The sequence below is a fragment of the Mchenga conophoros genome, linkage group LG3, assembly GCF_057382185.1.
Source record: "Mchenga conophoros isolate Kocher_MC1m ecotype Shallow Benthic linkage group LG3, M_conophoros_male_GT1.1, whole genome shotgun sequence".
Lineage (NCBI taxonomy): Eukaryota > Metazoa > Chordata > Actinopteri > Cichliformes > Cichlidae > Mchenga > Mchenga conophoros.
The window spans coordinates 53,193,932-53,266,020 of record NC_140528.1 but is presented as its reverse complement, the minus strand read 5'-3'; the positions used below and the strand labels follow the sequence as shown (position 1 = coordinate 53,266,020).

General features: G+C 40.1%; 4 protein-coding genes and 5 pseudogenes across 4 annotated transcripts; 6 read left to right on the top strand and 3 right to left on the bottom strand.

Annotated features, from left to right (window-relative positions):
- The first annotated feature begins 10,880 nt into the window (after window positions 1-10,880).
- Window positions 10,881-12,264, top strand: LOC146579477 (protein DVR-1 pseudogene; annotated as a pseudogene).
- A 139-nt stretch (window positions 12,265-12,403) lies between these two features.
- On the top strand, window positions 12,404-13,579 carry LOC146579476 (acyltransferase PGAP2 pseudogene; annotated as a pseudogene).
- A 2,797-nt stretch (window positions 13,580-16,376) lies between these two features.
- On the bottom strand, window positions 16,377-18,022 carry LOC146579475 (CDAN1-interacting nuclease 1 pseudogene; annotated as a pseudogene).
- Window positions 18,023-18,997: 975 nt separating this feature from the next.
- LOC146579474 (gem-associated protein 8 pseudogene) lies at window positions 18,998-19,579 on the bottom strand (annotated as a pseudogene).
- A 320-nt stretch (window positions 19,580-19,899) lies between these two features.
- Window positions 19,900-20,289, top strand: LOC146579473 (uncharacterized). The gene has a single exon (XM_085267960.1). It carries the CDS (start codon window positions 19,900-19,902, stop codon window positions 20,287-20,289), a length of 390 nt encoding a protein of 129 aa, XP_085124086.1.
- A 9,995-nt stretch (window positions 20,290-30,284) lies between these two features.
- On the bottom strand, window positions 30,285-31,185 carry LOC146579472 (stonustoxin subunit alpha-like). The gene is made up of 2 exons (XM_085267959.1): window positions 31,131-31,185; window positions 30,285-30,826 (listed from the first exon to the last, which is right to left on the bottom strand). Exons 1-2 carry the CDS (start codon window positions 31,183-31,185, stop codon window positions 30,285-30,287), a joined length of 597 nt encoding a protein of 198 aa, XP_085124085.1.
- Window positions 31,186-43,388: 12,203 nt separating this feature from the next.
- On the top strand, window positions 43,389-49,426 carry LOC146579471 (polymeric immunoglobulin receptor-like; annotated as a pseudogene).
- Window positions 49,427-58,219: 8,793 nt separating this feature from the next.
- Window positions 58,220-60,455, top strand: LOC146579470 (HLA class II histocompatibility antigen, DR alpha chain-like). The gene is made up of 4 exons (XM_085269342.1): window positions 58,220-58,331; window positions 58,415-58,663; window positions 59,385-59,669; window positions 59,928-60,455. Exons 1-4 carry the CDS (start codon window positions 58,274-58,276, stop codon window positions 60,065-60,067), a joined length of 732 nt encoding a protein of 243 aa, XP_085125468.1. The 5' UTR covers window positions 58,220-58,273; the 3' UTR covers window positions 60,068-60,455.
- Window positions 60,456-65,897: 5,442 nt separating this feature from the next.
- On the top strand, window positions 65,898-69,839 carry LOC146579469 (H-2 class II histocompatibility antigen, E-S beta chain-like). Its single transcript, XM_085269339.1, has 6 exons — window positions 65,898-65,969; window positions 66,179-66,451; window positions 68,014-68,227; window positions 68,307-68,374; window positions 68,469-68,591; window positions 69,174-69,839. Exons 1-6 carry the CDS (start codon window positions 65,915-65,917, stop codon window positions 69,194-69,196), a joined length of 756 nt encoding a protein of 251 aa, XP_085125465.1. The 5' UTR covers window positions 65,898-65,914; the 3' UTR covers window positions 69,197-69,839.
- The last annotated feature ends 2,250 nt before the right edge of the window (window positions 69,840-72,089 follow it).

Below are 72,089 nucleotides of genomic sequence, written 5' to 3'. Positions count from 1 at the left end.
CTTTGCGTCTCTTGGCAAGGTAATACTGGCCTGTAATACTCTGTTAGTTTGTTCATAACAGCAACCAAGAAAAGGGCAGAGGAAAAAAAGACAGGTGGTGGTCCTGCACCCCCTCGTCAACAAGTTGGTTAAGTAAATAATATCCTCACGGGAAAATCGATATCTCTCTATGAGCACACTGTCGCGCTGAGCTAAAGGATCCTGTCTATCCCGCAATATACGCTGAATTCTGAGGACTCTCCTTATCAATCTTGCACCTTCCGCAATGGGTTGGTCGCGTATACGGACAGGACATGGCTGCGACAGGCTTCCCAAATCCACCTTCGCTTTTATAGCCGTGGTCTCTCATCTTGATTACACGAAGTAATTTACAATTACTACTCTGAAATATGAATTACATCTGTAATAATCACATACATGTAATAGAATGTTAATAGTTCATTTCCCTTTTTTAGGAAATGACCTGTATGTATCTGTGTGACATCAATAAAAGGATCAAGTGCTGCATTATCTTTAGTTACATTGATAATATTTATTTATGGTGAAACAGTGGAAAAATATCGCTGTTGCTTTCGTATAAATGAAGCGGACATACCTGCGTGGCCGCGATCTAATCCTGTTTACACAAAGTAAACCTGCTCCCGAGCAGGTTTACGCTTACGGCTCTGTTGCTATGACAGCAAGTCCCGGATGAGCTTCGGGGAACCGACTGATCCAGGATCACGCGAAATCGTCAACAATCTAATCCGGCTAACCTACTTAGCGAGGTACGAAGAACGGGCCCCAGGTCTGATGATTAGCATGCAGGGCCAACTGCTGCTGGCTTTGCATCTACTGATCTGAGCTGTGTTTAGCGACAAAACAGAGCTGGAATTGGCAAGTAGATGGAAACTCTATTATCATGATAAAAGATGAGCTTTCTCTTACTAACCACTTTGGTCAACCTATCCAACATGTAAGAAAGTTTGAATCAATCATTCAGAACATTATAATGAAAACTATGACGATGGCGAGGGGAACTAATGCTCTGTTTGGCTTAATAAAACCACCAGGTGAATAGGTGCAGGTTCCCCCAGCATTTCATTACTTTATGTAGAATTTCAGATTAACTTGTCTGAGGAATCACTTGGTTTACCAAATTTACAAAGTTCAGCTGGTTTGCTAATACACCACCTTCGTTTTTCATTCAGTTTTTTCCCCACTATAGATATTGACAGCTATGTCACACAGTGCTCAAGCGATGAGCACTGTGCACTGAACAGAATATGAATTATTTAAAACAAGCTCAATGCTCAGCAATAGTAATGCTAGTAATACTGTAGGAATACAGTAACACAGTAAACCATATAACACCAATGTGGAACGTTTTTCTGCAGGAGAAGTACTTTCATTTCATTATCTTACATAATGTTTGCCAGTAATACAGTTCTGAAGTATGTATAGAAGTATGTATATGTAGAATATGGCATGTGTAGTCAAGTATTTTTATAGTGTTCTGTTGTTTGTTTTGCTTAAGTATTGCTTACAGTTCTATAGAGTGCAGAGACATGAAGGGGGGGTTACATCCGCTAATTTTCTGTACATGCTACTGGTTTATGGTATATAAGTATTTAATTTCAACTTAAGTGGTTAAATGCTGCAATTCGGGCATGTTAAAGCAATGGATAACATATACCACATGGATGCAGCAAGCTTTGGCAGCTGTGATGTTTTTTTGTTTTTTTAATTACATTATGTTATTATGTAGTTTGATTAGCGAGCTGAAGTCATAAAATACATGTAAGCTAAATAGTGCTAACTAACAGACTCATAAAATTATAGAGTTCCACTGTGTAATTTGTATCACACATCGAGCCATGTTCTTGGTGAGACAGTTTTTATTAGCATGCTTCAAATTGCACCAAACTTGGTGGAGAGGTGAAGTTTAGTGATGATAATGAGCAAGTAACTAATTATCATCAGTAGTTGTTTTAGCAGATCACAAACAAGTACTGGTGATGGTTTAATTAAGATTGCACGCTAATGCTGTAAAGTTGGATGTCTATTGCACTTTTGCTTTTTTATTCACCTCTCGCTCTTGTGTGGAAATTATTGGTTTGGAACATTTAGGCAATTTCTAAATTTAGCATCACAATACATGTAGCATGTGCAACATTTCCCCAAAATTGTTTTGTCACTGCTTCCCAAAGTGCAAGAATCCAGTATGACAAGATAATGTACTCCACGTTGAATTGTGTCATTTCAGCCTCACAAAACTACCCTGTTAGATATATGAGAAAAACTGATGCGAGCTGTCAAACACAGAGACGCTTAACATCCTGTAAGGGGAAATTCTTGGTGGAAACAGAGAGTTCTGGTCACACTTTTTGCTTCATCTCAACTTGAAAAGTTTTGGCTGACGGCAGTTTGAAACCCGAAATAGACGTGGAGCTCTTAGCTGAAACAGATGCACATGTTGTGAGACAAAAAGAAGAAGAAAGAAAAAAAAATAATGAAGTGTTTGTGCTTGTATTGACGATTCAAAACAATCTGAAACCATCTCCACAGTGGCACCTGCTGGACAATTTGGCTATTGTCATCTCTTGATCATATTCTCTGAAATGGTGACACAGACAAGTTCTGCACAACTCCAAACAAAACCACTTATCATACCAGACCATCCATAACTCTGATCATCACATTTTGGAGAAATCCTCAAAGAAACAAGGCACCTTGCCTTTTATTGGATAGTAATAGTGAAAATGAAGAGTAAAGTGCAGAGGAAGAGGGAGACGGGGAAGACATGCAGCAAAGGGCCGCAGGTTGGACTCGAACTCAATTCGCTGTTTTCCACTGAGCTAAACTGGCCCCCGTGTTTGGTTGACTTTTAGGTTTTCTAGCACTTCTAGTTTTACTAAACTGAAAAGTAACTGAAAACGGCTAAATCACCAAAACACACACTTCACAGAGGAGGAGCAAGCAGCCACCAGACAAAGCTCACCAAGGTGGGAGAGTTGACAGGACACACCCACACAAGGTCATTAAAAATTCCCCTCTCGCCCCTGCGGGCGGTCTATCGTTTAAGGTCCTCTACCAGAGGCCTGGGAGCTTGAGGGTCCTGCGCAGTATCTTAGCTGTTCCTAGGGCTGTGCTCTTCTAGAAAGATCTCAGATGTTGATCCTGGGATCTGCTGGAGCCACTCGTCTAGCTTGGGAGTCACTGCACAAAGCACTCTGATTACCACTGGGACCACTGTTATTTTCACCCTCCACATCTTCTCTGAGCCCTTGGTATTTCTCCAGCTTTTTGTGTTCCTTCTTCCTGATGTTGCTGTCATTCAGAAGTCCCACAGGATCTTAGCTCGGTCATTCTCAACTACCTTCAACTCTCCCAGTTTGACTTCCAGGCCACACTCAGCACAGATGTTTCTGTATACTAAGCCGGCCACTTGGTTATGGCGTACCGTGTAGATGCCTGCTAGCACCTTGCACCCTGCTGTTATGTGCTGCATTTGTCATGAACAGGCTGTGTGCTGGCATTGGAGGACCCAAATGCAGACTTTGGCTACGTTCACACTGCAGGGGAAAGCGCATCAAATCTGACTTTTTTGACCCTATGCGACCCATATCCGATTATGGTATGACAGTGTGAACAGCACAAATCCAACATTTTCAAATCCGACCCAGGTCACTTTCGTATGTGGTACTGAATTCGATACATATCTAATGTTTTAGAAAGCGACTGCTGTTTGAATGGCCATGTCACCTTAAATCCGTCTTCTACTTCACTGACACAAGACAGACGCCAATTATCAGCGCCGGAGAAGAGCCCGAGAAGACATCGTGAACGCTTCCTGGCATGTAGATGTCAGTGAAACTGTTGGGAAGACAATGTTGGAGAAACATGAACATTTTATTTGTACTGTATAATCTGCAGATTCTGACAGAAATCTGCAACTATCCTTTGAAGCACTGCTCCTCTAAAACAGCAATAAGGATAATTATTAGGCCATATGTAAATAACAAAATAACTTTAAAACTTAAAGAAAAATTGGGAAACGTAAAGTCCGAAACAAGTCTTTATATTAAGGGCCATCATTCAAACAATACTGTTTGGTCTGAGTCTAAACAGAGCGCGTTGTTTTAGTTGTAGTGTGAACAAGCAGACAAAGAAATCGGATTTGATCAGAAAATCGGAATTAAACATTAAGACCTGCAGTGTGAACGTAGCCTAACAGAGGCGAAGAGTAAACAAAAAAACCCCACAGCTTTATTTGCTGGATGAGAGCTACACTAGGAAATAATATAACCTAACACACAGCAAGGGAAACATGGGGCTTAAATATACTGAGGGATAATGAGGGAATGAGACACTGGAGGAGAGCACAGCTGGGAGAAATGAAACGTGACGGGACCAAGGGGAGGCAAAACTTGAAACACTGGCATGAGACAAGGGAACGTCAACGTAAAACAGGAAGTATAACACAAAGATGTGGACTTGACATTGAACAAAGGGAACACGAAGCACAGAGACAGGAGTGAAAGAAGACATGACTGATTGGGGAACAAGATAATAAACATGAAGACTGAACTAAACCTACCTAACTGAGAACTGTTTCAGGCAAAACCCAGCAGACTACTGTGTTTATACCAAGGAGGCAGGACATGGCAAGGTGATCACCTGGGTGGATAATTGCAGCTGGCAATGAAAAGGTAATGAAGGATGTGAAAGAAATGCTTTCAGTCCGATTTAAAATGAAAGACTTGGGCAGACTTCAGCATTTTCTGGGTATTGATTTCACTCAGTGTGAGGGATGTATAACAATGTCACAAGAAACATATGTCAATAAGATACTGATGAGGTTTAACATGCAGAACTGTAAACCCAGAGTAACTCCCTGTGATCAAAGGTGAGAGATGTGAGGACGTATAGAGAGGCTGTAGGCAGTCTTATATACCTCACATCAGGTACCCGTCCCACCTGTCAGTATATTTGTATTTGTATCTATTATTGCTCTTAATTGGTTCTGTGAAGCACTTTGGCATACCTCTGGTTTTTAAATGTGCTATATAAATAAAGTTTTATTGTATTGTGTTGTAGAGCACAAACTAAGTATTTAAATCAGAATAAAAACAAAATGCTGAAGTATCCATTTTTAAACTAATTTTAAAACCAGCATTTATTTATTTTTTCACATTTTTAAATGCCAACATCAAGCCATGTGACAAAATATTTCAAAATATATCTAAAAATTCACAATACATTTAAGCTTCATGTGTAACAATTAAAGCTCTCAAAGTGCGGCCCTGCAGGCTGATGGTGGCCCTCGACTGTAACCAGAGACATTTCATTGATCAACAGTTCAAGTTAAACTGTGACTCAGTGCAGAACAACATTTCTATTTAACCTCTTCCGTTGCAGCAGTCAGGGCAGTGTCGACCTTCCTCACAGTGTCAGAAAGCTGCTGTCAGCTCACACCTTACTGATGGCTGACTGCAAAACTACAAACCAAAGCGAAAATGAAAAATCAGCAACATAAACCAATATCATGTGAACACACACATTTAAAACACTAATAGTTACTGAGTTTTTGTGAGTTTTTTTTCTTCCTGTGACGCTTTTAATCACATGCTGGCACCTTTAACAAAATCCTTTCTCAGCATAACCCATTTTTTAGTTCGTCTCACACAAAGAGAAATTTGTTTGACTCTTTCTGCTCTTTGGCCTGAACAGTTATTCTGACAAAGAGAAGCATCAGCGTTTGCAGTGGATTAGATGCAGTGAAATAAAAGGGTAAGTGTGCTGTCGCAAAAGGCAGGCTTCACAACACCCACTGCCAAATTCAAACATACAAAGGTCTCAAAGTGCATTAAATACTATCCCTAGCTTTCGTTTTTTTAAATAATTTTGTGCTTCACGAACTTGGTGCAAAGCTGGATTATTCAAAATGAGGTGTCAGCCAGGGGCAGGGATAGCTCAGTAGGTAAAGTGATCGGAAGGTCGGCGGTTCGAATCCACTTAACGGCTACCCTGAGGTACCCCTGAGCAAGGTACCGTCCCTACACACTGCTCCCCGGGCGCCTGCTTAGTGGGCTGCCCACTGCTTCACTGAGTGAATGGGTCAAATGCAGAGAAAAACAAGTAATTTCCCCATGGGGATCAATAAAGTATCCATTATTATTATTATACCTATGACAAGCTATGACACATTCTTTATTTATTTCTAACTACCGAGTTAGAATAAAGAACACAAACACAACAGCACTACATTATTGAGCTTCATACCCCTGAACATTTTTACAATTTCATGCCCCAACTTGGATTAAAAACATGGTTTTGAACCACGATTATTCACACACGTGTCCCTGATGAATGACTGCTCAGATTTTTTCAACACTTTCAATGTGGGGTGCATGGGTACACATTTGGGGTGCTGTAAACTGCACACAGATGATACCAACGCTTTGGCCTGTTATGAGCCCTTTAGTATTGCCACCATGTTCCCTCTAATTTTTCATGTGTCTGAGCGAACACACAAACTCCCTGAGCGGTCCCGTGGACCACTGTGAGCAACAGCAGACGTGTGACTGTGGTCACGCCAGCAGTGAATCCATCCAAGTTACATGGTTTATTAAAATAATCAAATTACAACATTTACATTTATGTTAGACTACTTTTAATTAACTGCTTTAGCCCACTTACAATGAAAATTTGAAAAAAAAAAAAATTTGTTCATGACCTGTGTAGTATGTTAACACTATTGGAAGTAAAAATAACTTGAACTCCAATTTTCAAAACACAACTTTCTTTTTTTTTCTTTTTTCTGTTTTTTTTTTATAAAGCTCTGACTTGTATTATGAGTCTGTGGTGTGGTTGAGAGTCCTGTAACTCTGTCTGCAAATACAGTTTATAATGACCAATGTTGGGCAATTAATTACATAGTTACTTCTTCAAAAAAGTTATTGAGTTTTGCAAACAACAACGTTTTTTGCAGCTGTTTATCAAAAAAATGCAGCCAAGGCATTTTTTAAATAAACATTTCAAACTATTTACAGAACAATCCGGTGTTCTGCATCAAATTTGATGCCACACAAATTATTTGTGCCACTCCAAAACAACACACTAACTTTAGACTCCAAACAAACGTCGCAAATCTCTCATATCTCAAAACACCGCTGTCACTTCTAAAACCTCCCCCCTTCCTAAACAACTAAATGCCATGTTGCCATATCATTTTTTTGATTGGTCGACATAGTACATTTTTCCAACAATAAGAAAGGGTGGGGTTATTTTTGGTTTTGGTTTTGCAGGCGGAGAGAGAGCTTTCCTTATAAAACGCAGTTTTTACCGTTTCTTCCTGCAGTAAATATAAATACAATCAATGGCAGTATTCAGGAAAACAAAGAAACAAACATTGCATATATATATATATAACTGCTCCTGAAGGTTTTTCATGTTCGAAGTAGAATAAAGGGCCATGCTCCAACTGATGTTCAGCCAGTATTTTAATCTTCTTTTCACCAGCAAACACCGTGAAAAACTATGGTGAAAGGATCAATGAAAAACACGGATATTACATCAGCAGAACAAAAATTACAACTCAAATAAAACATACACACGAAGTAAATGCACCAACATACCGTGTGCGCCTTTCTACTGAACATTCATGAGCAATTGTAGTCCATATCTTCTATATTTCCACCCTTTACACAGGCCAGCATTTTCTTTCTGGCTCGAGCCTTCAGTCTCTGGTGACACGTGCGCTTAATTGAGCCTCACCCTAAAGCATGCGCACCACAAAGCGCCACACTCAGGCCCACCAGTAGGTGGCGACAACACAACATGAATCCAGATTAAATACCAAATTTTGAACATTGCAATCACATAATAATTACATTCCAATGCGACAGCTACATATATATATATATATTTTATCATAACTCTGGTTTCACATGCCTATCAACACAATTTAAAAACTGTTATAAAGTCCACACATCAAGTGTACTTGACTCTGCTGTGTGCTGTGTAAATGTGACTTTTGAGCTGGGTGAAATCCGTGAAGCAGAAATAATATTTTATTTTAACATTGCATTGCTAATCATCGGTTGTGGCCAATCAAATTGTATGGTCCGACTATAAATAGTAGCTGCTATTTTGATTCATTTATTTATTTATTTATATTTATTTTTGGTTGATTAAGGCTGTTCGTACTACTGGTATGTTTGTGGAGTCGGATTAACCACAGAGGACGTATTTGATTTCCCGTTTCGGGTCTATTAATAAGTTGTGTTTTTACTCTGAAGGCCTAAAGTAGAGGTGACTGGGTGCCCTGGTGGTGGGATATTCCGTGGTTCGTGATTATTTATGCATTCGCCCACTGGTAATCCAGGCTCTGAATCAGTTAACAGTACACGTGCAAATACATGATTGCATCTTCTGATGTCTGTTTTAAATAGCTGTCAATAAATTCGTTATTTTACTCCCAATCACGGCTCTGGCTCAAGTGTTACAAACCTTAGAAACTATGTAAATGAACAGGAAGGCACTAACTATAGTTATATAGTTCATTTGCATAGTACATAGTATCTATAGATACTGTCTGTGTGAAACTCCCAGGTGTAGTCGGGTTTCCCCTGTGACTGTAAAGCTTTAAGCTCCCGATCGCCACAACACCATATTTGTGTTTGCAGAATCGATGGATTCTGGTCAGCTGTACATAGATAATCCTGACAATATACAGTAAACCCGAGTCTTAAAAAAAACGGAATTAACTGAATTTGAATAAATAATAAACAAATTTATTCACCTGTGTTTGAGCCTCAGGCATGGCACCATGCCCCTCCCATGTTTTAAATGTACGTTAGAATAGCATGCATCGTCTTGATGCATTCTCAATCATCCAGGAAAGTAAATCTCCAAAAGTTGATTCTGTTCATCTGGACGTAGCGTTTTGTGGGAGAAACGTTTCGTCACTCATCCAAGTGACTTTATCAGTCTCAGCTAACTGCAGGTTTCCAATCTTATAAACAGTACATTTGCATAATGACTGAAACCAGCCCACTGAAGGAACAATGGGCTGGGAGGTCAGTTCCTTAATCATAATTATGCAAATTCTCATGACCATTGATCAACACCACTGACCCACTGATCAAAGACCACTGATCAGTGCATGGATCAACACAATAAGTGAGCGGGAGGAGTGAGGCGTGGGGTCTTCACACACCCCCGTTCTCTGTTCGCCATCTGGGGCAGGGGCTAGCCGTTTGGTCGGTGTCTGGGCTAGTGGGCTGACAAGACTGACACACTTTGTACAGTTACATCATAGTCACTGGTTACAACACATAGTGCCCCTCCCCTGCGACCCACGCACACACACACACACAGCAGCACTAACGAGGTAAAGTCCCTTCGCATGGTGGTAAAACAGGAAAGGTAAAATACGAGCTTTATCGGGTTGTTTGTTCTGTCTCCAAACAGAAACCGTGAAAATCAACAAAGCAGCATTATTAAACATGAAACCTATGACAGAAATATAGGCTACTCATGTGACTCCTCAAACAACTTACAGGTTTCTAAGACAAACCAAGATTATTATTATTAGTAGTAGTATTAGTATTATTGTATTGTATATTATTTATTGCTAGTTTCGTTTCGTTTTTGTATGGTCTGGCATAAGCATTTCACTGCATGTCGCACTATGTATGATTGTCTATGTGACAAATACAAATTGAATAAAATTTTAACTTTTAGATTTGATCTAAAATGGACCAGGAGAACAAGTTGATTTGAATAATGTGTTCATTAGTTTGTTCTGTTGCGGTGCATCATAAAGGTGAGCTGTAAATGTAGCACATAAAACACTTTTCAAAAAATAAAGAATTATTTAAAATATTGTCAAACTCTGTTGCAGATTGTTCAGTTAATACATTTAAAACAGATGACGTTCATCACGCTGTACAGATCGTATTTGATTGTGTGTGTTGAGCATTTTGCACACTTTTGTCACAAATATGAACATTTTTTAAGGAAACAACGACGAAAAGTTTTCATGAGACGGTTGCTTTACTTGCAAAAGATAACAGTGCATATTTGCATGTACACATATGGATGTCTTACAATTTTTCTACAATGTTTTCATCTTATCTATATTGTTTTTATTATATTATCCCTCTGTCCAGCACTTTGAACGACACTTGATGTCTTTTAACTGTGCTATAAAGATGACTTGACTTGACAATAGAGAAACGAGGAAGCGGTGTCCTTTGCCTCATTCTATTCTCATCCATAACCCGCGTATTGGGCCAAAGCCTAGCATAGCCTGTAACGTTATTATGAAGGACACATTTTATGAGTGAACTTGAGTTTAAGTGACTAACAGGTTTCTTTGAAAAATACTTTAATAAATATAAATTTCGTAACTGAAGTCAGTGAATTCCATGTTGATGCCAACTGTAATTTCAGGAATAGAAACAGCATGAAGATTGAAGTGTGAGCATAAGATTCAATTTTAAAGACAATACTAACAATAAGAATAAAGGAGCGAGCTCTTGGTGTGAGTGAGTGAGGTGGCTCTGAAAAGAGCCGTTGTTGGTAGGAGAGCGTGCAGCTTAAGCTCTCTCTCCACGGATGCGGCGAGCCAGCTGGATGTAGCGAACAGAGGAGACTCGCTGCTCTTAAAGTGTGTGACTGGCTGTGACGCGGTGCCGCTCCGTGATTGGTGACGGGCTCCATGTGGAGCATCGCCCCGCCTCGGTGTGTGCTGCTCATTGGAGAAAAGTGCATTGAATTTGCGCGCTGCCGCAAGCCTCTCTGCGATTGGTGCGTGACGAATCCGCCCGCGCTCTGCGGAAATATAAGCGAGGCTTTGAGCGCATCGGGCCACATTTTCTCTTAGCCTCGATACTACGAAGAAAAGAACCAAAATGAGTGGACGCGGCAAGACTCGGGACTCATCAACAGAAAGTCTGGGCATGACTCCTGTGTTGTTGCTGGCAGTGTGTTTTCTTGGTGCGTGTGCCCTTTCACCTGTGGAGGACCCAAACAGGCAGGAGCAGCTCCTCCTCAGGTCCCTGGGGCTCTCCGAGAGGCCGAGGCCTGCAGGGAGCCTCCAGCCCCGGCGCCATGTCCCCTCCGCTCTCTGGAGGATGTTCCAGAGGGCCGAGAAGCTCCAGGCTCTGGAGAGCCAACCCTGCACGGTGTCAGAGTATGGAGTCCGCGGCAACATTGTCAGATACATCCAAGACCAAGGCAGGATGGTGTCTGGCTGGAGCAGCAGCTGTCAGGCTTGCCTGGAGAAGCATCTTTTCTTCAACATGTCCATCCTGCAGCCTGTGGAGATGCTATCTCTGGCTCAGCTGGAAATCAAGCTCCACTGGAAGCCCCTCAGTCCTGTGCAGCTGCTGCAAGGGTCCCAGGCCATTAGTGCCTCTCTTTATAAAGTGATCCGATCGACTTTGAAGGGAACTAATCCTAAGGCGAACCGCAGACTCCTGCTGTCCCAGTCGGTCCAGCTGCAGCCCGAGTCCACCTCCATCACCATGGATCTCACAGCGGTGGCAGAGAGCTGGCGCAAACCGGGGTCTAACTACGGCTTAATTTTAGAGTTGCTCTCTCTCGGACCACACCCGGAAGAGTTCTTTCTGTTTTACCCCGGTAACTCCCTCCCACTGGAACAAGACTTCACCTTCCCGTTGGTTCAGGCCTCACTAGTGGCTGTGTCCCTCAACCCAAATCGGTGTCGGTCCAGACAGAGGAGAAGCGCCATCCACATCCCCGTGACACCCAGCAATGTGTGTAAAGCTCGTCGCCTCTACATCAGTTTTAAAGATGTCGGCTGGCAGGACTGGGTAATCGCCCCGCAGGGCTTCATGGCCAACTACTGCCACGGGGAGTGTCCGTTCCCGCTCAGTGAGAGCCTGAACGGCACCAACCATGCCATCCTGCAGACCCTGGTGCATTCCTTGGATCCAGAGAACACGCCACAGCCCTGCTGCGTCCCCATCCGTCTCTCCTCGATCTCCATGCTCTACTATGACAACAATGACAATGTGGTGCTTCAGCATTACCAGGACATGGTGGTGGATGAATGCGGGTGTCGCTGAAGATGCTGGACGCTTCTGATTGGCCTCCGGTCACCAGATATTATCCTCTGATTCATTCAGCTGCTTTATCCAGTGATGCGAGTCTAGAATTGTTGTTACTACAATTTTTTTTTTTTAAAGTGATTGTTTTTCAATATGTAATGGAATATGCTTGCAGACAGTAATTTTTAAAGAATTTAACCTATTTGCTCTTATTGAAAGCTTTTGTTTGTCTTTTGTTTGAAGTCTAATGAAATAAAATTAGGAATTTAGTGTTTTTCAGTTTTAACAATGGCTTAAGTGGTCTGTTACACATCACTTGCAATACTGGGCGGCATCGATCCAATAGCATTTTCTGAGTCCAAGACCTAAAAGTGAGTTAAGTTTTGTTAACAAAAAGCAGATTTTAAGAACTATTTTGCTTTTAATTAGAAAAAAAAAAAAAAAAAAAGCAATACTCGGGGCTCGATGGCAGCGAGGAGGAGCGAGCCCGGGGAGCCGTGAAGGATGCTCCAGGGGCCGTACAGCAGCCTGGACCGGGACCGGCTCCTCATCCGGCTGCCGTTCAAAAGCTTCGCCGTGGGGACGGTTCTGCTGCCGGTGACCGGCTTCATCTTCATAGCCTGCATCTTCATCTCCCTCTGGTACCACTATGAGGACGCGACGTACACGCACTGTAAGGTGTCCAACTACCTCCCGTCCATCAGCGGTGTGCCGCAGCGCTACATCTGGCGCGGCTGCATCGAGCTCCACTTGGCGCGGCGGTACCTGGTGGCCTTTGCCTACTTCAGCTTCTACCGCAGCCGCTTCGCCAACAGGCTGCCGGAGCTGCTGCTGAGCGGGCTGGCGCTCCTCTGCAGCCTCGCCGAGAACACCGGCCTGGTGATGCTCACGTACGTGTCGTCCACGGAAACCTACAGTGTTCATAAGTACGGGTTCATCACGTTCATAGGGAGCTCGCTGGTGCACATGCTCATTACGTGCTGGCTGTGGTACGTCATCAAGAGACACTACGTGAGCCCAGAGGAAGTGACATCATATCACTGGAAGCTGCGTCTCTTCCTGTTCAACATCAGCTGCTGTGTGATCGCCGCCTACTTCTTCAGACGCCACAACAAATACTGTGAAGCAGGAATCTACTCCCTGTTCGCCGCCTTCGAGTACCTGGTGGTCTTCTCCAACATGGCCTTCCACATGACGGCCTTCTGAGACTTCGGGAGCAAAGAGGTGACCGTGGCCACGCCGCCGGAGGACAAACGATACTGAGCAGGAGGGGGCGGGCAGATATAGATATAAGGATAATGAAAACTGCGACTTGCCACATTACTGTTTGCTAAGTACCACCCTAAATGAACATCTAATAATATACCTGTTAAAAAGGCCATATTTATACTCCAAGCTGTAAAATGTGTGATTATACATTTTGTTTATTTGCTAAAGGAACTGAAATTTTTGTCATTATCAAAGGTAAAGAGACAAAAGTGCAACAAGTTAAAATTTCAGTCATGTATTCCCATCAGATTCATGAAAGCCGTTGTAATTTGGGGTTTTTTGTGGGTTTCAATTAGTTCTTTGAAGTGTCCTTTTTCCAGGATCGATTATTGAGCATAATCAATCATATCAGACATACAGGATGTGCCTTTAATGGCTTAAAAAAAACCCACAAGAATTGGGTGCATGAGAATTTCTAACTCTGGTTGTTTTCCTTTTAAGCATAGTCCACACATTTTCATTAGGGTCGGGGAAGGTGATTCCTGAAGCTTGCCTTATCTATTCCAAAACCAGGTTTAGTTTTTGGATTGTTGTCCTGTCCAGCTCTTGATTTGAGAAAAAGTTGACGAATTTGGAGGTAGTCCTCCTCCTTTAATATTCTGCCAGTATTGCTGGAAGCAAAGTCAAAGTCAACTTTATTTGTCAATTCTGCCACATGTACAGGACATACAGAGAATAGAAATTTCGTTACTCTCAAACCCTAGATGAAATAGCAAATGAACATTTAAATATAAGAGAGTGATTAAAAAATGCAAATAAAATAATTAAAAAGTAAAAATTTAAATAAATACAATACAAATTAACAAGAAAGCTATGCAATATACAATATACAATATTCAGGTAAGGGTAAATGACATTGAGTGTAAACCAGGCAGAGTAGTGCAAATAGGCAAATAGTGCAAATGGAGATTTAGTAATGTACGGTAAGAGATAGTATAACAACAAAGTCTTATGAGGTAATGGCAGTCCAATGCTCCACAAAGTGACTGGTAACTGGTGCAGGCCAGTGAGTGAGTCAGAGAGTGTGTGTGTGTGTGTATGTGACAGAGTTCAGTTTTGATCACAGCTATTGGAAATTATATCAATAACTTTAACTCTACAGTAAACATGAAGCCAACAAATGTAAAAAAAAAAAAAAAGAATTCCTTTTTTGTAAATGTATCAAAATTTGCGCTTAATTAGGTTAGTGGAACTTTGAATTTGAATATTAGTTGCGCAGTTAAGAAATAAACACTGACAGCAGCATGAACAGTTCTGTCAAGCATATGTGCTAACAAAAAAAAAAAAAGATTTTATAATGTGAAAAGGGTCACTGAGGGGCCAGCCTTAATCAGAAACTATCCTGTTTATCCCGCTGGAGAGTGACTGAGAGGGCACTGAGTGATGCAGGTGAGAGACAGGCGTCACCCAGCCCCTAGACCGCACCTCTCTTATCTGCCTATGGAACGGAGGAGGAAGGAGTGACAAAGGCCAGGGCCTGAGCATGATAAGGAAGGGCCTTATGTCCTGCTTCGGCCCTGGCTTGCACCGTAGCCTCCAGTGCAAGAGGCCATCCAAGGGCCAGGTGTTGACCACTGTAATGATAACAGCAAATCCTTATTTGCCTAGTATCATGTTTTATGTTGTTAATACTCCTAGACTGTAGGGGGAGCTAGAGAGCAGAGCGAGTTACCTCGGAGTAGACTGTGATGGCGAAGCTTTGTTTACATGTGAACCACAGTTCGATAAAATACCTTCTCTTCAAGTAATGGTGTCATTCTTAAGAACCCACAACAACATAAAGAAACAAGACAACCACGACCAGAATAGCCTCCCAGATCATGTTTTTCCATTTACAGGTATGACTATGAGTGATGTCAGATATATAGAGAATGCTGGTGTGCATTTACATGCGGCCGCTTTGGAGCAGTGAATGAGAGGAAGAAAGGGAGAGAGAGAGCGAGAGAATGAGGGTCAGGTGAAGTTCAGGGCAGATTTTTTGCCAGTAGTCTCACACTGCAGGAAAGCCAAATTGCTTCCGGATCTAGGTATCCACCCCTGCATAGCTCAGTGTTCGTACCCTTCCCACCTCCTTGTTGTCATCCCTCTTTGGGAGTGACAGTGAAACTGGGAGTGACAGTGAGGCAGCCGTCGGAGGAAGGGGAGGGGGAGGAGAGGGAGAGGGCTCTCTCACCTGGTCATTCACGGGGGGATCCAAAACTTGAGAAGGATCCACCAAGGAAGGGAAATCCATGGTGTCAGAAAGTCGAGGTTGTTGGGAAGATTTAAGTATATTCACGTAGGACTTGGGGCATTTAAAGAAAGTGTGCCCTTTCGCACCACAGAGGGAGCACTCACTTTCGTTTTGGCAAATTTTAGCCTTGTGGCCCAACTCACCACATTTCCAACATTTGACAGTGGGGCATTCTCTCGCCTGGTGGTCTGGGCCTTGGCAGATAAAGCACCTCACCAATTGGCCAGGATAAATAATCCTGCCATTATAGGGGCCCAACGAGATGGAATTCGGGATAGAGATTATATGTCCAGCTTCATCTCTACGCATCCAAACTTTGTATTTTCGGACTCCATACCAGAATCCGAATTTATCCACCGGCTTGACTGGGGGTTGAAGAATCTCGCAGTACCTTTTAAGATATAGCTCGATATCTTGGTCTGGAATCCTTCCAGTCCAGAATTTAACAACAAGAGTCACTACCTCTACCTGGACAGAAGACTCCACTTGCCAGTCTTTCCATTTCAGAAGTGATGCGTTGGAAAGAGAGATCTCTAAGAAGCGACGTAGAGGCGCCTCTTGGGTGAAACACAGCTCAAAATCCCGTTTACTGGGCAGAGCAATGAAAGAGTATATGTCCTGCACATTCAGCCATGACGTTTGCAATATCAGCTCTTCAGCAACATAATCCCCGTTTCCGATGTACTTAAGTCTCACCTATAAATTGCTGCAGTTTGAAGCAAACGATAATGGGGCATGATTACATAACTAATAACCAATTACTCCTCCGGTCTTTCCGTGCCCACTCATTTTAACAAGTTCTTTTCTTCGTAGTCCTTTACCTCCCTTTCCTCTTCCACTCATTTTGGCTGAACCCCTACTGAGAGCTAAAAGCTGACACCGGACATCTTTTCCTTAACCAAAAAAAAAAAAAAAAAAAAAAAAGCAAACAGACAGGATAACAATTTCTTATAAAACACTTTTTTCAATACACCCTGTGGATTATCGTTAGAATCATTGCAACCATTTCATTTTTATTATCACATTACTCATTTAATGAACTAGATCTGTAGTCTGAGATGTAGAGAACAGGAATACAGGACATGACCAGGGCTTTGCAAAGTGCAGTCACAGCAAATAGGGATAATTAAAAAAAAACAAAAAACAAAAAAACAAAACACAACACACCTAAAGCATGCAACACACAAATTTAAAAAGAATATATTAAATAATAAATCTGCATCAAATATTCCATGCATGTTGAAGCAAAGAAACCGTGCAAAAACATTGAAACCCATTTTGGACAGTCACTCCTTCCTGTGCTTAGTTTAAAGAAAACATTACTGCAAAGTACGGCTGTGAAAAAACAGAAGAAATGTGAACGATATATCAAAATCTGTACAGTCTCTTCCCTCCCATTCATTCTTTCATCTGTACTTTGGTTTTATTCTTGCTTCTGATCTTTTCTCATTCGTTGTCTTTATTCTGGCTCTCAGGTGATCGGTCTTGTTGCGTGGCATGGCACAGGGTGACAATGTCTGTAGGGAAGCAGTCTTTGAGTAGGATACCTCTGTCTCTCTGGCAATCCAGGTCTCCAATAAAGCCATACCAGTAGATCACAAGGCCTGGACCAAACCTGTTCCAGTAGCTCCAGAATTGTTCATTGAGATAGGTTTGATGGCTTTGATCATCTCCAAAAGAGGCTTTGCTCTCAATCCAGTGTACAATGTGTCCTTCCACAGCAACTGGAACCTCCAGGATGATATCAGGTGTTTTGTCATAGCCCATAGTTCTCAGATGGTTTTCATCCAGGAAGGAAAGGTTCTTCTCCTTCAGTTTTTCCCGGAGCAGCACTTCATGCTCATGGCCTATGGCGTGTTTGATGCAGTCTACCTGCGGTCCATAACAGCAGTCATTTATTGTGCATTGGTAGACATTACTGGCCAAAATTTGGTCTGGAATTAAAGATGGCTCCTTCAGCATGCTTTTGAGGACTGATTTAGATGGCATTCCACCATCCTGGCCCTGAAGGAACCTGTCCAGGATGATACGAGCCATCAGCGCAGGAGACAGATCCACCTCATTGGCCAATTCAAGCAGGACAGGAGCAGTAGGCTGTGCCTTGGCTTCACTCAGATACCTTTGGTAGTAGCTTTCAATAACATCCGGCACATGGTGTCTTGAGAATGTCCTTTTGATCCATTTCTGGTACTCCAGGGAGTAGATGCTCAGAAGAGTGGACTGCGAGTGACTTGGAAACTTGTCCTTCAGTATCTTCATGCATCGGCGTGTAGGTCTCAGTTTTTCAGTCCATCGCACTATCTCTTTATATTCTGCTCGGGACAGTCTCATCATGAGAAAGGGATCTTTACTCTTAATTCCTGCAGTCCTAGTACCGTCCCCGATAGCCTCCAGTCTTGCTTTTTTTTTTTTCTTTCCTTCATGTGGACAGAAAAAACTTTATTACAAACAGAAATCATATAAAATACACATCCTCCCATTTAAAAAAAAAATGGAGCAGCTTGGTGCAAACACAAACAAGATAAAACAGAATAGTCAACACCCCCCTCCCCCAGAGAACTCACACGAGTGGCTTTGAAGCCAGTGAAATGTCAGAATCGGAGAACCGCACTTTAGAAGTAGCAACAACAAATCACTCTTGTGTAGGCAGAGGCAGCCATGCAGGAACGCTCCCAAATCTGAACACAGGGAGGGGAGGGAAGGGGAGGACGGGGAGGACAATGTTTTTTGTGGTTAAACTAAGTTGACAGGCATAAGAGGAGCTACTGCAGCATGAAACATCACCGAGCCAGAGGGTAAACAAAAAGAGATTAGGAGGAAACACAGGCGCAGGCTGTTTGAATACATTTGCATTACCTGTAAAGTAAAGTGTAAAGTGTAAAGTGTGCGTGTTAGTCCCCATAGGGAAATAGTTCCTCTGCATCTAACCCATTCACCCAGTGAAGCAGTGGGCAGCCACCAATGCAGCGCCCGGGGAGCAGTGTGTAGGGACGGTACCTTGCTCAGGGGTACCTCTATAGCCGTTCAGTGGAGTCGAACCCCCGACCTTCCGATCATGGGGCCACCACCACTCTACCTGCTGAGCTATCCCAAATTTACTGCAACTCTGACCCTCAGCTCACGCTGCTTCTCACTTTTTAGCGCCAAACCAACAGGATGTTTTGGGGGACTAAGTGCTGGTGTTTCATGCCATAAATTAAAAACCAATTTATGCAGTAGGGTAAACCTCGATGAGGTGTTTCATACTGCCACAGCCAGAGGTTTTTAATCTGGAACAGCAGCCGACAGGTCGGGGATGTTTGTGTTTGGCCAAGCAGAAGTTTTGTTTTCTTCCTTGAAATAACTTCAAACTTCCTAAACCTGTTAGTTCTACATCAGCAGTTCACAGAGGGATCAGAGCATGGATCTTCTCCAGATCAAACTGTTTACGGTGTCATAGCTTAAGCGGGATCACGGGCCAGTACTTAGGCTGCTTCAGGTCACAGTTTCTTTCAAAATTGAGTTGCATCGCCGCCTCCAAGGCCATGATCTTGGCCGCATCCCCGCCGTACAGCTTCTTCATCTCGGCCGTGCGTCTTTCGCCGAGTCTCTCCAAGGGAGGGGCAACACTGCTCCGCAACGAGAAGCTGTGTAGGTCCTGATCGGCCGGCATGTAGCTGCCCTGCTGCTCCACCTCCATCTGCTGCTGCTTCTTGAGCTCCTCCCTGTGTCGCTCAGTCTGGGCGAAGTACTGCCGGAGCTCCTTGCTGATCTCCATGTTGCTCACATCGCACTCAATCTCGCTTTCCGACCTACTTTCCTCTGCATAGTCCTCCTTGTCTTCCCTGTTGCTCTCTGCAGAGCTCCAGTCAGCATAGCGAGGCCGGTCACAGGGCCCCTCCTCCTGGTAGCAGCAGGGGCCGTAGGCAGCCTGCAAGGCCTTTCTGTAGGCGCGCCTGTGCCTCTGATGCCACGCCATGGCCTGCCAATAGTGCTGCCAGTATCGGCTGTACACGGGGCTGGAAAACCAGGACATCACAGTGCTTTCTTCGTAGTATCGAGACTAAGAGAAAATGTGGTCCGATCAGCTCAAAGCCTCGCTTATATTTCCGCAGAGCGCGGGCGGATTCGTCACGCACCAATCGCAGAGAGGCTTGCGGCAGCGCGCAAATTCAATGCACTTTTCTCCAATGAGCAGCACACACCGAGGCGGGGCGATGCTCCACGTGGAGCCCGTCACCAATCACGAGCCGGAGCGGCACCGCGTCACAGCCAGTCACACACTTTAAGAGCAGCGAGTCTCCTCTGTTCGCTACATTTTCTGCTCTTATCACAGCGAAAGGAACGTGAGGAAGAATGGCACGAACCAAGCAGACTGCTCGCAAGTCTACTGGCGGTAAAGCCCCCAGGAAACAGCTGGCCACCAAGGCCGCCCGTAAGAGCGCCCCGGCCACCGGAGGCGTCAAGAAGCCCCACCGTTATAGGCCTGGTACCGTGGCTCTGCGAGAGATCCGCCGTTACCAGAAATCCACCGAGCTGCTGATCCGCAAGCTCCCCTTCCAGCGGCTGGTGCGAGAGATCGCTCAGGACTTCAAGACCGACCTGCGCTTCCAGAGACATCCAGCTGGCTCGCCGCATCCGCGGAGAGAGAGCTTAAGCTGCACGCTCTCCTACCAACAACGGCTCTTTTCAGAGCCACCTCACTCACACCAAGAGCTCGCTCCTTTATTCTTATTCTTAGTATAGTTTTTAAATCTTATGCTCACACTTCAATCTTCATGCTGTTTCTATTCCTGAAATTACAGTTGGCATCAACATGGAATTCACTGACTTCAGTTACGAAATTTATATTTAAAGTATTTTTCAAAGAAACCTGTTAGTCACTTGAACTCAAGTTCACTCATAAAATGTGTCCTTCATAATAACGTTACAGGCTATGCTAGGCTTTGGCCCACATCAGTCTGAAACTGTATGTAACCATGAATAACGTGTTTTGGAAACTAACTGCACAACAGGCAGCACTATTAGTTCTCTCAGTCTCCCACAGTAGCATTTCCAATTTTGATTGAAACTGTCAGAGAAAACGGCAGCCTCGAGCAGGCCAGGATATTGGTTTACAGAGGCTGTTAAAAGTATGTGTCTAACGTTAAAATGTTGGTGACACAATAATTTCATCCTAATGGTACTGACATATTCATAGGGTTCATTTTTGAGACAAAATATCATGAGGTAGTCATGATTTTGCAAATATTCCACCTTGGAGTGCACTTTGCACAAATTGTTTTAATAATGGTGTAGTGGTGGAGTAATGGTGATACAAGAATCACAGGTGAAGTTGGATGATGACTTGGTGGTTCATGACTGTATTTGAAGCACATGTGTGACTGTATGTATGTGGAATGGCTCACTGTTATTCATCAGGTGACAGAGGCAGCTCTGCCATGTTGTAGCTCGGACAGAGGTGAAGAGGCGAGGTCACAGGTGACTGACTGATGATTTGGTGCTATAGATTAACTAGTATTTATTATCATGACAATTGTTAGGCTGCTGATGTAAATTGTTTCATTAGTGTATATTTGACAAAGAATCTGAATTGACATGTCTCACTTTTTTTATGGCACGAATCCATGTGTTATTTTATCAGGTAGCAATATGTCCTAGTGCAGTCAGAGGGGAAGAGCCAGGGCCAAAGGTGAGGCACATCAAGCACACAATAATTTTAATCTGAGGATAAAACGCATGTACTGAGGCTGAAAGAAGCTTCAGTGCTCTCACAAGACTAAAAAGATGGCTAAGGTCAACAATGACTCAAATGAGATTAAACAATCCTGATGTATGCCATGTCCACCAGGAGAGACTGGACAGTATAGATGTAAAACAAATATGCCAGCAGTTTATCTCAGTTAACAAGAGGAGCAGGCGTGTGTTTGGCTCCTTCACATGCACATTGAGTTGTTGTGTGGGACACCAGTAGTCCATGTCTTTTGCTGTAACAGTAGTTCATGTTGAGAATAAAACATCCCAGCTCACTGATTTGATCGGGGCAATATTGTGCCTAAAATGTTGCATCGTTTTGCCGAGAGATCTTTTGTGGTAATCGTAGCTAAGTGGTTTTATGGACAAAAACCACCAGGTTATTCAGTGTTCCCTTAGTGCTAATGTGTTAGAGATGTTGGTGCACTATAACTGAACTAATGTTGTTAAGTCCTTAAAGTCATATTCTTTTATTGTCATGACTGTATTTGAAGCTATTTTTATGTTTGTATGATACCTGATTGATATGGAATATGGCTGAAGTAAACTAAAGCCTAAAATACTTAGTCAGTCATTTGTTTAATAGTAATTTAACATTATATAATTCACATATAAAACTATGAACTGTAATTTTAAATGATTTAAAAGCATGAAGAATAGCATATGTAGGCAAGTATATTTCTTCTTTTTTTTTTCTTTTTTCTCAAGAAGCGACAAAAAGGAAAAAAGGAACAGGGCAGGGTTCAGTGGTTGAATCATCCGTCCCCACCAATGCCAAAACCAAATCTACGCCCTTGCTATGTGTTGTAACCAGTGACTATGATGTAACTGTACAAAGTGTGTCAGTCTTGTCAGCCCACTAGCCCAGACACCGACCAAACCCCTGCCCCACATGGCGAACAGAGAACGGGGGTGTGTGAAGACCCCACGCCTCACTCCTCCCGCTCACTTATTGTTACTGCTAATGCAAATTAGTGCAAATCGAATAATGCAAACCACTATTTATTTAGTTGTGTAGATGTTTTCGTATTCCAGCCGATTCTGCTTCAGAAATTATTTAGTGCGTTTGAAGTCTAATATGGAATTAATTCGGCGGAATGTTGTCGATGTGTTTCTGTTTTTATGCAGCAGCCCGGACCAAAACTAAAAAATGTGAACAAACATGTCGGACCTATTTCTGATCTGAAGATGAGTGCGGGGAAAATAAGGAGATCGCATAACACTGAATGATGCAACAAACCTCTGCACAAATGTACTTACTATCGTGTCTTTCTTTCCGCAGAACCAACGCGGTATCAAATACAAAAACAACACTTTGATCTCTCTCCCAAAGGTTTTAACCGGATATCTGCGGTAGAATCCACATTCCTGCTTCTCCAGAGCTCAGACTGCACGTCAAGTTGCACATGGCTCCAAACGCGGAAGAAACCAAAAGAACAAAAATACGCGGGTTATGGATGAGAATAGAATGAGGCAAAGGACACCGCTTCCTCGTTTCTCTATTGTCAAGTCAAGTCATCTTTATAGCACAGTTAAAAGACATCAAGTGTCGTTCAAAGTGCTGGACAGAGGGATAATATAATAAAAACAATATAGATAAGATGAAAACATTGTAGAAAAATTGTAAGACATCCATATGTGTACATGCAAATATGCACTGTTATCTTTTGCAAGTAAAGCAACCGTCTCATGAAAACTTTTCGTCGTTGTTTCCTTAAAAAATGTTTATATTTGTGACAAAAGTGTGCAAAATGCTCAACACACACAATCAAACACGATCTGTACAGCGTGATGAACGTCATCTGTTTTAAATATATTAACTGAACAATCTGCAACAGAGTTTGACAATATTTTAAATAATTCTTTATTTTTTGAAAAGTGTTTTATGTGCTACATTTACAGCTCACCTTTATGATGCACCGCAACAGAACAAACTAATGAACACATTATTCAAATCAACTTGTTCTCCTGGTCCATTTTAGATCAAATCTAAAAGTTAAAATTTTATTCAATTTGTATTTGTCACATAGACAATCATACATAGTGCGACATGCAGTGAAATGCTTATGCCAGACCATACAAAAACGAAACGAAACTAGCAATAAATAATATACAATACAATAATACTAATACTACTACTAATAATAATAATCTTGGTTTGTCTTAGAAACCTGTAAGTTGTTTGAGGAGTCACATGAGTAGCCTATATTTCTGTCATAGGTTTCATGTTTAATAATGCTGCTTTGTTGATTTTCACGGTTTCTGTTTGGAGACAGAACAAACAAACCGATAAAGCTCGTATTTTACGTTTCCTGTTTTACCACCATGCGAAGGGACTTTACCTCGTTAGTGCTGCTGTGTGTGTGTGTGCGTGGGTCGCAGGGGAGGGGCACTATGTGTTGTAACCAGTGACTATGATGTAACTGTACAAAGTGTGTCAGTCTTGTCAGCCCACTAGCCCAGACACCGACCAAACGGCTAGCCCCTGCCCCAGATGGCGAACAGAGAACGGGGGTGTGTGAAGACCCCACGCCTCACTCCTCCCGCTCACTTATTGTGTTGATGCATGCACTGATCAGTGGTCTTTGATCAGTGGGTTTTGGTCAGTGGTGTTGATCAATGGTCATGAGAATTTGCATAATTATGATTAAGGAACTGACCCCCCAGCCCATTGTTCCTTCAGTGGGCTGGTTTCAGTCATTATGCAAATGTACTGTTTATAAGATTGGAAACCTGCAGTCAGCTGAGACTGATAAAGTCATTTGGATGAGTGACGAAACGTTTCTCCCACAAAACGCTACGTCCAGATGAACAGAATCAACTTTTGGAGATTTACTTTCCTGGATGATTGAGAATGCATCAAGACGATGCATGCTATTCTAACGTACATTTAAAACATGGGAGGGGCATGGTGCCATGCCTGAGGCTCAAACACAGGTGAATAAATTTGTTTATTATTTATTCAAATTCAGTTAATTCCGTTTTTTTAAGACTCGGGTTTACTGTATATTGTCAGGATTATCTATGTACAGCTGACCAGAATCCATCAGATTCTGCAAACACAAATATGGTGTTGTGGCGATCGGGAGCTTAAAGCTTTACAGTCACAGGGGAAACCCGACTACGCCAACCTGGGAGTTTCACACAGACAGTATCTATAGATACTATGTACTATGCAAATGAACTATATAACTATAGTTAGTGCCTTCCTGTTCATTTACATAGTTTCTAAGGTTTGTAACACTTGAGCCAGAGCCGTGATTGGGAGTAAAATAACGAATTTATTGACAGCTATTTAAAACAGACATCAGAAGATGCAATCATGTATTTGCACGTGTACTGTTAACTGATTCAGAGCCTGGATTACCAGTGGGCGAATGCATAAATAATCACGAACCACGGAATATCCCACCACCAGGGCACCCAGTCACCTCTACTTTAGGCCTTCAGAGTAAAAACACAACTTATTAATAGACCCGAAACGGGAAATCAAATACTCCTCTGTGGTTAATCCGACTCCACAAATATACCAGTAGTACGAACAGCCTTAATCAACCAAAAATAAATATGAATAAATAAATAAATGAATCAAAATAGCAGCTACTATTTATAGTCGGACCATACAATTTGATTGGCCACAACCGATGATTAGCAATGCAATGTTAAAATAAAATATTATTTCTGCTTCACGGATTTCACCCAGCTCAAAAGTCACATTTACACAGCATACAGCAGAGTCAAGTACACTTGATGTGTGGACTTTATAACAGTTTTTAAATTGTGTTGATAGGCATGTGAAACCAGAGTTATGATAAAAAAAATATATATATGTAGCCGTCGCATTGGAATGCAATTATTATGTGATTGCAATGTTCAAAATTTGGTGTTTAATCTGGATTCATGTTGTGTTGTCGCCACCTACTGGTGGGCCTGAGTGTGGCGCTTTGTGGTGCGCATGCTTTGGGGTGAGGCTCAATTAAGCGCACGTGTCACCTGAGACTGAAGGCTCGAGCCAGAAAGAAAATGCTGGCCTGTGTAAAGGGTGGAAATATAGACGATATGGACTACAATTGCTCATGAATGTTCAGTAGAAAGGCGCACACGGTATGTTGGTGCATTTACTTCGTGTGTATGTTTTATTTGAGTTGTAATTTTTGTTCTGCTGATGTAATATCCGTGTTTTTCATTGATCCTTTCACCATAGTTTTTCAGGTGTTTGCTGGTGAAAAGAAGATTAAAATACTGGCTGAACATCAGTTGGAGCATGGCCCTTTATTCTACTTCGAACATGAAAAACCTTCAGGAGCAGTTATAATATATATATATGCAATGTTTGTTTCTTTGTTTTCCTGAATACTGCCATTGATTGTATTTATATTTACTGCAGGAAGAAACGGTAAAAACTGCGTTTTATAAGGAAAGCTCTCTCTCCGCCTGCAAAACCAAAACCAAAAATAACCCCACCCTTTCTTATTGTTGGAAAAATGTACTATGTCGACCAATCAAAAAAATGATATGGCAACATGGCATTTAGTTGTTTAGGAAGGGGGCAGGTTTTAGAAGTGACAGCGGTGTTTTGAGATATGAGAGATTTGCGACGTTTGTTTGGAGTCTAAAGTTAGTGTGTTGTTTTGGAGTGGCACAAATAATTTGTGTGGCATCAAATTTGATGCAGAACACCGGATTGTTCTGTAAATAGTTTGAAATGTTTATTTAAAAAATGCCTTGGCTGCATTTTTTGATAAACAGCTGCAAAAAACGTTGTTGTTTGCAAAACTCAATAACTTTTTTGAAGAAGTAACTATGTAATTAATTGCCCAACATTGGTCATTATAAACTGTATTTGCAGACAGAGAGTTACAGGACTCTCAACCACACCACAGACTCATAATACAAGTCAGAGCTTTATAAAAAAAAAAAAAAAGAAAGTTGTGTTTTGAAAATTGGAGTTCAAGTTATTTTTACTTCCAACAGAGCTAACATACTACACAGGTCATGAACTATTTTTTTTTTTAATTTTCATTGTAAGTGGGCTAAAGCAGTTAATTAAAAGTAGTCTAACATAAATGTAAATGCTGTAATTTGATTATTTTAATAAACCATGTAACTTGGATGGATTCACTGCTGGCGTGACCACAGTCACACGTCTGCTGTTGCTCACAGTGGTCCACGGGACCGCTCAGGGAGTTTGTGTGTTCGCTCAGACACATGAAAAATTAGAGGGAACATGGTGGCAATACTAAAGGGCTCATAACAGGACTCATTTTCACAAAATCTTTATTCATCTTTATTCATCTTCATTTACTCATCTTTTACTCATCTTCATTTAAGCATGCACTTCTAGAAGGGAAGACGAGGCCGGTGTCCCTCTGCAAAAATCTTCACCCCTTTGTCTGTGAAACACAGTTTTATAGAAGTGACCCCATCATAAAACCCCCCTATGGTGTGCTGCAAACTCTGTCTGTGTCTATGTGCACGAGCACATGAATGCCTACATGCTACATAGCTGTAATCTACAAACAGCATTCTCACATACGTGTCTCTCTTCTCCAGGTGTGACAGGGCAGTATGTAGTGTCAGGGCTATGGCATCATCAGTGGACCTGTTGTGGTGGTATGCGAATTGTAGAGAGTCCAGTGAGTCGGGTAGTGAAGAGCAAACAAAGTCCCTGACCAGCTTCTCGAAGCATTTGCTCACGATGGATTGTTGGATTCCCTTGTGATCACCTTTACTAAATATCTACAACCAATCTGTTTATATCCTGTTTTTTTTTTCAATGTTGAAAATGAAAATCTAGTAGCAGCCTTCTCATTTCTTTGTGTTGTTTTGTGTTGTATTTTACAGGCCCACAGAGAAGGACAGTGCCGAGGCGAACGAGGGACAGGTCCCAGGACGGTCCATCAGCAGTGGAGCTGGCCATCCTGGAGTCCCTGAAGAGGCCATGCCAGTCTCCAACGGAACATTTCCTCCTCAGCCTTGTTCCTGCTCTTGAGAGCAATGCCGACTCACAGGAGACAATTGTAAAATTTCAAATTTATAAATTAGTTTTTGAAAACAGCACAGCTGTGTTAAATTTGGAAACATTGGACCCCAGCAATCAGTAGTTTTCTGATGAGGCAGCAGGCTCTCCAGGGCAGAAACAATGTTCTTATTCTTCTCCTCCTTCCCCCTGAGGCTCTTCCACTTTAAGCTGGGTCCTTTTTATTCCTGTCTCTCTGTAAATAGTTATATTTTATATATTTATGTTTAATGTTTTTCTGTTTGAGAATTTTATATTATTTGAAATACATTTTTGTAATGACTTATGCTTCAGTTCTACTACACAGCAAATATTGGCACACAGCTTGACACATGTAGAATTAATTTCATGTTATACTAATGAAAAAAATATACTACTATATAGGAACATAGTGAAGATCAATTATTTAAGAGAATAAAGAGAGGTTAGTTTATTTTGGAGTAGACCTCCATTTATTAAGAAAATTTTTAAAAGGCAGGGTTGTGGGGAAGTCAGTGGGTCTTCAAACAGGCTATTCTTTTGGCTGCCAAGACACTGCTCCCTCTGCCGAGAAGTGGGCCATGAACTTCTTCTTGACCAGGACAGCCTCTCTGGAGGAGTTGTTGGCTGCTACACGACCCAGAACTTTTTTGAAAAATTAACCTGTGATAAGACAGCATATCAAGACAGAATTGTTATTATAATATAACTAAAGATTAACTGTGCACAATTTTATCTAGCTCTCAGTTTTAAAAAAGGCTGGTGACCCCTGTTATAGAGTCTGACAGCTGCAGAGATTATATACAAATATTCAACTGGTTCTGTACCAGAATTAAACCAGGTCTAAAGAAAAAAAAGGAGTGAGTATCACTACAAAGATTAACCCAGAGTAGTCCTCATACCAGTTTGATATCAGCAAACACCGAGAGCATACACTGATATGACACCACAGCCATGCTATCAATGCAAACACTGATAACAGCATAAATCGAATTAAATCGGGACTTGATGAGAGCTTTTGAGTATCACTAGAAATATTATAAACAGTCGTCTCCGTACCACAGTTTGCTTTCAGTAAACACCAACGGCATTCGCTGATAGAATACTACATCCATGTCAGCAGTGTATAAACGGATAGTTTAGCATATATTAGCACAGGTATCAATAAAGGACTACCGTATTAAATACTTTTACTAACCTCAGGCAGATGGACAGGCGCTCTGCAGGTGGGATTGACTGCCTGTAGTTGGTGTCTAGGCGGGCGATGCTTGAACCTACGCGGGACAGCAGCTCCTCAAACTGGGCAAGGGAAAGACAGTGGTGCTGCTGAAAGCGGCCGTTATCCAGGCGCAGCTCCGGGAGCAAGTGGTGAAACTCACCAAACCGCTCACACTTCAGGAGGACCTGATGAACCCAGGTACGGCGAGGACGTCCTTTACGCCGCTGCTCTGCTCTCCATAGTAAATAGAGAAGGGAGACTCTCTCTTCAAACGCTAGCTCGATAGCTGCCATCTTGCAAACATACCGTCTGGCACTACTTCCTCCCACATTTCCAGTTCACGCGCGTCAAAATTGAATATTTTGATGCGCAAATGATTCGCGTTGGACACGCGTCGAGGTGCGAATGTGCACACGTCAAGTTAGGGGTATCTGGTGCGTTTTGGTCGCGTCTATCGCGTTCGGTGTGAACACATCGTTAGAGCTGAAGATTTTGCGGGTGACACGTTATCGAACGTTACGTTGTGTGTCATGGATACTGTTGACTCCAAATCTCCCGACCACTATGTCGATCTGAGAAAGCAAGACCGAGACAGCGAGACCAAGACAAGACCGAGGGATCCAAGACCAAGACAAGACCAAGACCACGTAAAAGTAAGACCGGTCTCCACTCTAATATACTGTACAGAAAATTTATAATGTAATGTTTCATACCTGCAGCATACCTGTATGCTATAAATACATTTGTTGTATAAATGTTTACAAAGACACTTTAAAAACATCTTGCTGTCTGTTTTTTTCCTCTGTTCCTTCTCTGAACACAGTGTACAGTTTATCCTGATATAAACAGTTTCATTTTATTGTTTTATATAAACATTGCAACACATTAACAGATGAACAGTCCTTTTTCATTTGTTTAAAAAAAAAAAAACAGCTGATTTTAAATTCAATTGGAGAATATTTAAACTGACAAAGGTTTAAAGTTAATTACACACATATATACATGGGAGAAGTCAACACACCTTATACACTGACACTGTCTCAGTGTTTGTTTCATATGCAACAAGTCAACAAGAAAAAAATCTCACTGTTTACATCTTATTTCTTTTTTCTTCACCTTCTCTTTTCTGTTACAATTCGGGATTGTATTTTTATACATAGAAGCCCCCCCTCCAAAAAAAAAAAAAAAATCTAACTCTGAGATTGTAAAACAGTTTCTGATAAGTCAAGAAATATGTCTGTAAAGGTTTTCAGTCATCCAGGTCATCGTAGTCTAAAGAGCTTGGGAAAAAAAGCGTCAGGACTTCTTTAAGTTAACTTAAAGTGTTTGAAGCTACATTTGAATAGACACAGATGAATAAAGTACTTATGAATCCAGAACCATCTGGATCAACTGTTGAGAAAACTGGTCACATGGTGGTTATATCGCCTTTTTCCAGGAATTACTTGTACTGAATTTGAATAACAAGAGAGAGAAAAACAAATGTATAGTTATGCAATGTAAAAAATTAAAGAAGCCCAAACCCAAAATATTTAAAGCCTGCAGCTAGTCCTGTGGGTATTTAAAATGTAACATATTAGTAGAAACTGATAACTGCTCTTGAAAAATAGGCACCTCAAACAATAAGATGATAAAAGACATTTTTTTCAGGAGAATCTCTGGACTGCAAATCAAACTAATATATGTACAATGTATGAGACAATTTACCTGATAGATTTAACATTTACAATAGTTAAGTGCGAAAAAGTATGAAACACCACAGTAAGTTCATTATTCTGAGTCAGCACAGAGGTGGATACTAGAGTCAGGCTTCACTCTAAACCCAGCATATACAGGTTCAGTGAAGGTGGTGTTGAAGGTGTGCAGGTGGATCAGTTTATCAGAGGAGACACTGTAGAAGGACACAGTTCCTGCAGAACAGTCCACATACACTGCTACTTTGTGAGAGAGAGCTGAGGGGAGAAGAGGGATGGCTCTTCCAATGTAATCATGATTTCCATAGTAACCTATATTATCACGACAGTAGAGACTCCAGGATTGGTAAGTCCTTCCAAACCTGCTTTCATCCTCTTCTCCTCTCCTTCTGATTCCTCCATAAGCTACAGCAACATGAACCTCTCCACTCCACTCAACCTCCCAGTAACAGCGACCACTTAGACTGTTGGTACACAGCAGCTGAGGCCACTGATCAAACCTATGATCATGATGAGGATACAGCTGGTCTTCTTTCACATGTGTCACCTCCTTCTTGTCGTCAGACAGTTTGAGGTTCCTGTGTGCTGTGTTTGGATCCAGCGTCAGATCACATAAATCTAAAAGGGCCAATAAGACACAGTGCATAAACACTTAACTCTAACAACTCATTAGCAAATTATTAATTAGAGCCAATGTGTAACAGTAAATGTGGTCCTCATATTTTGTGGTCTGTAGCTTAAACATTCGAGGATGCAGGCAGTGTGATGATGAGTGTGAATGAGAAAAAAGAAAAAAATCGTCTTAAAAACAAAATTATCAACAATAATTATTTGAAAGGGAAGTGAATTAGAATAAATATTAACATTTAAATATAAGCATACAGGCTTTGTATTTACATTCACTTAATCATTTGAATCCTACCAGCTAAAGACAGCGGTAGGTAGTTCCATCTTTGAAGATCAGACTTAACTTTCATTGTAAGTAAAGTAATATTCTGTTCCCGCATTAATCTCAGAGATCGTGAAATTGCAATTTTGAGATAATTAAACCCCGAATTAGCCATTTGAAAGGGTATAGTTGATGTAGGTATGTCTGCAGCCATTTGATTAAGTGGAAAGTATTCGCTTTTGGAGATGTTAAGCTTATATCCCGATAAATATCAGAAAGAATTTAATACTGATAAAATGTGTGGGATATTTAGTAGAGGATCATTCACATAAAGAAGCAAACCATCTGCATAAAGCGACACCTGATGTTTTATACCCCATCTATCAATCCCTCCTAATCCTTTCACCATTTTTAAAGCTACTGAGAGTGGTTCAATTACTAATGCAAAACTGGTTACACTTAACACAGGACATATAACTATCAAATTAAACAGGAAACACAACAAATATGGAGACGAGGACTAAGATACGTAAGCTTGACACTCAGACCAAGGGAGAAACAGACTTGGACACATAACTGACTGGGGACACATAGAGAACATGGAAGATGTAGACAAGAGAACAAAAAGAGAAACATGTAACACAAGGTTGGCACAGTGACAGAAAACTAAAAACTAGAAATTCTAAATGTAACATAAGACCAAACAATGCGAGAACCAAATCCACGAATGACACAAAATCGAAGAATATTGGAAAAACCCCAAAACACATAAACACTGAGTCACAGACCCAATGCCATGACAAAAAGCTGGTTATACAAAGAGGGAAGGATGATTTTTTTCGTCAGCCCTGTTACATCACAGCTGATGCAACTTTTCGTGAAATTGCACGTACTGTACTAACAGAACATGCTGCAATATTATTTCTCAAATTTGTGCATTTTTTTCTGAATCTCAAAAAGCAGCTCTTTCTCAGTTTAAGTTGAGATAAGTCTTTTGTTGCTCTTGCTCTGTGTCACAGTTTGATATGAACTATTGATGGACGACCTGCATATTTTTACCCGTATACATGTCATGGATTTCGAAATATAAGCTTTTTCTTCATGACCTGCTTTTGTTGTTAAAGCATAAGGATTGCCCACCTGTTAAGGAGCACATACAGACATACACGCATGTATGCACTACGATCATTACAGTAAAGAATTCTAATCTAAAATTAAAAATATATTACCTCTGTCATGGAAATTTAATTAGTCAAGCCTGCTGACATGGTAGTAGCAGTAACAACATCTTTATTTCATGCATGAAGACAGACGTCAGTCGGGGGGCACTGGGAGCCATCCCTGAAGATGCCCAGTCCAGACCTCTTTTAAATACAGTCAACAGAACAAAACGCTGTTGTTCACACTTTTGATATCCTCCAAGGAAAGAGTTCACAGAAAAGATGTAAGACAGAGAAACTAGAAACTAGACAGACAGACAGTAAAACTTTGTCAGGCCCCAGCTCTGTGCATGTGGACCCATAGTTGCTCTTTGAGGTTGGAGCTGATCGCCAGCTTCTGAAAAACAAATATAATTGGTGAAATACTGAACGAATGCCGGAGGTGTACCAAAAAAATTATATAAATAGCTCTGTTTTCATATCCAGCACTTTGAATGTAAGAAAATCTAAAAATATAATAGAGTTCTCAGCAGACTCCATAACGTAAACAACACAGACAGTGATTATTATCTTTAAAAAGAAAAATTCTAGTAAAAATTATCTTACCAGTATCGACACGATGCCTTGGTAAAGATCATGCAGAGATGTTTCCAAGTGTCATCATTTCCTTACAAATGCATTTGGAGATCAGCACACTGCATCCTATGCAGTCGTATTTGTTGGAGAAATTGATTGTCATTAATGAGAATGATTTACGTGTGAAGAATGCATGATCAAAAACAAATGCCTATAAACTGTTAACACATGACCTATTGAACCTGCCAGACTGTTTCATTTTATAACCTTTTAAAAACTTCTGCGAGATAGAGGAACTGAAACTGCGACTGCGCCTGCCAGCTCCTGTCATCTCAAAAGAAAGACATGTTTTACAAGGGCTAAATATGAGGAAGTCACATGACCATTGCTTCAATGTGTCCTAATACGGTTGTGCACCATAAATCTTCTAGCCGATTAGAAGCTTTATTTAAAGTTTTGCTAATTTCCACTGCAAGTATAACCAGCTACAAGTTCCTGTTTTTATAGTTCAGAAAGATGCTCACACTCGTTAAAGGGTCACGCCATAAATGGTGACAGGAAGTGACCCCCCCCCCCCCCCACACACACACACACACACACACATACACACTGACACTGATGTTGCTCACACAAATGCTTGCTTAAGACTGTCACGTGTATTTGTAATTGCATATTCATGTATGATCACTGCTCGCAATAAAAAGAGGGAAAGAGGGAACTCAGGTTTGGAGTTGCTTGGATGGGCGAGTGGTAGCACTGCTCACCTCGACGCACCCCTTTGCCGGCAAGAAAACCAATTGAGCTCTGAGTGTCTTGCTTCATTCACAGTGACAGGTCTCTGAGAAAGCGAAGTCTGTGAGTTTAGGCCTAACAGTATTCTAGAGGCTGATCTAAAGAATTCCACACAACAGCTACAGTTATAGTCTCTGGTCTCCTCCCCCTACTGTAAATGCCCCCACAATGGTAAAATGCTGATACAGTAACCAGTTAAACCAGTTATTTTAGTTGGATGTGTCAGGTTTGGTCGTGAAAGTCGACTCCAGTGTGATGTTGTGGTTCTTTGCCTGCCTCCAGGTGTCCATAAGTTATGGTACTTCCGCAACTAGCTAGTGCTACAGAAGAGAAGCAAGCATAAAGGTAGTTTTTTTAAGTGTCAGGTAATTTTAAATGTGATGTTTCTATCAGCTCATCAAACATCAGCAACTATTTAAAGGTTGCAGGTTAGTGCAGGATAAACAGGTTAGTTTGCTGCACTGTGATCGATTTAAAGTAAACAACAGTGTGTGACTGGTGCACAGTGGCTGGGGTTTCATTGTCTGAGTTAGCTTACATCAAGTGTAGCAGAGATTCATATGAATTTAATATCATAATAATAATAATAATAATAATAATAATAATAATAATAATAATAATAATAATACATTTTATTTGAGGGCGCTTTTCTAAAACCCAAGGTCACCTTACAAAGAGAAAAAGATATCAGTAAAACGGTAGATTAAAATAAATTAAAATACAAAAAACTAAAGTGGCCCCTAGAGACAAAACACGTACAAACTCCAAAACACTTGCAAAATCCAAAACACTTGCAAACTCCAAAACACTTGCAAATTCCAAAACACGTACAAACTCCAAAACACTTGCAAATTCCAAAACACTTGCAAACTTCAAAACACTTGCAAATTCCAAAACACGTACAAACTCCAAAACACTTGCAAATTCCAAAACACGTACAAACTCCAAAACACTTGCAAATTCCAAAACACTTGCAAACTTCAAAACACTTGCAAAATCCAAAACACATGCAAATTCCAAAACACAACGGAAGTGCTCCAGGACGCTAGGGGCAGTGTTGAGCTCGATTTGCAAAATAAGCTGCAAGTTTGTCTGTATGGGACGGTCTAGTCTCCGTCTCGCTTCCCAGGTTGCCTAGCAACCATGATACTAACCGCTGGAAACTCATACAACTTTGTTTGACAGAAATGAAGGAGAACATATTTTGTTAATTTGTTTGTTTGTTTCTACAAGAGCTTTGTGTGATGTGATAAGTATCTGAGGCTGAGACCACAGGACAGTAAAACATGATTGTTGGGCTTCATTTCTGTACTGAACAGTCATTTAAGATTAGTTAGTAAATAACAATTAGCTAATGTTGTTCATGAGACTAAAGTCATATCACTTTGGTAATGTAAATATAATGTGGCCAATATTCTAGTTATTATATTAATCATTATTAGCTATTACAGCAGTGAACATGAACTCTGTGCCAAATACTGAGCCTCAGTACAGATTCAAGTTGCAGTTATTTATATGTCTTATCACCTTAAATCTTCACTCAAAGACAAGTATCTTTGACAGTGCATATATAGGTGTATCATATATAAGAGACAAATGTTGTTCCTTCAGTATGTTGGCATTAATAAATTTGGCTCAATGCTTACATATATTTATAAAAAGAAAATGTACAAGCTGTGATAACTGTTTCTGATAGAATGAAGAGTAGACTGATATATGAAATATTCCTTTATTGGGTGAGAAAATCAGACCATGTCATAACTGCTTTAAGTCATACAGAATAGATATCAGAGCCTTAAACAGGTTGACTTCTGCTAAATGGGTCAAACTGGGCAGAAAGTATACAAACACATAACATCCTTATAAAATATGATGTAACACTATAGATCAACTTACCTCAGAATATATAAAGCATATAAACAATTACAGCAATATGATGCAACAAACACAGCAGTACTACTAATCCAAAATACTCAAAGCTTCATAGAACTGAAACAAACATTTATTTTTAGCTCCATTCTGCTGCTGATACATACTTTAGGTTTCTGAATGTTAAACTTGTTGCTGCCTTTCATAGTGTGTAACTTGAAGGCCCTGAGTACTTTCTCCCACACTGAAAACACTGGGAGGATAAAATTATTTGAACATTACCTAATAAGACTGATTCAGGACAGACAATTAGTGATTCTAAACTTGTCTAGCAGTCCTTCACAAACAGGGAACAGTCTGTCTATTCTCTCCATCTGTCAGCTGCTGCTGGCTCTTCCTCCTCCTCTTCCTCACACACTGCTGAGTTTGTCCTGGTGGATCATCAGGGGTGCAAAGCCTCACAGATGATGTGCAGCAGTGGGTCCCTCAGTCTGTCCTCACTCTGGACACTTGCAGTTGTCACACATGGAAATCAAGTGTGTGATAAGCTGCAGGATTCAAACACAAGTGTAACTTATAAATGAATGTTCATACTTTTATTCCACAATCAGAGAGAAAGAAACAGAGAGAGAGTGCAGGACAGACAGACAGGTGACAGTCTCAGGTGTATACACTGCTACAAAACAGCATAAAAGAAGGAGGATTTAGTTTGTGTTATTACGAAACAAGAGGAGTTCCCAGATGGTACAGTGGACACATGTGTGGCTCCTGTGATTAAAGCATCTTTCTTTCAGCTTAACGAGTAAACTGTCAGCTCGTTCAAACACACGTTAAAGTCCGTTTGGCTCGACACCACCGAACAGAGGCAGCAATATAACATAGCTAACATTAACAGTGCAGTGAATCCTGCTTGTGCCGTGATATTCATGACTGCAAACCGAGCAGCATCACTGACTTTCAGCCTGTTGTGTTTGTGGATATATGACTGACTTTAATTATCCATAAAATCATCACATTCTCTGTAAGATTAAAGTCAACTATTGAACGGCGTATATTTTGAAGTAAAGGCTTTAAAACCAAGTTAGTACAAACATCGCTAATATCACATAACTTTCCCGACATGTGGCCAACAGTAATGTTTTAATGTTCTTCATTATAAAAACATTTGTGCATAAATAAGTGACATAATATTCAGTACTTACTTCTGAAAGTTTACTCTTCGGCGGCTCCGCTTCCGCCGTTTTTTTCGGCAAAATTATCCACACCACCACCGCGCTATGAAATCTGGGATATGTTGGGCCCATCCTTAAAATTCAGGGAAATTAAGGACGCATTTGAGGGCCGCATTTCGAGCAGCCTTTGAATTGGGACAGCCTTTGTCGTGTCGCTGTGCCGTAATCGGCCTTAAAATGCGGCCTTTAAGGCTGCAGACCCTGAATTGGGATACAGCCCAAATCCGGTCATTGGTACTTCCTGGCTTGTGTAGTTACTAGGTAACAAAAGCTCAACACTGCCCCTAGCGTCCTGGAGCACTTCCGTTGTGTTTTGGAATTTGCATGTGTTTTGGGGTTTGCATGTGTTTTGGATTTTGGAAGTGTTTTGGATTTTGCAAGTGTTTTGGAGTTTGCAAGTGTTTTGGAGTTTGTACGTGCTTTGTCTCTATGGGCCACCGTAAAAAACCCCAAATAAAAACAAAAAAATAAATAAACAAGATTTGACCCCAAGTTAGATCTGTATTAAAGTGAATAAGCCTGTTTAAGAGGTTTGATATTGGGAGAAGATTATCAAAATTATTGGGATCTGCACCAGGCTTTTAAAGAATTGGAATGATAGAAGCAGTTTTCAAAGATGAAGGAACAATTCTAGTGTTAAGGGAAGAGTGGATAATACTAGTTATGAGAGGAGCCAATCAGGGAAGACAAGCTTTAACTGACATGGTGGGAAGAGGGCGAAGCTGACAAGCGGATGATTTCGATTTTTGAATAAGATTTAATACATCAACTATGGAGACTGTAGTTACCTCACAAAACCTATAGCCTATAGCTAAACCAACCAACAAGGTTGGTTTAGCTATAGGCCTTAGTGTGGGTGTAATTGTGCAGAGACAGAGGAATTTATTGACGGTGGGGGTCTGCCTGTCATAAAAGGAAATAGGAAGCCATAGTTGGGGGATGCTAGGACTGTATGGAACAGATAGGAAAGAGAGGGGAAGTTTGTTACCCTTCTCCCTGAATGTGATAAAGGCTCACAACTGTCACAAGTTATAAGTAGGTTTGCAGGGGACCCTCCCCCACGCTGGGCTGTGAAAGTAGAACAAAGGGAAGCCAACAGCTCAGTGGAAATTCCCCAAGGGATACCTGAGTGGGGGTCTTAGTTTCCAGTGACTTGGAGGTGAGAGGAGATGACTTTTTATGACCAGCAGGAAGTCACGTATATAGAGACACATACGCACGCACACGCACACACATGCACTAACGTGTTCGTACATACACAAACACAGTGTTTTGGATTTACAACACACTATGTGGGTTTTATGATGGGGGGTTGCTTGTATAAAACTGGTTGTAACAGACAAAGAAGTTGATATTTGCTGAGTAATTTCCGGGCCATGTACATCTCCCTTCTAGAAGATGCATAACTGATTGCGGATGAATAAAGGTTTTGTGAGGTAACTACTGAGTTCTGGTGTTGTCTCTGATGGCCTCAGGAATAAAAAGATCTGGGGTGAAACTGCTAAACGCAACACATCATAGTAAGAACCAAGTTCATTGGGGGTTGAGGAGCTGTGAATAAATGGAAGGTCATGGCAGATGAGAGATCATCATGGTTAATATTACAAATTTTCCTAAATGTGATGTCACGAGGAGTACAGGTGCAAGGTTCAAGTATCTTTATTAGATTAGATTAGATTAGATAGAACTTTATTAATCCCTCGGGTGGGTTCCTCTGGGAAATTCGATTTGTCACATGCATAGTTATACAAGTATAACACACAGTGAAATGTAGCCTGACACGCTCCTCGACATGTGCAAAAATGGGGGGGGGGGGGGGGTAGAGGAAGAATATTATATATATATACACTCAACAAAAATATAAACGCAACACCTTTGTTACTGCTCCCATTCCCCATGGGATGGACGTAGAGACCTAAAATTCATTCCAGATACACAATATAACCATCCCCCCCAAACAGTGGTCACAAATCAGTCCAAATGTGTGGTAGTGGGCACATCTGCCATATTGAGATAATCCATCCCACCTCACAGGTGTGCCACATCAGGATGCTGATCTGACATCATGAGTAGTGCACAGGTGTACCTCAGACTGCCCACAACAAAAGGCCACCCTGGAATGTGCAGTTTTTTGCGCTATTGGGGGTCTGGGGACCCAGAACCGGTCAGTATCTGGTGTGACCACCATTTGCCTCATGCAGTGCAACACATCGTCGCATGGAGTCTATCAGATTGTCAGTTGTGGCCTGTGGAATGTTGGTCCACTCCACTTCAATGGCTGTGCGAGGTTGTTGGATATTCGTGGGAACTGGTACACGCTGTCGTATACGCCGGTCAAGCACATCCCGAACATGCTCAATGGGTGACATGTCCGGTGAGTATGCTGGCCATGCAAGAACTGGGACATTCTCAGCTGCGATCTGCCCTGAACAATGTGAACCATGATTCATCCGTGAAGCGCACACCTCTCCAACGTGCCAGACGCCATCGAATGTGAGCATTTGCCCACACAAGTCTGTTACGGCGACGAGCTGGAGTCAGGTCAAGACCCCGATGAGGACGACGGGCATGCAGTTGAGCGTCCCTGAGACGGTTTCTGACAGTTTGTGCAGAAATTGTTTGGTTGTGCAAACCAATTGTTCCAGCAGCTGTCTGGGTGGCTGGTCTCAGACGATCTTGGAGGTGAACCTGCTGGATGTGGAGGTCCTGGGCTGGTGTGGTTACACGAGGTCTGCGGTTGTGAGGCCGGTTGGATGTGCTGCCATATTCTCTGAAACGCCTGTGGAGACGGCTTATGGTTGAGAAATGAACATTCAATGCACGGGCGACAGATCTGGTTGACATTCCTGCTGTCAGCATGCCAATTGCACGCTCCCTCATTGCTTGTGGCATCTGTGGCATTTTGCTGTGAGACAAAACTGCACATTCCAGGGTGGCCTTTTGTTGTGGGCAGTCTGAGGTACACCTGTGCACTACTCATGATGTCAGATCAGCATCCTGATGTGGCACACCTGTGAGGTGGGATGGATTATCTCAATATGGCAGATGTGCCCACTACCACACATTTGGACTGATTTGTGACCACTGTTTGGGAGGGATGGTTATATTGTGTATCTGGAATGAATTTTAGGTCTCTACGTCCATCCCATGGGGAATGGGAGCAGTAACAAAGGTGTTGCGTTTATATTTTTGTTGAGTGTATATATATATATATATATATATATATATATATATATATATATATATATATATATATAGTATATAGTATATACATTGGGTTTTGGAAGCTGTTGTATTTACATTAAAAGAAATAAACATATGATCAGATTGGGGAAACAAATGGGCTTTACAGTGAGTGGGGGTAATGCCAGAACAGCAGACCAAATCCAAGCTATGACCTTTAAAATGAGAAGAAAATTTTATGTATTGTAGAAGCCCAAAACTTTCCAAACAGGAAGTAAAATCTCTGGAAAGGGGGATGTTATCATTGTCCACATGAATTTTGAAGTCACGAATGGATTGCATTTGCATTTATATAGCGCTTTTCGAGAACCTCAAAGCGCTGTACAATTCCATTATTCATTCACTCTCACATTCACACACTGGTGGAGGAAAGCTACAGTTGTAGCCACAGCTGCCCTGGGGCAGACTGACAGAAGCGAGGCTCCCATATCGCTCCATCGGCCCCTTTGGCCAACACCAGTAGGCGGTGGGTGAAGTGTCTTGCCCAAGGACACAACGACCGAGACTGTCCAAGCTGGGGCTCGAACCGGCAACCTTCTGATTACAAGACGAACTGCCAACTCTTGAGCCACGATCGCCCCAACAATTATCAAATTTGGGGAAAGTACACAGAAATGAGTGACAAGCGCAGCAAAGTCATTCCTTAAAAATTCCTTATTTGGCTTAGTTGGCTGAGAAACAGCACATATAATGGTGGAAGTAGATCCAAGGAGCTGTACTGCAAAGTATTCAAATGAGTGGGAGGGTGGAGCAGAGACAGGGAGAACTTTCCAGTGCTTTCAGCGAATTATGGCGAGGCCGCCGCCTCTCCCGAATTGTGAGGTTGACAGATGTAAACAAACTAAGATGGAGTAGAGTCATTGAGGGAATTCATTAGGCTGTTGCCAGGTTTCAATCAAGCAAAGAAAGTCCAGGAGATCCTGGACGAGATGCCCCTTACCAGTAAGAGAGCGGATGTTTAATAGACCGAAGTTGACGCTGGAGTTACTATGTCTGACAGTAGGCTTAGCTCACCTAACTAGGTGGGCCAGCACATTGTGGTCAACAGCCACAGTCATGCAGGGAGGACGACGAGTTCTGGACCAGATGGACACTACTGAGTTGGTGTCATTGCTATTGAAGTTTCGCCAGACCCCTCGGTGGATGTACCTGCAGCGGGGCTTGAAAGCGGTGTCTGGATAGAGGCAAAGAGCCACAGGTGGAGAGACAGCCAGGCAAACGCGGAGTCGCAAAATTTCCGTAGCAGAGTACTGAAGCAGAGCTGTCGCCAGTAGATGGGCAATGGAAAAAAACAACCCAGGTGAGCACGGACCACACAGACACCCTATGGATAATGTTTCCTCTAATTTTTCATGTGTCTGAGCGAACACACAAACTCACTGAGCAGACACTTGGACCACTGTGAGCAACAGCAGACGTGTGCACTGTGGTCACGGCAGCATAGAATCCATCCAAGTTACATGGTTTATTAAAATAATCAAATTACAGCCTTTACATTTATGTCAGACTACTTTTAATTAACTGCTTTAGCCCACTTACAATGAACATTAAAGTAAAAATAACTTGAACTCCAATTTTCAAAACACAACTTTCTTTCTTTCCTTTTTTTTTTTTTTTTATAAATCTCTGACTTGTATTATGAGTCTGTGGTCTGGGAGAGAGTCCTGCAACTCTGTGTGTAAAATACAGTAAATAATGACCAATGTTGGGCTATTAATTATATAGTTACTTCTTCAAAAAAGTAACTGAGTTATGCAAACAACAAAGTTTTTTGCAGCTGTTTACCTAAAAATGCAGCCAAGGCGTTTTTTTAAATAAACATTTCAAACTATTTACAGAACAATCAGCTGTTCTGCATCAAATTTGATGCCACGCAAATTATTTGTGCCACTCCAAAAAATAATTTCTGTCCACTATGAGATAAAGGAGAACAACAGACTGATACCTGCAGGCCTGACAACAGGAGATGTATCACTGCTGCAGTGTTGCCAACTCCTCAGTAAGGAAAATCGCTATTGGTTGTCCTAAAAGTTGCTAGAAGTCGCTAAATGACGTCATCTCCTAATTTGCATAGTTGGTCATGCTAATGTAATTGTAACCTATGTTGTTGGAGAGAGAAATAACATCGTGGAAGAGACATAAAGTGAGTTAAAAATGTCCTAAATGCATTTAGAGTTTATTTAGAACTACAAATTAAATTTCTTTTAGCAATTATTGTTTTTTTTAATGTCACAATTCCAACCCCGCTACTTTACCCGGGCTTGGACCGGCAAAAGTGACCCGAAATAGGCACTCTGGTTTTTCGTGGCCTATCAACACAATTTAAAAACTGGTATCGTTTTTAAATTGTGGTATAAAGTCCACACCTTTTTCCCTCAATTGTTCCATCTGTCCTGGTCACATCTCCAATGGTTGTACACATTGTCATTAGCGTGGCTTCATTCCACATCAGCCACGCCGCTTTGCTAGCTAAAACACCGTGTCGGCACATAAGGACGCTGTCATAGCCTGTCGACCTTAATTCGGTGTGTATATACAAATGTGAATTGCATTATTGGCTGGACTATGGGATACGTTGGCATCATTCTAATTCCATACGGGAGCAGCCAGTCATTTACTGACTAACACTGCAAAAGAGAATTGTTAAATTTTTTATTTTAATTTCAATTCAGGTTGGATTTTTTTTGTACGCAAAGCAGATTTTCTGTGTGCAGAGACCGTGCCAGCTGTGCGCAATTGTGCACGTGCGCAGCTTAGAGGAAGCATTGCCTGTGGATCCACATCTTAATCAGGGCCAGACACTAAATGTAGATGGCTGGAAAAGGCCCAATGAGGGTAAAAGATCAAACACACAGCTGAAGCACAAGCAGTAAAAACCAGCAAATGTTGCAAAAACAAATCAAAACAGGATTACGCTTTAAAAACTTGATTCAAGTTGTCGTCATTAACTTTAAAACCAAAATAAAATGAGAATAAATTGGTGAGCAGCGACAGCCAAATGCGCCAGCGTTTACTTAGCCGATTACCTGTAAATATAGAAATATCCTCCAAAGAGCTACATTTATTTTTACTTTAAATACATTTCAGACCCTTTACTTTTTAGTTTTACTTGTTTAAATAAGATGAATTAGTATTTCAAAGTCTGAAACTGTTGTCATTGACATTTACGGCATCAGAGAAACTTCACAGTACTGATCTACAAACAGGCAGATTCATATGCAATGTTTTGTACACGCATACGTTTCATTGTCACATCATCATCCTCATTAGTGTGTGATGAATGCAACTAAAAAAAGGAAGGAAACAACTTATTGAGTAACTTCAGTTTTCTGATGATCTGACAAACACAGACGGAGTTAAGTGTCAGACGCTGTTCTTCTGAAGTTTAACAATTTTTTTGCATCAGGATCAAAGTCAGAATGAAAATCCTCCATTTTCTCTTTTTCTGCATTTTGTCAGGTGAGGACTTAATGTTGCTCTTTAATTAAAAAATATTCAACTTCATAAAATAAACTTTAGACACTAAAATCCATACACTAAATAATGTTTTGATTATCTATCTTTTAATAATTTTATTTATTTAATCTTTTCATCTGACAGATCCAGCTGGGCTCGTCAAGGCAAAACAGAATATCTGGTCTGCAGCCGAAGGAGCAAATGCTTCACTTAGATGCCCTTCAACTTTTTCTTTAAGCACAAAGTTCTTCTGTAAGGAAAAATGTGAGCGAGCAGAAGATATCCTCATTAAAACAGATGGAAATACAGCTCAGAGTGGGAGATACAGCATTAATTATAAAGACGGATTTCCAGGAACAGGATTCATGTCTGTGACCTTCACGATCAAGTCTGACTCAGGACTGTACAGGTGTTCTTTAGGAAGATCTTCTGTTCCAGATACATACTATGACTTTGAGGTCAGAGTTTCAAATGGTGAGTTTGTACGAAAATTCCCTGAAATAAAAAAATATGAAGAGCCCTCACTAGCTCTAATTTAGCATTATAGACCATGTTTAGATCAAGCTGTTTAATTAATTAATAAATAGAAATTAACATGATATACCATGTAGGTGTACATTTTATACAGCATGGAAAAAATTTCTTTCTTTGGCTCTCGGAGGAGGCGGAAGCACTTTTTCTCTTCTCCCTTATCTTCCCTGCTAGTTCTTATGTCCTTGTCTAGTCTCGTGTCTTTTTTGTATTACTTTCCCTGGAACACTCTCTCACAGTCTGGGTCTAAAACCTAAAAGAGAATTATGGATTTGATCAACTGGTCTCTGAATGCTATTGACACCCTTTAACGAGAAGTCTGGAGTCGGGAGAACCCGAGTGCCCTGGAGGGACTTTCCCTGCCGGATACACGATGGACGGGTGGCAGAGGATCATGTGCCTGGCGGGACTGTCAATCGAGGACGCTGAAGATATCTACCTATTCGGAACCATGATAACAGGGTTCTTGCTGATCGGAGCTGGCTTGGCCCTGGCTTATTGGAGAATTAAGAAAGCAGAACCGGCTGTTCAAACCCCCACAAGGCTGCCCGCTGGGATTGGAACGACAGGTGCGACTTCTCAAAAAGGGCTCACTGAAGGCAGCAAGGTTAAGAGCTTGGAGGCGCTTACGACTGCAGTGAATGCTCAGAATAACACCTCTGAGCGTATGTATGTTGGATTACATCAGGAAAGAATCAACTCAGAACAACATCTCTGGGTGGAGCTGGATTACACCTCGGATCAGTTGGCTGCGGTCGTGAGGTCTCAGAATCTGCTATGTGAGCAAAAGAGTGACAAGACCACAGAATCGACGGCTAATAACATCATGGAGAAACTCGCAGCTGTTAACGGGAGACTGAGAGACCAGTGTCGGAGTGTTAAAAAAAGCTTGACATTCTCATGAGTTGTTTGCAAAAGAAAAATCACCATCATAATGCGTCTACCCCTTCCGCGCCAGCTGCAGGCTCAAGGCCAGAGCTGAACAAAACTCCCTGATAACGACTGTGTTGAGTCTGTTCCTTCCCATTCCCTACAAGGCCACCTGGGTTGGCTGGAAGACTCTTTACTTAGCCTGGCGGGGCGAAGGACACTGTCTCACCTGAACTATGGACACACACACACACATACATATACTGATACTGATAAGCACTCACTGACGCATCACCTTCCCTATCCAACGCCACCTCCAACGCTTACCTCCCCTCTGATGTGGACATCGGGTCAGCTGGAGGCGCAGTCAAAGATTGTAGCGGTCCCAGATCAGATGTACACACTGGAACTCTTTCCCAAGTTGCTTGTCTGTGTTTATTGTGTTATGGTGTGTTGTTACCTGTGCATTCCTGTATTATCCTTTTGTGTTACACATTTCAATGTTTTTTTCCTCGCTACCTGGCCTGACCTGTCTTCCCAATGTGATGTTTGCATTGTATGTACGGTCGGCAAGGTCTGTCATCTCGGTTGTGGGCAAAAGACCTGCAACTGACAAATAAAGGCTATCTCATCTCATTTCAACTGTACTTTTGATAAGTTGAATTGAAATTGTAGCACCTCAGTGTAAAGCATACAACAATATGTAATGATTTATGGATTCACATTTAATTAATGTTCTTATATTTCACAGAACTGGATAGAAATGCTGTTTTTTGTCGAACACAAATTGAGGGAGAAAACATCACGTTGGTGTGTTCCAATACTGTGTATGGACACAGGAAGTTCTTTTGTAAGAATGAGTGTAAGAATGAAGGGGAGATCCTCATTGACACAACTAATAACAAATCTGAGAGTGGCAGATACAGCATTGAATACAGACCAGGATCTACAGTTGGACTGTATATGACCATCACACAGCTGACCAAGTTAGACACAGGACGGTACAGGTGTGGTTATGGAAACCCTCTGTCTCCAGATTTGTATAAAAACAATGATGTTCATGTGATTGATGGTAAGTTTCTTTTCAAGATGGTAAAACATTTTTCATATTTTATTTTTCTTGAAATGCTACTACTACGAATAGTAGATGATCACAAAAATAAACAAAATTAGAACACAAATAAATGAAAACATGAAACTTCCCACCTTCTGATTTGAGGTGAGATTGTTGTTACTGCCAGAGATCAGCTGATTCACTGCTGAGAGATCATTGCACCTTTTAAGAACTTTCTAAACTGAAATAGAGGGTTTGACATTTTAAAAAGTATTTTCCTTTAATTTGTCCAGCTTTCTTTTTTTAAAGTCTGGATGACCAGTCTCTGAGTATTATTTTTTTGTTGTTGTGCTGGCCAATCTAATCCACTGTTCATTCACAAATGCAAAAACTACTTCTTATGATGCTCGTATAAGCATGTACAGTAAGTTTCACAATCATATTCTCTTTTAATCAGTGCACATATTACATACAAAAAATATTTTAAAATCATTTCAAATCTAAGTGTGTGCTTTAAATGCATTGTTGGAAAATATCATGGCGGAGCTAAAACTGAGGGGACATCATCTACCATTTTTGCTAAAGCTGAGTGTTTCTACGCATGCAGGTGCATTTTGTGTTTGATAAATTTTTGTATTTGCCCGTGTGATAACATGATTATTATTTTTACTTTATTACTTTATTATTTGTCTTTATCACTATTGATTATGATTTTTATGTGTGTATTTATTGTACACACCTGCTTCCACACTACAAACAACAGCAACAACACAGAGTGAAAGTGTCACTGCAGGAGTCTCTACACATTGTCTTGACTCCTCCTGGCTTCTGGTTGTGCGTGCGTCCTTGGATGGTGTTTTGCTGATGGCTGTTTTCCTCATGCTCTGCTACATTAGTAAGACAAGGAGGAACTTTGGACTGAACACCAGAGAAAATGACACAAACATAGAGGTGAGTTTGTGTCACTTGTTTTCTGTCTGTTGTTGCACGTTTCAGTGAGTGCTGTTGATCCATGCTGTCTGTGAGACTTTCTCAGTGAAATTTAGTGAAAATAAATGATGTTACCTGTTATCAGAGTTTCTTCACCAGCAGAGGGAAGTGAAGACAAAGCAAACAACTTTTATAGCAGACAGAAACATGTTTATATAATTATGTAGATATGACAGCATACAATATATTTTACTGACCTTTCTAAGGTTATTCCACAACATCACCATTTCAGGGTGTCATATTTAAAAGTGTGAACGCACCGTTAGTCCTGTTTCCTGACACTGCAGCACATATATGCTGTTCTGAAGGAAACCTGTTGAACTTCTTATGATATTTATAATCTTTGTTTCTCTGGAAAAAAAATGTGTTTCTTATTTTTTTATTCCCATTTGTTAAAAGCGTGATGTTGCATGAGGTTGTTTAAACTCTGTTGTACATCTCATTGTCATGGTCCTGGGTCATTTTGACTCAGGGTTCTCAGTTTTCTTGTGTTTTTGTTTTATGTTAAGTTCATTTCTTAAGAATTATTCTACATCTCCTAGGTTATTCTGTTCAGTATTGTTTGTTAGATTTCCCCCTGTGTTGTTGCTCTCTGTGTCTTCCCCTGGTGTCAGCGTGTATACAGTGGTGTGAGTTGTCGTGCCTTGTTTTCCTCTCATGTTTTATTCCATCTTGTTTATGTCTCCCCCAGCCCATCATGTCCGCTCTCTCCCTCATGTTCCCTCATTCCCTCTCGTTTGCCTCTCCACTTCCGTATCGTATTTCCCGTTTTATTGTGAAGGTCCCGTGTTTCTATGTTTGGTCTAGCTTCCCTGTCTCATTATGGTTAGTGATGTCAGCTGTGTTCCTCGTGTCCTCACATCCCTGTTATCCGTCTGTGTATTTAGGTCAGCGTCTCCCTCAGTTCAGTGATGTCAAAGTCAAAAGTCAAAGTCAGCTTTATTTGTCAATTCTGCCACATGTACAGGACATACAGAGAATTGAAATTTCGTTACTCTCAACCCCTAGATGAATAGCAAATAAACATTTAAATATAAGAGAGTGATTAAAAAATGCAAGTAAAATAATTAAAAAGTAGAAATTTAAATAAATACAATACAATTTTACATATAACAAGAAACTATACAATATACAATATACAATATTCAGGTAAGGGTAAATGGCATTGAGTGCAAACCAGACAGAGTAGTGCAAATAGTGCAGATGGAGATTTAGTAATGTACGATAAAAGATAGTGTGACAGACAAAGTCTTATGAGGTAATGGCAGTCCAATGCTCCACAAAGTGACTGGAGCAGGCCAGTGAGTGCGTCAGAGAGTGTGTGTGTGTGTGTGTGTGTGTGTGTGTGTGAGACAGAGTTCAGTGAGACCGTGGTGGAGAAGAGGGGAGAGGGGGGCAGAATCGAGAGGGAGTTAAGCTTCCTGACAGCCTGATGGATGAAGCTGTCCTTCAGTCTGCTGGTCCTGGCCTGGAGACTCCGCAGTCTCCTCCCTGACGGCAGCAGCTTGAAGAAGCTTTGCATTGGGTGCGTGGGATCGGCCGCTATGCAAAGGGCTTAGCCTCCCTCATGGCTGTGTGTCTCTCCCTGTGTTTCCCTGAGTAACTTAGCATTAGTTTTGCATTGTCTTGTATCTCCTTTTTCCCCATTCAAATGCCTGGTATGCCCGATGGTGATTTTTGTTTTAATGGGCCGATGTTTTTTTGGTTTTTTTTTTACATTTTATAATGGTATAAACAATGAAAGCTGCTGACAGCTGCTAACGGTGCAGGGATGGGTCTAGCAAAATTCTGCCAAGGGGCCAGGTAGGGCATTAACAGGGAAAAGGGGGCACAAAGACTTTTATTTCTTATTCTCATTTAAAATGTGTAGCTTTTAATAAAGAATTATCTGAATCTTACAATCAAAGTGGTCTTCTGATGTATAATTTATAGAAATCATACATACTAACAAGACAGTGTTTGTTTTTCATTCAATGGCTTTAAGACTTTCCTGTAATCAGGGGTGCACATAAGTGGTCCACAGGTGCGCTTTCAAAATAAAAGACGCGCACCAGATAAGAAGTTGCAACGCACGTTTGCGTACATAAGATTTTCTGGAGGAGGACAGACATTTGTTTAGAACTCTTAAAGATGTCGAAGAAGCAAGCTCCTTTAAGCAATTACTTTGGTGTTCTTCCACCTCCAAAGAAATGTCAGAAGGAGTCCGAACTGTAAACAAAGCGCGTATTCTCGGAAAAGTGGTTGCAGGAGGTGAGCTGGCTTCAAACACAAAAACAGTAAGCTAGAGTGTGATTTTCACGACATATTCTGCACCACATCTCTGTGCGTCTTTTATTTTGAAAGCGCATGCGCACCTGCGGACCACTTATGTGCACCCCTGCCTATAATACCTGTTGGGCCGGTCTCTACTCAAAATACCGGGGCCAATGTTTTTGTCCCAGTCCAGCCCTGCTTATGTTTTATGTTGTTTATTTTCAGTTTTCTGCTGGGTATGAGAACTCATGAGATCCAAATTCCAGACATAAAGAGCCCAAAAGGACCATCATTTCATTTTGACATTTTTGAGCACATTTCTGCAATTTTATGATCACCTCCCATATTATTTGCTTCACTGTGTTTCTGTATTTTACTGTACTTTTGTAACTTAAGTAGTTGTATATGAAATGTTAGCAAGTAAAACTGATTCACTGTTACGATGACGAAGAACCCTGTCTGTTGTTACCATTAAGGTTTTTACTTTCTTTGTAATTATTGTTCCCAAAATGTAACTTTAACTGGTCGTTGTACACATTTGGTTTTAACTCGTATATTTTTGTCTAATGTACGATCTACAGATTTATGTGATTACTTCTGATATATTTAAAACTACTGGCTGTTGTTAGAAGACACACAATTAACATTTTTTTGAAAATTCTAAGTAATGTGATGTTTCCTTAAATTGAGTGATTACACATCTTTCTTATTGAACTTAAGCACAAGCCTAATGTTAATGCATCCTCTTGTGTTTAATAAATGTTTGTATTTGCCCGTATTGTAATATGATTATTATATTGCTGCATTTGTCTGCATTGCTGTTGATTTAGTATTGATTTGTTTTGTGGTTATTGTTCAAGGTCAATGTTGATCTTGGAAAAAAATGTCCTGAAACCACATCCAGTAAAACATCACATGGAAAGCTGTAGGTTTCGGGAGTTTAGTTTTCAATTTCCTTTGTACCTTTATGTTTTGGATCTGTACAAACCTGCCATCAGCCTGCAATTATCAGCTCTTCTGTTCACATCAGTCTGCCTTCAACATCCTGCACTTTGGTCCTCACACTCCACTCCACTGCGCTTGACATAAGGCTTATATTATAACTGGTAATTATTATGTGAATCCAGTCACATTACCAAACAATGGAAACACACTGTAACAAGTACAGTAGTGAATTAATTCTTTAAAAACGTATTACAGCACCAGCTTCATTGCACTCCCCTTATTATTACATCCACCAGTGAATTACTCAAACATGTCAGTAGATGGCACAAGGTGCTCAGAAGGAACACAAAAAATATCAGAGAGAAGTCCTGCAGGATAAATCGTGATGTTGAGCTAAACACAAGCTTCAGCTTTCTGCCTCTCTGATTGGACGGTTGAAACTAGTGTTTGTTCCTGATGCTTCACTTTTATTCTTGTTTTAAATCCAGCCTGAACTTTGAACTACATGATGACACAACTCTGAGACCTGGAACACATGATGAGACATGATGGTCCAACTCAGATTTCAAGATGCTGCCTGCAGGACACAAATCATTTGTGGAGACAGATTCTGAGTTCTCTAAAATAAATAAATGTCCTGATGTTCCTGCATGAAGATAAAAAAAATCCACAGTGTTACATGTTTTATAAAGGAGGATCAGCACAACAACAACAACTGCATCACTACATATACAAAATTTCAAGTGTTTAAGGGACATTAATTAAGGACACGAATTAAGTTTATCCTAAAGTAAAACAAAATCAAAGTAAATGTTTCCCTCTTATTAGTCAGAAGTTGGTTTAAAGTCACTGACATTAGCAGACATGACAGGTTAGCATGCTACAACCACTGACGCTCAATAAAATCTAACTGAGGGGTTTCACGAATAATATTTTTATGCAATCTACTCTTTATTGATACATAATGCAGCACTTAATGAGAAAATAAAGAAACTCATGTACCCACTCATTAACTTACAGGTTATGCTTGGTTAAACTTAAAACAAATAAAAACATAGCACCCTGACAGCTGGATAACACAGAAAACACTGACATTACAGAGACGTTTATAAATAGTAGCCATGACACACACAACTTCTATCTTAAGGGAAACTGAGAAACAGATTACAAAACTCATCGAAACAACATTAACCCCAACACTCTGTGCATGATCAGACACCAAAGGCCTTCAGCTTTGTTATGAAGTCTTCATTGAATATTTTCTTGAATTAAACTAGTTTGTCTGCTCCTCTCTCTCACTCTGTCTCATCCAGCATCACCTCCTTAAACATTTAAAGTTCACATGACACATCTGTGGTTCTTTAAAGGTGGAGAACAATGCCGAAAAAGCAGATTCAGTCAGATTAGGAGTTAGAAGTAAAAGGAGGAACTAAATTTTCTCTGAAAACAGACATCACTGTGTGTGTCTGGAGAGCTCATAAAGAAAATGTGGCAAAAAATCTGACTTTTCGGTCTAATTCATCTTTATTAGTTATTTATTTTTAATGGTGGAGAGAGTTAGTCAGCATAACTTTGCAAGGCTGTACAAATAAGTCTCATCTGAAACGTTGTCCTTGTTTTACAGAAGTTTTATTGAATCTGTTATTTCTTCCTGTTTTGATGTTTGGTTTTGTAACATAACTCTGAAGAACAAGAATTGGTTAGGACTTTTGGTAAAAACTGCCAGTAAAATCTCAGGGCATTCGTAAGATGGACTTTTGGTCATTTATAACAAACGTGCTGTGGAAGGCTCATTCTATTGTTAATTGTTTTAACCATCCACTTCACAGTGAGTTTGATTTGTTGCCCTCTGGCCGTCGTTTCAGAGTACCTTTGAGGAACACCAAAAGTCTGTTCTGCTCTGAGTCACAGTTTGGTTTGATTTAAATGCCTTTGCTTACAGTCGAGGGCCACCAGTGAAGCATCAGACAGAAGATTTCTCCAACTGTGTTCAGCTTGACATCATGATTCATCCTGAAGGACTTCTGACCAGTTTTTATGTTGCACTGTAGCTGTTACACACGGAGGAGCTTTAATGTTTCTACTGTTCAGCTAAAACTGTGCAGCAGTGTAGTCATAGTTCATATCATTATTTGTTATATATTTATAGAAAGACTCCAGGTTTGCTTTATCCCCACCGCATCTCATCTCCTTAATGGCAAATAACCATCTTATGGGTTTTTATTATTGTTTTGTTTACTTGTGTTGTTGCCCTTGCTGCTAAAAGAATTTCCCCTTGTGGGACAAGAAAGTATTGAATTTAACTGAACTGAAGACTGAGACACAAATTGAACGCCTGTGTCCAACTTGTCTCTCTACTGTCCCAATCCAACACAAAACAACAGCACTGTCACATAATATTACACAGAAGCTGTCAATTTAGCTCTGCAGAGTGAGTAGTTATAATTAGAACTGGGTATTGTCACTAATTTCTCCAACTGATTCAATTCTGATTCAAAAGGTCCCGACTTGATTTGATTTGATTCAATTTGAATTTGGCTCAGTCGGACATAATTATTGTAAATTCTTTGATGTGTACTTTCAGAAAAGAACTCTAAATGAAAATATATTTATTTTCATATTAATAACAGATCCTAAAGCAGCACAATATTGGACATGTAGAGCCCCGGGGCTTTTGAGATTGACTGTTTCTCTGCAATAACAACCTCAGTGTTATCTACCTAGGCATAAAAACAAAGCTGATATTTGTGAGACTTCTTCAGAGGTGCAGCTATCACAGCAGATGTCTTTGTGTCAAAGTAACTGGCGATAAAACAGAAAAATATGAAGATTTTCCTGGCCTGGTGTTTTATAGCACATTACCACCTTGAAAATATGCTCCAGGTAGATCAAAAATGGGAGAAAACCATGAATCAACATATGAAAATTACCTGCAAAAAACTGATGCTGCTAAAGTGAAGCAGAGCAAAGAAACAGAGGTTTTTATCAAAAACATAGCTAAGAGTTTTGCAATTTCAATTCGTAAAAGTTGAAATTTCTTTGGTATTGAATAACCGAGATTAGGCTTTCTTATCGGATGGCATTTTTTTTGAGATAAAAACAGCGGTCGACAACACTGTACACAACGGTAGATAACAGAGCAAATAAGGCACCATGAATTCTTGACAGGAAACTGGTCTTAAAGTATACTGAGAGCTAGAGTTGTGTGCAAAGAGCGATTTTATTGTTGTGGAAGAAAGACAGCTAAAGTAAGAGAGAATTCATGACGAATTTGTATAATGTAACAAAAATGTCAAGTGCTTGAATTTGTAATATTTTGTAATATACTGGATTATTTTGTTTTTACTTTATCTCCCCATGCCGCCACCTACAGAAGTTCTCTGACCACTCTGCCATAGTCGGCCTCATCACAGAGTACAGACAGTGGACTCTGGACTTTGTGGACTGGTGCCAGCAGAACCACCTGCTGATCAACGCCAGGAAAACCAAGGAGTTGGTGGTGGATTTCCGGAGACGCAAACCTACCACACTGACACCGGTGAACATCCAGGGAGTGGACATTGAGATAGTGGACTCGTATAGGTACCTGGGTGTTCACCTGAATAATAAATTGGACTGGAGCCACAACACTGATGCTCTTTACAGGAAGGGTCAGAGCAGACTCTACCTGCTGAGGCGGCTGAGGTCATTTGGAGTACAGGGAGCGATTTTAAAGACCTTCTATGACTCTGTGGTGGCATCTGTCATTTCTTACAGTGTTGTATGTTGTAGCAGCGGTTTATCTGCAGCTGAAAGGAAGAGGTTGGATAAACTCATCAGGAAGGCCAGCTCTGTTCTGGGATGCACCCTGGACCCAGTGAAGGTGGTGGGAGACAGAAGGACTCTGGCCAAAATAACATCTCTGATGGACAGAGTCTCCCACCCCATGCATGCATGTAAATGTTGCTGAACTGCAGAGCTCCTTCAGTGACAGACCGCTGCATCCTAGATGCATGAAGGAGCGTTTCCGCAGGTCCTTACTCCCTGCAGCTGTCAGACTGTACAATCAAAACTGCTCCCAACAATCATAGATGTTTACATCAGCGCTGTACCTTGCACTATTTTATCAACCGATTCACACTACAACCAGGGTTTGCCTCTTATCTGTCCATCCATCTTCATCCGCTTTATCCGAGGCCGGGTTGCGGGGGCAGCAGCCTAAGCAAAGAGGCCCTCTTATCTGTATTTCATTTTATTTAATTTAATAACAGTACAGTACTCACTTTTTAGTAACCATTGTCCTTCATGTACATATGTAAAAATTGTGTATGTTTCTGTTCTGTGTCTTGTGTACTGTTTGTTTGTATATGTGTCTGTCTTGCTGCTGTTACACCCAAATTTCAATTAAATTAAATTCAATTAAAGGATTATTCTATTCTATTCTGTTCTAACTCTCTCATTACTTTACTTTCTCTGGGATTAAAAAAGTATTATGATTCAGCTGAGGAAGAAACTGCTTTACATTTTATTTTCACCACATTATACAATCAGCATCACATTGTTTTTTTTATCATTTGACTTAGATGTTGATGTAGATGTTGTTGCTGTTTACATAACACACTCTGAGGACTGAAAACCAGGAAATTCAGTCAGACTGCTCTCAATAATCATCATAAAATAAAACAATAAGATGGTGAGCATTCAACAGCTTCAATCATGTGCTGATCTTTTTTCTTTCTTGCTTTCAAAAAGACCAGTATGTTTATATCCCTTCTCTGCTTTTACAGTTCATGGTTGTAAAGTGGAGGGAGCCTATCCCAGCTCACAACAAGAAGCATTGTTTTGTGTCCTGTGTGACTGATGATGAGAAAAGTATAAATGTAAGGTTGACTGATGTCTAATGTTGTACACTAGTTAGATTTTAGACGAAATTAAAATGATGTGGGATATAACGTGCTTACATTGTGTAGACTGAAGGAACTGTGTGACCACAGAACAAGGAAATAAATGAAGGAAATAAATAAAGAGAATAAATAAAGGGAACTGCAGTAAACTTCCTGGTGCTTCATTAGCATTGTTCAGATTAGTGCAGAGTCTTTCACAGACTGTGAATCGCTGAACTCATCTATAAATGTTTAATCAAAGTTTGACTGTTTTACTCTTAAAAATTAAGTAAAAAGTAATTGTGGTGCTAAAGCAAAATTCGGTGAATATGCTATCATCTCAAACTTCAAGTAAACCAAGGCTTTAATTAATTTTGTCCTGAATCATATTTATTCTGTAGTGTTAGTGAAATACTGCGAAATGTGACCAAATTGTCCTTGATTCATTTGGATACTTGAATGAAGAGTTTGTGAATCCTGTCTGTGATGTATTTTTAGTGTTTCTTTTTGCTCAGCAGCTTCAGGGGTATCTGAGGTGTTTTGCATGAATTTTATACAATTATATCAGACTATCATCGGTGTACAAGGCGAACGATAAAAATTTTGAACTTTTGAAATCATTCAAACATAAAGAAAACACATCAGTAAAGACAAAACTCTGGTCACAAGGATATGATAACAACAAACCAACTTAAAACTATTGGGAAAAGAATAATTAACAACTTGTTTGACCCGTGTCACTGTTTTATCTCATTTAGTCAGAAAAAAAAATAAAGAATCCTCCATCTTACCACGTTTCTCAAACATTGGTCACATTTTTGAAATAAAACCTAACCCAACTGATTCCACTCTGCAATGGAGCCCACCTCAAATAAACAGTGCTAAAACATTGTAACGCGCTTACATTGTTTAGTTTCAAGGAACTGTGTAACCACAGAAAACTGAAATGAATTACAGAATGAGTATTACAGAGAAGTACTCTTTTCATTTCAGGAATATAATTTTCAAGCAGGAACCTCAGAAAATCCATTGGGGTTCAATTGATTAAGGGAACTGCAGTCAACTTCCTGGTGCTTCATTAGCATTGTTCATGTTGTCAAACAGCTAAAAAAAGAGCAGTGTGTTAACTGTAGACCCACGTATCTGTATAATGTGATGATCCTACCAGTATTGGAAAAAATAGTTGAATAGCCATGTTGTATTTTCATGGAAGCCGCTTAACAGCCTCCATGTTGCCTGCTACTGTAGAAAGTAGTTGTCACTTTTAATGCTAGTTAATACAGTCATAGGAAAATAAAGTACACTCAGTTCAATTAAGGTCAGAGAGAGTACTTTCTCTCTCTGACCTTAACTGAACCCAGTGAGGCCTGTAGGCACTTAGATGTTGTCCTGGGTTCTTCTGTAAACTCCTGGCTGAGTCATAGCTGCGCTCTTGGAGTAATTTTGGTAGGCTGGCAACTCTTGGGAAGTTCCAGCACTGTTCCAGGTTTTCTACTTAAGTGGATGATGGCTGTCATTGAGCCTTAGAAACCCTTTCAGAGTGATGGCTGTCACTAACCTCGTTTCTCAGTTGATTTTTTAGATTATGACATGTGCTGAGGTGTTGAGATATTTATACTGTTTCACTTTGTCAAACAGATTCTGTTTCACTAGCTGGGCCCACGTCCTCATGTTAGGCTTAATAGCGTTTTAGTAGGTAAAGGTGAATGCTTGGACATGAATTGAGTTGTGGTTTGGGAAAGGCCTTAAGGGGACTGGCGATGGCTCCTGGGCCTTGCAGATCTCCATGCACTAAATAAAAGTGAAGAAGTTAAAGTATTGAAAACAAGGAGGGAGGGTCGGGCACGTAAACGAGAATGAACAGCTTGCAGAACTGGGGGAACTTATATAGATGACAACTGGAAGGAGCGTGTTTGGAGGCGTGGTCCTGCTCCTGCAATTCCGATACAAATTCTCCAATTAATTGATTTCTGAATCAGTAGGTCTAGCAGTGATGAGGCCTGGGTTTAATTTAAACTGGGTTTGCATTTAAACTGAAGCTTTTTCTTAATAAATTAAATATAATTTAATAACTGCACATTTTTCTTACTAGGGTTATTTTTTAAAGTGTATATTTTTAATGATATGAAACATCTAAATGTGACAAATATGCAAAAACTAAGAAATGAGTAAGGGGCAAATACTTTTTTCACATAACTCTATTACAGCAGATCATTTTTCAGATGCTACTTGTTATTAAAGAGAGGAGGCTTTCTCATGCAGCCTTTCCAAAAAAGCGATGCATGTTCCATCTTTTTTTACTGTCTGAGCCTATCAATTGATCCAGAATTTCTTCCACAGTTAGCAGTGGTGAGTCATCAGGGCCTGATGTATGGAAGTAAGTGAAAAGCTAATTTGCAAAGCAAAATCCCAAGCCTCTTGCCTTGCAAATGCAGTGAAGGCTTGGGCGTTTGGCTTCATTTGCTTATCTCTATCTTTCTTTGAAATTATTTCTATAGTCCCAGGTGGCGTTGTCCTTCGACACCTGTTCAGAATCATCTCGTCATGCCCTTCTTGATAATCTCTAATTCTGCTGACATCTGTTTATGTTAATTCCAGAAATGAACCAGTAACACCACAGTGACTACATCCATCTTTTATGTACAGTCTGTGATCTAAACACATGTTTGTTTTTACACTTAATAAAGTAAATACATTTTAATCACTATAAGAAGAAACCTGTCTTATCTCGGAGGAAAATGGGAGTCCATAAAGTTCTAAGGGGTAGGGACAGAGTAGACACATCAACATTTATTATGATGGAAGTGAGTGAAACACTTTTAATTCAGTTCTTTAATCTTAAACTACATCTCAAATTTTATACACTGATCTGTTATCTAAGTAAAGTCCTTATCTGCATATTAGCTGCACATGAATACATGTTACCTCATGAATCAGTCATCTTTTACAAATAATCTAAGAAATGGAAAATCAGACACATCTGATTTTTTTCTGATGTGTCTGATGCTTGAGATGATTCAATCTGAAAACTCTAAATGACTTTAAACATTACAATTTAGTTTTTATTTTACAGAAATATATTTTAAAAGTTTTAGTTCAAAATTTGCAAAGTATTGTCTACATGATACAAATAAAGTCTCTTTGATGTATTTGTTTTAAATCACACAATGACTTACAGAGAACAGGAATGTTTATTTCTAAGAGGCTGTATCACATCACTAGCTGTGAGCTCTGTGATTGGCTGTGTGTGTGTTAGAGCTCACCTGCTGCTGCACTTTCTGCCAGTTCACTCAGAGACTTCATACAGTCACAGTTTAACTCTATTCGTCAGTGAGAACTGCTGATGAAGATGAAGGAGCTGCTCCTCTTCCTCTCCTATGTGCTCTGGGGCTCTGCTGATGGTGAGTTTCTCTCTTTAAACTGACAGACAGTCAGCCGCTTATTGATCAGAATATCAGCATTTAATTGCATTAATGTGTTTCAGCTCTACATACAGACATCCATGTCGTTGGCTGTTCATACATTCATGGAGGGGTCATGTTTGGACTGAATCGTGAAGAACTTTGGTACGCAGACTTTGAGAAACAGATGGATGTTTATCCTCAGCCACCTTTTGTTCAACCCATCAGCTTCGGAGATGGAGCTTATAAAATCGCCGTGGCTAATTTATATGGCTGCAGACAGTTCCTGCAGCTTAGTGAGACGGCTATGAAGGACTTCCCTCCACAACGTGGTAAACACATACAGGCACACACAAACTGATAACAACATTCAATCTACATTAATCAACTAAAATAGGGAATTAAATTTACTTTGATGTAAATGTTGTCATCAGTGTCACGTGATTAATGAGGTTAGGTTATAAATGATGTGGTGTGTGGTGGGTTTCATAAACCAGAATCAGAATACTTTATTATTCCCAGAAGAAATTACGTGGTCGCACTTTCTCCAAGACAGTGAGAACAGTAGCAGACTAAACTAAGTTAAATATTACAACATATTACAAAGTTACAAAATATAAAAATAGCTCAAGTATAAATATCCAAGTATATTACACAAATTATATATTTGGCTGACATAGGGGTGTCCATCTTACTGTATGTTCCATACTTTCCCAGTACAAACCATTACTAACTCACAAACCTCTACATTTATTTGTTTTGAAGATTTTCTTCAACACTTTCAAGTTCCAAAAGCTCAAGATTTTCATTTCAGGTTTTAGAGCAGGAGGTTCTATATGGGTCCCACTGACCATTTCACTGCCATATGACTGTTTGGTATTTTATCACATGTATATTCTCATTGAAGTTTCTTTATTGAAAACGCTGTTGTGTTTCCATGCTGATAGACCTGACAGGCTCATTGAGGGAGTAACTTATCTAAGATTAAGACAAGAGATATTCTACTCTGCGGATTCCTTGACCATCATCGAACTGACTTGTGTTTGTGTACAGATGCTCCTTCAGGTGTGACGATCTACACCAGAAACGAGGTGGAGCTCAGAGCTAAAAACACTTTGGTCTGTCATGTGACTGGTTTCTATCCTGCTCCTGTCAAAGTCTCCTGGACCAAGAATGGACAGATTACGACTGGAGGATCCAGCATCAACAATCCCTATCCCAACAAAAATGGAACCTTCACCCAGATCGCCAGACTGCAGTTCATCCCAAAGCAGGGAGACGTCTACAGCTGTACAGTGGAACATCTGGGTCTGACCAAACCACTGATCAAGATCTATAGTGAGAAACACTTTTATTTAAACAGAGGAGACAGACTGAAATACAGAGACAATAGTGCATAATTATGAAGTTTCATGTCTTCGTGTTTCTGTCTGCAGATTTCACAAAGCCTTGGCTGAGTATTAACCTGAACAGCTAACTTTAGTTAATGAGCTGACAGTTTTCAGCTCATGCAGTTCACATTATTGAGCTGTAATTAATCAGAACGATTAAGTCTGAACGATTGTGTCTGTGTCATGTGTCTGTTTCTGCCTCCAGATGTGGACACACCTGAGACGCCTGAGAAACATAAGCCCAGCCTTGGACCTGCAGTGTTCTGTGGACTCGGTGTGATTATCGGCGTGCTCTGTGCTGCAGGTGGAACCTTCTTCATCCTCAAAGCAAACAAATGCATCTGATCGTCTGTGGTTGATGATGTCAACCACAGACATCATCAACCACAGTGCTTGTGTAGACAATGTCGTTTAAGGATGCTGCTCTGCTCTCTGATCTTCATTCATGTGACCCTGGCTGTGTTTACATGGAGCCTTAAGTTCACTTTATTTTCACACTGTTAAACAGATTCAGTTTAAAATGCCAGTAACATAAAAATGACAAGTAATATTAACCAATCAGAAAGCTATCCAAAAGGGACTTCATAGTCAGTCTGAAACAATCCATCTGCCTTTTTACGTTTTTTTAAACTCAGTTTTATCTGTTGACTATCTTTGCCTTCATTCCATCTATATGATTCAGACAGATATAAATAAACCTGAATTTCAAATAAATCCTCACCTGTAAACATGAGTCAGTTTTTTGTTTTGTTATATTTCATTAATAATCAGTATCAGCTGAATGATACATGTGTGATCTGCTGGATGAGTGCAACCTAAAAGACCAAACTATTTGTTTAGTAAAGGGTAATATGCAGCAATAAATAACACTTCTAGCAAAGAGAAATATTATCCACTTAGATTTAAGATTTATTGATCTTAGATCTCAGCTGCCTCACTCACTGTCCAGAAGTGTTATGTGTTTCACTACTGCATTGCAATGGAAGAACAACAGACACACATTATGCCCCTATCCTGGACTAAACCAATCAGAGATAGTCAGGGGCGGGACTTCTCTGATTGGCCGTGAAATTTAAAGTGAAACAACACAAAACACTGCAAACCACAACACAATTAAATATAAATTAAAATATGAAAACAAAAAGAAGATGCACATTCTCTGTCATATGGGCCTGCATGAATAAACCTTCTGAATCCTTCTGAATCATCTGCAACTGAAAATAGTTCTGGATTATTACCTTTCTAGTGTGACGTTGTTGTCCCTGGCTCTCTTTCTCTCTCTTTCCCTCCTGAGGGTGAGAGAAAGAAAAAAAAAGGCTCGTGTTGTTCACTTCAAAGACTCTAAGAGCCGTTTCGTTCGCAACTGACACATCACTAGAATAAGGCAATGTCGATTCATTAAATCCTGAATCGACTTTTAAACATAAACGTATTTTGCCAGAAACGCCAGATTCTCAGATTAAAGCTCACAAAACTATTTCAACAACCACCAAACAGCAAATGAGAGCAGGTACACGGATTCCACACAAAGACGTAAACACAGAACGGACCGACGCATTAGAATCAACTTTGTCTTTCTCGGCTTTCTCACCCGACGGCCCGTAGACGGACACGCTGTCGGAGCTCTGTGTTCACGTCTTTTTGCGCTGATTCTGAGCTGCAGGTTTTGTCTCTCTCCAACTAAAATTCACAGAGCCAGCAGCAAAAGAAGCAGCAAACTACGCTTCACATTTGATAAATGTCGTCATGAATTCCCTCTGACTTTTGCTGTTTTGCTTCCACCACGATAAAAATCACACTTCATGCACAGCTAGCTCTCTCTCTCTCTCTCTGTACTTCAAGAACAGTTTCCCGTCTCAAATCTGTTTTCTGCATTATTCATTCGCTTATTACCCAACAGTCTACCGTTGATTACAGCGCTGTCGGCCGCTGTATTTTTCTTTTCTTTTCTTTTTTTTTTCACTTAAATGACCTCGGACAAGAAAGCATAGTTTCTGCTGTTCAATACTGAAGAAAAATAAACTTTTTAAAATTATGCAAAATTACAGAATATTTTTAAGGTTATCTGCTATAAAAAGCCAGGCCAGAAAAATCTCCTTCTTGTTTTTCTGTGTTTTATTCTCAGTTACTTTGACACAAAAGCATCTGCTGTGATGTTCACAATTCTGATGAAGTCTCACATACATCAGTACTGATAAATGATGAGAATTATAATATTTCTGACAGTCTGAGGCTAAATTGAATCGAATCAGGACTTTGAGAACCAGAATCGAATGGATTATTGAAATCAGTGATGATACCCAGCCCTAGTGAGGCCCGACAGAAGTGGATGTAGCTGTGGGTAATAAGAAAAGATGAAAATAACTATTGATAACTTTTTTGTTAAGTTAAGGCCTGATCCGTCTGAAGTTCATAGCCAGCTCTGACACAGTGCCATTAATCTTTGAATGCTGAAAAAACACAGTGTATCCAGAAAACACATTATATGCTGCAATAAATGCACTGCCCAAGTGCCCCCTCTCCCCACTGCCTTTCAGCAGCATGCAACAGCAAACAGGTCGTCAGAGGAGGCTGATGTGATGATTAAGTTTAACATTGTCTACAATATTGCCAAAGCACTTTAAGTACAAGATTGTTAGTTAATAATTTACAAATGAATATTGTCTGTATGGACTGCAATTTCCCCTCCAAAAAAGTGCACATGTAAAACTGCGGTTTTAAGCGATGCGGTTGAAATATTTGAGTGCGCCTAACTTTTGTGCCGGTGCGCCTAACTTGCACCGTTGATGTGAGTTTCTACTCAGGGTTTTTTCTTCCAGTACAGAGCAGAAATGTTTTTGTTAAGATACTGGATACTTCGTGTTTTTCTCCACAATTTTAATTATAAGCTAGATATATTTCTTCTAATGAAATTAGTTTGCTAACACCAACAGGGATGAGTCAGGGAGTCAGTTGGGCTTGTGAATCATGATTCATGCGTTTGGAGTCTTTCTTATAAGTTAATTTATGAGGCTGATACTTTTACTGTTGCTACCACTCTACATGATTTAAATAACCAGATCCTGCAATGAGTGATTTAAAGTATGTCTCTCTGAATGTAAAAGGGATAAACAATGTTAAAGTAGTGTCTGATGCCTCTGTTTTACCAGATTGAGTAAGTTTTGATAATACATGAGAAACCAGTGCTGCTCAATTTGCCATCATGTGCAGTAGCCTTTCAAAAGCATTCCTATGCCTATGAGTTGACAAAGGACAAAGCAAGATTTAGTTGTCTTTAATGTTGACAACCTGATGATGATGAACTGAATATGATGAATATAAAAAATTACACTACAGAGAAATAGAAGTGAAATATTATTACACATTAGTGTGTTATTATTAAACTGCATTTGTAGTAAAAAAAACAAGCTGTGTAAAGTGTAATCTTATTTCTCCGAACATTTCATTATTCATTTCGACACCAAATTGAGAGGAGTTAAAACTAAAAAGTTAAGACTGGCCCTAGAGTAAATTTTACTCTAATTTTGAGTGGGACAAAAGGTTATTTGAAACAGAGTTGAAATCAACTCTGCAAAACTGACACTCATTTTTTTACTGTGTAGAGTCACGTGACCACAGCATCACCTGTTAACAGGAAGAACTCTCACAGAGGTTTTTTGGATAGTTTATCACACCACCCTGCCACATCCCTCGGGATGAATAAAGTACGATCAATCAATCAATCAATCAATCAATCAATCAATCAATCAATCAATCAATCAATCAATCAATCAATCAGTGAATCAATGAATCAATCAATGAATCAATGAATGAGTCAATCAATCAATCAATCAATCAATCAATCAATCAATCAATCAATGAATCAATGAATGAATGAATGAGTCAATCAATCAATCAATCAATCAATCAATCAATTAATCCCTTTCTTCTCTAGCTAATGCAGTGCCAGGTGTTAATGTGACCGAGGATTAAGCTGGTAGCATTATGTGGTCCAAAGTTTTTGGACTGTTCAAATTGAAACATATGACCCATTTGTTCAGATAAAGATAAACCAAATACAACATGATTTGGCTTCTATAAAGTGTGATATTATTTTCTGTTTTGGATGATCAGTAAAGCAGAGATACTGGAACCAGCACGTTCATCATGTTTATTGTAACAGATGACAGTAAATGTTGGACTAAGTGAAGCTGGAAGATGTGATTCACCACCAGAGATGGGCAGTAACTGTAAACCGATTACTTTTTTCAAGTAACAAGTAAAGTAAGGGATTACTATTGCAATAAAGGTAATTAGATTACTGTTACTTTCCAGTAAGCACGCTGCGTTACTGCATTGCTAAACTGTAATTTTGGCAGTCCCTCATTCCGTGTGCTTCATATTCCGGTTTGCCTGTCCTGTCTCGTCAGATAGATTCTGTTCGGCTGTGTTCCCCAGGTGTGTGCCAAGCTAAAGCTTGTCTCACGACAATGATATTAGCATGTGTGACATTCGTGGTAACAGACTTGTGCAGATCAACAATGGATTATATATCGAGTGCGGGAGAGAGTATGACTGTGCCGCCTTTAAAGCATGGAAGTACTGACCTTACTTTGAGTTTGTTTCATAAAAAGTGACAAAAACATTAGTGTCCGCTATACACTGAAAACTTCTTTCTACAGCGAAAAAAACCCATAAACTTCTGAGCAAGCACCAAGTACGCTGCCACAGGAATGTGAAATTCACAGAGAAACTCCCGGATCCTTCCACTAACATGACCGCTGCAGCACACCTGCACCAGGGCAAACCTCCGCCTACCCCACTCCTGCTATACAGGTGAAAATAGATTGAAGAGCAACAGGGCTTAGTGCCGCTGAGTCTTGGTATTTATTGATTTTCTGCTGTGTTTTACTTGCATCTATTTGAAAGAGTCAGTGTAAACGCAAAAAAAAATGTTTTATTTTATATGCTGGAATGTGCAGAATATAGGTTTAAATGTTAAACAAATTTCTTCAAGTCAAAGACTGTTGCATTTAATTTCATTTTTGCTTGATGCATAAAGTTAAAAGACTAAAACTAATAAAGCAAGTTTTAAAAACAAACTTTTTCATTTGATTACATTTTATATGATGGATTATGCAGGTAATTATTGCTTTATTACCTATTCAGCTTGTGTGTCATGTTTTTAAAAAGTAACTAACTAAGCAATTAATTACTTTTGAAAACAAGTAATCAGAAAGTAACAGGATTACTTTTTTGGAACCGTAAGTAATTAGTTACTGATTTTTTTTTCACAGTCACATCATATTAATATAAAAATACAGAAAAAAAATCAGGAAGGGGGCAAACACTTTTTCACTTGTGATTTACCTTGAGGTCAGATCAAATGTCTAACCCTGTAACTGCATGAGTCTGTGGACAGTAATGAAGCTTTTACACTGTCAGTCGGCTCCTCGGAATCATTTACTGTAGAATCACTGATTAAAGATCTGTAGAACTGATCAATAATGTCTTGATACATGCTCAGTCATCCAGGTAAGAAAATTTCAAAAAGTTGATTCTGTTCATCTGGATGTGATGTTTTCAGTGGGAGAAAGATTTCATCACTCATCCATGTAATTTATTCAGTCTCAGCTGACTGCAGGTTCATTAACAGCTTAACTGATGTCCACAGGCTCATGCAGTTCCAGAGTTAGAGATGTGGTTCTGACCTCCGAGTAAATCACCATAATCAATCATGAAAATACTGTTGATGTGTTTATCACACTTAAATGTTTCAGGTCTTCAAACAAATTCAAACTTTACTTTGTCTAACACGTACTGTCATCAATAATGATACTGTATGTAGCGATAAAGTTTACTTTGACTAATGAACATGATGAACCTGCTGGTTCCAGTATATTTGCTTAACAATAGATAATATCACACTTTATAAAAGCCAAATCATTTTGTATTTAGTTTATCTTTATCTGAACAAATAAGTCACAGTGTTTCCATCTGAACAGCCTCAGTCCTCAGTCGCATTAATACCTAGGACTGCATTAGCTAGAGAAAAAAGGGGTGTGGCAGGGTGGGGTTATAAACTACAGATGAAACCTTTCTGAGAGAGTTCTTCCTATTAACAGGTGATGCTGTGATCAAGTGACTATGTCATCTGGCTTTTAAAGCAGCTCTCAGTCAGCCTGAGGCAGTTTGTTAAGAGCACTCAGGAACATGGCTTCATCTTTTCTCTGCTTCACCCTCCTCTTCATCAGCATCCGCACTGCAGGTATGATCAATGCACTGATCAACACACTATTACCAATCAATACATCCATCTTTGGTCTGTATATTGTTGATCAATACATGGTTCATTGATCAATAGACTCATCAATATAACATACAGTTTATACTTTATCATCTATTATACAGGTATTATACAGGTATGATCAGTTCTCCACAGTCTGCACTTCACTGATGTTCTGTTTTGTTCTTCAGATGGATTTTTAGAGTATAGGGTGGAACGCTGTGAATTTAACTCCACTGCGCTGAAGCACATCGAGTACATCTACTCTCGCTATTACAAGAAGATAGAGTACATCAGGTTCAGCAGCAGTGTGGGGAAGTATGTTGGATTCACTGAGCATGGAGTGGAGCTGGCAATGCTCTGGAACAATAATACTGCACGGCTGAATTCAATGAGACAAATGGTAGTGCAATATTGTTACCATAACATTGATGTTCATGATCGGGCTGTTCTAGCTAAGTCAGGTGAGTGTGTAGTTGCGCAACATCATCAGGGCATCATGTTCAGCCACACAGCGACCAACACTCTGAATCACTCAGTTTAATCCTTAAACTCCTGAAGGTTTAAATTTGTTTAGAAATTTGGAGTCTACTGGAGTTCTGTTTCTTTAAAATTCAAGAAACAAAGTTTTTTAACAATGAAAAGTTTTTTATTAAATTATTTCAGGATTAATTAAAACTTTAATTAGAAGTTAAAAAGTAGAAGATGATTTAACAAATATTTGTGTAAATACAGCTTGCATTGAATGCTGGTGGCAAAACTTGAGCTTCTTCAAATCCGATTTTTTTGTCTGCTTGTTCACACTACAAATAAAATGCGACAGCAAACGCTCTCGTGTGAACCCTTAAAGAGGCCCGCATGTGCAAAAGAAGACGTCACACACAACGCGCTCTGTTTAGACCCAGAGCAACAGTATTGTTTGAATGATGGCCCTTAATATAAAGACTTCGGACTTTACGTTTCCCAATTTTTGCTTTAAGTTATTTTGTTATTTACATAATAATGTAAATAACCTAATAATTATCCTTATTGCTGTTTTAGAGAGGAGTGGTGCTTCAAAGGATAGTTGCAGATTTCTGTCAGAATCTGCAGATTATACAGTATAAATAAAATGTTCATGTTTCTCCAACGCTGTCTTCCCAACAGTTTCACTGGATGGCCAGGAAGCATTTGCTTCCTGATACTGTTAGTGTTAATTAATAATTGCAATTTGAAAAAAAGTGTCATTTTTTTTACCAGGATGTCCTTCAATACACTTATTAAACAAATATGTAGGACTGCTTTTTTCCATTTGTGCAACATCTCTAAAATTAGAAATATCCTGTCTCAGAGTGACGCTGAAAAACTAGTTCATTCGAGAGAGTGATATTATGCCCCTTATGTCAAACAGAGTGATTTATGACCCCAATAAATTATTCATGAGCTTAGGGTGTAATAAAGGAAGTAGTAAAAATACGATATTAATAAAATTATGATATTAGAAATTATGAATTAGAAAGAGAAAGCATATTTCTCCTGTATTGGCTTCCCTTCAGTGGCTTCCTGTTAAATCCAGAATTTAATTTAAAATCCTGCTCCTCAATAATAACCTCATCTTATCTTAATGACTTTACAGTGCCATATCATGCCATTAGGCACTTCGCTCTCGCACTGCAGGCTTACTTGTCATTCCTAGAGTATTTAAAAGTAGAATGTGAGGGAGAGCCTTCAGTTTTCTCACCAAAACTCTTGCTCATAGGGGTCATATGATTGTTGCATTTTTTTTCTTATTTCCTTATATTAATGTAGGGATTTTACAATAAATTACATAAAATACAATTTTTACAATAGGCAACTGTTGTGATTTGAAGCAATATAAATAAAATTGATTTGAAATTTGCAATTCTAATTTATTTAATTACAAATAACCAAAATTATGCCATTATTCTGACAGCTAACACATTTTCTATAGGTAGATTACAGATGATTCTATCCCATTACACATAATATTGCCACAATGGTAATATAATGTCTGTGTGGTTTTTAGTTCGGCCCAGTGTCAGAATTAAGTCCAAGACCCCACTTTCTGGTCACCATCCTGCCATGTTGGTCTGCAGCGTCTACGACTTCTTTCCCAGTGAGATCAAAGTGAGCTGGCTCAGAGACGGACAGGAAGTCACCTCTGATGTCACTTCCACTAAGGAGATGGCAAATGGTGATTGGTACTACCAGACTCACTCCTACCTGGAGTACACACCCAGGTCAGTCCACATCAGATCCTGGTTCATTTCCGGATCCATTCTGTGAGTGGTTTGTGAATCAGTGGTCTTTGTGTTGAAGGTCTGGCGAGAACATCTCCTGTGTGGTGGAGCACGCTAGCCTGAAGGAACCTCTGATCACTGACTGGGGTAAATACCTGTCTGTCTGTCCACAGAAATATGTATTTGACTGCTAACCTGTCTGTTTGACTGTTGGCCTCTATCTGTCACCTGTCCGACTCAGAGCCGTCCTCAGACAAATCAACTCCTGAATCAACCACGCTGATTGCCATCGGAGCCTCTATACTGACCCTGGGTCTGATCTTACTTTTGGCTGGATGTTTTCTCTACAGGTGGAAAGCCCCAGGTTAGACCAGGACTCACACTCACAGACCATTTGGCAAGCGTTTATGTCAGCCTTTTTGTTAGCCTGTTTATGTTCTATATTCACTTTCAGCTAGTGAATTTAATTTCTCACAAGTTTAGACAAGTTTTAAGTCCATATTTAGGCCCCAGTCTAATTTCACTGATGCGTTCAAATGTGGTGGATCCCAGCTATCCCTGAATAAGAGGTCTGGATTGGCTCTCCATCTAAAGGGCCTGAGTCTGAGCTTTTATTACAATTTTTTATTCTAATATTGCATTGGAAGCTAAATTACCAATTAACACAATCACATGTGTATTTTTGAACTCTATATTTTATCTGCTGTCCTCTGATTAGATATTAGTCCCTTATTTAGACAACCTCAGCTGCTTCAGGCCTCAGGCATCTCCCTCTCAGACTTATAGGATTTCACACCAGTTCAGACCTGTTTTTCAGAGCAGACAGAGTCCATGCATTTAAACTAGGGACTTCACTGAATCATTGTTGTTGATGTTTGATTGAGATCAGTTGTCCTCATGTGGATAAAGAGTTTCTTATTGACTCTGTCCTTATCTCTTTATCTAGATCATACTCTGTTTTTCAATTAATGAGGCAGGATCCTGATCCTAGTCCTGGCTCTTTCTGATGGAGTAAGAAGCAGCTGATTTGTGTGTTCAGCAGACTCATGATCTCTGGAATGGGCGACTCTGAACCTGATCATGACCAAACTCATGTATAGATGTTTAATTAATGTCTTTAAACCACAATAAACATAACATTTCACCTGTGTGCTTACTTACATGCATCAACACATTGATGTCACTGTACACTGTTTAAAACCCTTTAGTGTTCTGGTCAACCAATTGGTAGAGCACATTTTCAGGCCCTATATCTAACTGAGGCTTTCACTGAAATTGACCTACCTTATTGAGTCTTTTCTACCAATTGGTTTACATCTGTAATGCCAAAAAAATCCATCAGAAGGCACTGCAAATGGAAACTGTTGGCTCTGCTTATCCCTCTCCCAATAAAACTAAGGTAGGAAGATAACATTTTTTGATATATGATAGTGTTGGAGGACTTACTAAACAGATGTATGTCACTTGACAGCATTAAAAAAGTGAAATTAAATGTTTAATATTTTTTTAAAAAGTGGTCAAACAAAAGGTTGATTTGTCCCTTTGTGGTGCTAATGCTAACATAACCTAAATGTTATTAAAATTGACTATTTGCCATAAAATCAGACCACTAGACCCATTTTGTTTATCCATTGCTATTGATAAATCACATTAAGTGTTAGCACAGCAAGAATAGGCTGAAATAATTTCCTCAGTAAGTCATTTTTGTAACTTTCTGATGATTCTGATGATATCACCCACCTTCAACCACAGTGTGTTTGAGGTCATGGTTTCATATGAAGCAACAAGGGCTGGCACTCTCCACCAATATATTGCCACCAAACCAGATGAGTGTGGCTTTAAATTGTTCTGCCAAGCAAGTTCATCTGGTATCATCCACAACTTGCTGCTGTATCAAGGGGGGTCTACATTCTTCAATGCTCCCCTGAGTGAAAAGGAACAGAAGCTACCTGTAAGGGGCCAAAGTTGTAAAAAAAAACCACTATGCAACCCCATAAAAGAACCGCAGTTCTTCACAAGTTTCAGCTTGGTCCAGAACTTGCACACCTCCTTGGGTGTCAGGTGCATTGGTACTGTATGACCAAACTGCACCTGTGGAGCTCCCCTGATGGCAGACAAAGACCTGATGAAGAAGGGCCATGAAGCCTGTTATTACAGGCTGATCAAGGTCTGATTGCAATGCAATGGTTTGACAAGAAATGTGTCAACCTCCTAAACATCATCAGATCACCATTCCATGCCCATCACTCATCCCTGTATATAATTAGCATATGGGAGGAATTAAACTTTCTGATATGCTATTGCACCTGTACAAGACAAGTTACAAGTTAAAAGTTAAGGAGATGGCATATTACACTGTTTGGATACATCCTTGACTTGAATACCTGGTCCACAAGAGGGACTGTGCCCTACCGGACCAGAAACCGATGGCTCTCAAAAGGTTTCCACCTGGCTGTGTCTGAACCAAGTTAACAAGCCAGCATCTAGAGTTGGACAACCATGATCCAGCTCTCCAAGACCACAGAATAAATGCTACACCCTAAGACCCCAACGACCAAAACCACAAGCAGATGTGCTTGATTTGCACTATTCTATTTTAAACACAAAACTCATTTTTGCACAGTAGCATTCAATCAGAAGTGGCCTGAATGAGAGTATTTTGTGCTGTAGCACATCTTTCACATTTGCAGATGAAAAAACTATGTATTTTGTTGTTTGATATAATACTTTCATTTGATGGCATGGAAACAGCATTGTTCACTGGCATGCTACTAGAAATAAACTTTATCCAATGGCCTGGATAGTTTTGTTATTAATTTAATTATAATTCGGCACTTTATTTGATTTTTTCTCAACTGTATTATCTAATGTACTTGTATTTGCATGACATTTCATACTTTTACCATAGATGGACATCTCAACTGTTTGGTAGAAATCAATATTTTAAAAACTAAAGGGTCTATTGAAAAAAGAAATATTGATTGTATATTATTAAATATATTATTAAATATATTATTAAATATTGATTAGTCACCCAAATCAATAAGAAATGGAAACAAAACCATTTCCATTGCTTTTTTCTTGGTGAGGACCTCAAAGGGTTAAACACTGACCATGAAACCACTGTTATGCAGCACCGAAAAGTGTTTTTCTAGATCACTTTTTGTTAATTTCTTAATGAACAAATAACTGTGCCAGAAATGTTTTTTGTTTGTTTGTTTGTTTGTTTTTTTGTTTGTTTTACTGAGAAATCAAAGTGGTTGAGTAAGGTAAACCTGCCCAGGATAGAAGTGATGTTATTCTATTATTAAAAAAAATATCTATATTTTTAACATTCATGATTCTCATTTATTTTGGTTAGTTACATCACTGCTGACCCTCAAACCTAACATGAAAGAGCTTACCCAATGGTAGACCACTGCTGATAAATAAAACAGCCATTTGATCTCATAGTTACACCCAACAATATTATCTATAACTGCAGTTCCCAGTCAACATCGTAAATTTTAACATTCTCATTCTGGTTTGGTCAATAAAAACAAAATGCAATGATTTGTATTCAGGCAACAAAAGCTTGGAAAAGTCACTGTTACTAAAGTGAATCAGCTGGAGGAGCATTTAGAGGTTAATTGGCAGTAAGTCAGTAACATGACTGACTTACTGAGTATAAAATGAGTATAAAAAGAGCACTTTGAAAAGATAGAGTTTCTCAGAATTAAAGACAGGCAGAAGTTCACCAATCCATCCAAATGTGCATCTACAAACTGTGGTACTATGCATACTCTCTCTCTCTTCATATGTGTGTGTGTACAACAGTTTTATGTTAATGTACAATCCTTGTTTTGTGTGTGTGTGTGTGTGT

Coding starts and splice junctions, on each gene's coding strand:
- LOC146579473 (XM_085267960.1), top strand. CDS start 19,900: ATGGCACGAACCAAGCAGACTGCTCGCAAGTCTACTGGCGGTAAAGCC.
- LOC146579472 (XM_085267959.1), bottom strand. CDS start 31,185: ATGAAAGTTAAGTCTGATCTTCAAAGATGGAACTACCTACCGCTGTCT. Junction 30,827..31,130: donor CCTACCGCTGTCTTTAGCTG/GTAGGATTCAAA, acceptor TGGCCCTTTTAG/ATTTATGTGATCTGACGCTG.
- LOC146579470 (XM_085269342.1), top strand. CDS start 58,274: ATGAAGATGAAGGAGCTGCTCCTCTTCCTCTCCTATGTGCTCTGGGGC. Junction 58,664..59,384: donor GGACTTCCCTCCACAACGTG/GTAAACACATAC, acceptor GTTTGTGTACAG/ATGCTCCTTCAGGTGTGACG. Junction 59,670..59,927: donor ACCACTGATCAAGATCTATA/GTGAGAAACACT, acceptor TTCTGCCTCCAG/ATGTGGACACACCTGAGACG.
- LOC146579469 (XM_085269339.1), top strand. CDS start 65,915: ATGGCTTCATCTTTTCTCTGCTTCACCCTCCTCTTCATCAGCATCCGC. Junction 65,970..66,178: donor CATCAGCATCCGCACTGCAG/GTATGATCAATG, acceptor TTTGTTCTTCAG/ATGGATTTTTAGAGTATAGG. Junction 68,228..68,306: donor TACCTGGAGTACACACCCAG/GTCAGTCCACAT, acceptor TTTGTGTTGAAG/GTCTGGCGAGAACATCTCCT.